Consider the following 70,812-nt stretch of genomic DNA (forward strand, 5'->3'; position numbering starts at 1 on the left):
AGTTTCAAGTTGGTGATCTAGTATGGGAAGCTGTGTTGCCATTAGGAACCAAGGACAAAGCATATGGCAAATGGTCTCCTAATTGGCACGGTCCGTACAAAGTTGTCCAGGCCTTGAAAGGTAATGCATACATGCTGGAGCAGTTGGACGGCGTTAAGTTCCCAGTAGCCGTCAATGGTCAACACCTCAAGAAGTATTTCCCAAGCATGTGGGATGATGGCAGTGAGGTATGGAGGCCGATTTTAAATCGGCCAGTTAAAAAAAATCATAGCCGATGCGCAGACATCGACTTGAGAAAACATGCGGAGACAACAGTATGTGAGTACAGCCGATGCACGGGCATCGACTTCAGAATAATAAAAGCCGATACATTGCTATCGACTCTAGAGGAATAAGCTCAATGAAGCAGGTTAACAGATCGGTTTCAGACCAGAAATCATGATATTTGGGATGAATCTCCTAGTGAGCTGCTGAGGAGTTCAATCTGCGCATTTAAGGTTGGAGGATGGTTTGGACGTGAGTTAGACCTGTTGGACCGCGTGAATAGGCAACGGCTTGGCCTCAAATCACGTTTATAGTGCAAGCCGATGCCCTGCCATCGGCTCTCTGTACAGCGACTTCGTTTGACGATCGGCAAAGTTGACAAGAAAGCAAAATTAATTGAGGAATATTTTCTTCATTAATAGTGGTATTTCTTACAAAGAAAGAGCCGATTGCTTAGGGAAGAAAGAACAAAAGCCGACTACTACTACTAGTCCCTAATCTAAGGGCCGTTGCTGCCCTCGTCGTCGTCGTCGCTGCCACCGGCGCAGCTGCTGATAGGCTCCTCATCGGAGCTCCCGTAGCCTTCTACGGGAGCCTCATCTTCCTCATCGTCGTCATCGCTGTCGTCGTCCCACCAGGCGCGGAGGCGCTTCGCCGGTGGGTAGCCTTCGAGGGAGTCGTCGTCCTCCTCCTCCACCTCTTCCTCGGAGGAGGTGAAATCGTCCCAGGAGAAGCGGTCGTCCTCGCTCTCCGCCTCCTCCTCCCCTTCGACGAGGAATTGAAGGTCGCCCTCTCCGTCGGTCAAGGATTTGTCATCCTCGGACCAGATGGAGGAATCGTGTTCCTCCTTGTCCCACGTCATTGGGGCGAGGATGTCGTGCGCCGCCAATGAGCCCCATTCCGGTGTTGGCTCACGGAAGGGAGATGATACGTAGGAGAGGTTCGAGGAGGCAGAAGAGGAGGAGGAGGAAGAAGACATGGCTGCGGAGGAATGCGGGTTTTTTGCCGATGGTTGGTACGGAGCAGGAGGGTGAAGGGGCGAACTGATCGACGCGGTTAAATAATGGGATATTGGGGAGAGTTAATGTTACAGCAGTTTCCGAGGAAGTGGGGCCAAAGAATTGTCGAATCATGCATAGAAGTCGAGAAGGCAAGGCATCATGATGAAGGATACTGCGGCGGTTCTGCTCTGCCACGACATGACCCAACGAAGAAAAGCAGAGTGATTTTGGAATTATCAATTCCAAAACCAGGGGGGCATGTGTTATCACCAGAAATTGACCGAATCAGAGGTGGGCCGCGATCAAGATGGGCTTGAAGAATATACATGGAAGAGTATACGTGAATCGGCCTTATATACAAAGTTTGGGCTAGTTGGCTCGTGTATCTGTAATATAGTAGGATGCGTATCGATTAGATAGAGTTTGGCTCGTGCACGGTTGGGATTATTCCCACGTTAGAAAGTCTACGGACTATAAATATGTATCTAGGGTTTTTGAAATAAACAACAATCACGTTCACCACAAACCAATCTAGGCGCATCGCCAACTCCCTTGTCTCGAGGGTTTTCTTCCGGGTAAGCATCATGCTGCCTAGATCGCATCTTGCGATCTAGGCAGTACAAGTTTATTCGTTGTTGTTCATGCGTTGCTCGTACTGAAGCCTTTTTGATGGCGAGCAACATAGTTATCTTAGATGTGTTAGGGTTAGCATTGTTCATCGTATCATATGCTATCGTCGTGCAACCCTTAGACATCTAGCCGCCCTTACGCCTATCTTAGGTGTAAGGGCGGCACCCCGCTTGATCGTTATTTAGCAGATCCGATCCGTTATGATTGCTCCTTGTTCTTCAAGGATTAGTTTAATATCTGCATGGTTAGGCCTTACAAAGGGTTGAAGGATCCAGCGGCGCGTAGGGTGTAGTTTGCTAGCCCTAGACAGGATGTTCCGGGGATCAACCTCGTGTTGGTTTTTAGGCCTTGCCTAGGGGTGGAAACTACGAACACCGTGCGTGGCCGCGAGGCTCAATCACGAGTAGGATGTTCCGATTATGCGGTGAAAGCCCTAAATCGTAGTAGGTCGTTTTAGCTTTATTCTGATCAAGCAGGACCACCATATATTCGTACACCCCGTGCGAATCATGGGTGGATCGGCTCTTTGAGCCGATTCACAGGACAACCTGAGAGCCGATCGAGGCTCGTATTTAATGTTTACGTGTATGCCATGCAGGAAACTAAGCGAGGCATCTCCATCACCTTCCTGACCAGGTATAGGTCAGGTGGCACGCCCTTGCATCAGCATCGGACGTGCGTGCCGAAGTCTTTGCGGGCCGTCGCTCGGAGGGACCAGGGCCAGCCGCAGTCCTGGGAGCTTCCCGGTTCTCCTGTGTTGCCCGTCGCTGCTCGCCGGTGGGTTTCTGACCGCAACAACTTCATGCTGTGTGAGACCCGCATGGAGCTGGAAAACTCCCGCGCCTACGCCAACCACACCTACCTCCAGCAGGCCCAGCAGACCGAGACCATCAAGATCCTTGCCAAGGAGCGCAAGAATCTTCGCTGTCAGAATGCGAAGAAGGACTACACCATCGCTCGCCTCCGCGCAAAGATAGCCTCACTAAAGGAGACTGTCCAGGCCCAGGAGAACCAACTGAAGGACCTGGAAGGAGAAGGCGAAGGAGAAGACATCCAGGGAGATGGATACTCCTACGTGAGCAATGACGATGACTATGAGGAAGTGGAAGATGAAGACCTGGCCTTCCACCCCTACGTGGATGGCTATGAGTTCATGGAAGCCGGAGTGGATGCTCTCACTCCGATAGATGTTGATGAAGAGTAGTATCTGTCAACACCCGGATTTTTAAGTCTAGATGCTTATTATGCCATACATCGCAATCCCAGGAATATGGTTGTTGCGAGACATAACAGTCGAATATCATAAGTCATCATTCATTACATACCATAGTCGTCTTACAAATAGAGATCACATGATCCAAGATTACACAAACATTTGATCTAATGATCAACGAACATATTACATAGCGGAAGCGTAACTGAAGTGGACTATCTAATCCACAGGCCAACGTCTGACGTCAGAAGATTCCCTAGTTGTCGTAGACGTCTTGTTGTCCGTCCTCCTGGTACTGCTGCTCTTCTTCATAGTCTGGCCATTTGAATAGCCAGGGACACAGCCGTGAGTACTTTAAAGTACTGGCAAACTAATACGAGTGTAAGTACTATCATTTCTAATAAGGGGGTGCTAAGCTCTAGTTTATTTTGCATAAAGCCAATTTTAGTTCACAAGTATTTGATAAAAGACTCTTCATGTGCTAACCAGCTCAAGTGGGAACATTAGTGTCATTCCCACAACTTAGTTGTGATTCAAGTCAAGTCACCATTCACTTCATCAACATTTCCAAGAATTATCTGACATCGGTAACAGTATGGCCTTTCCAACCATCCGTAACCGTGGACATGGCTATTCGAATAGGTTTACACTCTGCAGAGGTTGCACACTTGTGCCACAACATTTGATTACATCCGTCAGGGATAGCCCTGAATCATCGTAACTCAGTACGTGGATCATCAACCATAACCTTTCACTTACATACCCTAGTATAGGTACCTCTCCCATGAGCTTGGCCTCCCAGTGAAGACCAACTGTCAACCTGGGAACTGCACAGGGTTTGGGACGTATATTCACCTCATTTCACATCATTTCTCGTATAACGGAGGCAGCCTCGGCATAACCCCTATGATGCTTGTTCAGAGGGAACCCATACTAAGATGTATAAACTTCCAGTTAAGCCCTACCCATAATCAGGTATTGTGGGGGTACTCAAAAATTGGAAAGGTATCACATCCAAACCAATATTAGTTTTAATAAAAATTCACCATATCATTCAAGTCTTATTCACCTTCAAAAGTATTTCAATAGAATGACTCATCATTCGAAAGTTTTAAAAATCATTTCAAATCACAAGTTCCCATCTAGAGTAGTCAATTTTTGTTATTAGCACTAGCACTAATCATGAGGGGTGCTATCTTGCTTGGCCATCTTTGAAGCTAACTTTGCTACTCTAGTACATTCTAAACTAAGACCAAAGTTAACTATAAAAGTAACCTTTTAAGAAACCAAGTAAAAACTTGTAGGGTAAAAACTTGGGATGGGATTGTTGCACATAAGGTAAAAGTAGTGTTGCCTTGCTCAAATAGAGCTTTGCACTTGCAAGAATATCAACTTGCAACAATATAACTTGCATTAGTCTAGCTTGCCTTGGTTGGTGAGGTGATCAAAGTTCTCTTCTTCTTCTTCTTGGTAGAATACCTCCTCCTCTTGATAGTCTCCGGTACTAGCGTCTATAAACGAATACGAGGATACAATCACCAAACAATACTTAATTAGTCTTAATTAGCCTTAATGGCTCACTCAAAATGATCTAGCATCATCACTTAACATTGCTACCTAAAATTATACTAGGGTGTTCTTACTTAGTGTTAGAGAAATAATTTCCTCTCATTGAAAGGTGGATTAGGGTTTCTCTTTAAGTCTTTGGAGGAAATAATTTCCTCTCATTGAATCTTGTTAAGATTTAATCTCCTCAAATGAATAACCTATGAATCCATGTTGACCAAGGTCAACCCTTCCTAATCACCATTTGAGAAAATGATTTAAATGAGGTAGAGCACCTCATGCAATTTAACACTACCATCATTATGATTTAATATCACCAATTAACCCAATATGAGATTTTGTAAACCATGGTCAATACCTCATAAAAAGTTACTTGGGACAAGATTTAAATGAGGGCAAACACCTCATGGGATTTATTATATAGTTTTGGACAATATAACTTGACTAGAAATAGCCATATAGTCCTTTATTTACTTTAGGCCATGATCACTCAAAGTAACCCTGCCATATTTTTGCATAATCAATTAGAGTATGTGAAATGTGATCTATGAGAGTTAAAATCAACTCAATAGCATATTTGGTTGATTTTTAATAATTGTTTGAAGTTGTAAAAGTCTCTGACTTGTTATTTTTGTCACATTTATTCTACAAATAATTTCAATGTGAGACTAGTGTGGTTGGATCAAGCATTTCATAGGATTTCCAACAATATAAAGTTGGTCCAATTTGGTTTGGTAGATTTTGTTTTATTCCAGTTTTAGCAAAGCACCAGTATTTGAATTTAGACTAAAAGAATTAAATCGAGTTTGGATTAACGGGCTTGGCGGGAAAATTAAACGGGCCGAAGGGGAGAGAGGGGAGTTGGGCTGGCCCAACAGCGCGTCTCGTGCGGCAGGCCACCTGACAGGTGGGGCACGCCTGTCAGTGGGTTTTAAAACCCGAAGCGGTACGGGAGGGTGCGGGCCTTCGGATTAGAACACGATCGTGCGGTGCACGATCGTCGTCTTCTCCGGCGAGAGGGGCTTATGGGCGCGGCGAGGCTAGGGGGTCGACGGCGATCAGGGGCTCCGGCGATCAACGGTGTCGATGCTGCTGGTTGTTGTTGACGACGGAGAGCTCAATGGTGGTCGTGGGAGCGCTTGAGGAGGACTCAATCGTTGGCTTGATCTGCGGCGGCTCACGGGCGGCGATGGTGCAATTGGGCGGCGGTGGTGAGTAATGTGGAGTGGAGAGGGTGCGAGGAAAGGCAGAAGAGAGAGGGTAGTGGAATGGCGTGAGAAATTGAGGGGGAGGAGCTCTCCTTTTATAGATTCGAGATGTGGCCGTGGGGTGCTGGCGAGGTCGACCATGGCGTGGAGATTACGGCGGCGTAGGGAGCTAAGCGAGGGCACGACACTGTGCTGCGGTTCCTGGCGGACCTTCTGGCGGCAACGGCGGAGTGGGACGGTGCCAAACTCGGTCGGGAGCAAGTGGTGCACAGCGCGGCCGTTGCGGATGGGCGACGATGATGTCGTCGGCTACAGCACGCGCGCGGGCAGGGGAGCTTGTCGGACGGGCGGCCATCATCCAGTGGAGCTCGCTGGAGAAGGGAGAGGGCGAGAGGGGGCCAGGGTCGACGGCGCACGTCGTCGCTCTGTGGCGTCCAGGGCGTGCCGATGCGCACCCTAGCGCGTCCTGGACGTCGTGGGCGCTTCCCGTTCCCGGCGGTGCCTTGTCGTTCTCCGACCAGGGCTGGGGTAGGCATGCTCAGTAGGGTGTGAGGGAGCAGGGGGGACATGGTTAGCTGAGCTAGAGAGGGGAGGAGCTAGGGTTGGCTGGGTGGGTGCCATTGTGGCCGGCATGGCATTGGCATGGCCGTGTTCTAGCTAGTGCTAGGGTTTCTATGCAGGGGTTTTGGGTGAGAGGGGACCAGGGAACATGTAGGAGCCAAGTGGTGGCATAGGGTTGGCCAACACTATTTGAAATAGTGTTTTGGGCTTTGTGCATATTTGGCATTTCAAGTTTTTGTCAAATTTTGCTTCATGTAAATGCATTTGGAAAATTTGGATGAGATGAATTGGACTTGCTTCAGATGCTCAAAAACACACATTGGTGGTGGTGGCATTGCAAAATAAAAAGAAATGGAAAATTTGCAAAGTGGGGTAATGTTGAATTTGTTAAAAAGTCCCAACTTTGCTTGAGCATAGTTTTTGATCCAAGATGAATTTGCAGTGGTGGTCTTTACAGAAGTTGTTCAACTTGATGTGTACTTAGATGAGGTGCATATAATTGGACTTGTTTGGTTTGAAAATCTCAAAATACAGGGGCTCAAAGTAGTGACCAGACTGAAATTGGCAGATTTGACCATTAGTGCATGTGATCACAATTTGATTTCAAATTTGATTTGATTTGAGTTTCTTCGATTTCAAAAGTGTTAATAAGTGTTTAGTAACATAATACAACTAATGGTGAAAGCCAAATTGGTCTAGGTCAAAGATTTGTAAAAATGTCCATAAGCACATGTGTGTGTTGAATTGCAATTTTTCTTATTTTTCCATTTTGGTTCACTTGACCCAATTGGGCATGTGTTAGGATCTATTTAGGGTTAGATTGAGTTTGATAAGAGTTTCAAACCATTTGGGTAAGATATGAGGGCATAGGGCAAGATTTGCTATTATGGCTAAGTGCTACATATACCTCTATGCATGTGTTTATTTTATTTTTGTTTCTCACTTGGATTAGTTGGTAAGTACTAGGTTAGGTTTGTTGAGGTATTTCAAATCATCTACACAAGGTAGCCATGGCAAAATTTATTATTTGCCAATATAGCCATAGGGTTGCATAGGCCTTTTTCTTATTTAATATCATCTCTTTTTATTTTGTTTTTAATGGATGGTGATAAGAGTGGTGAGGTTTAGGGTTTAGTGGGGTTTACAAGGGTGCACCACCATTTTAGAAAAGTAAGGATGGTAGGGGTCAAGATTTACATATTAGGGCTATATGCCCACATATGTCTTTTTATTTTATTTTAGTTTCTCATATTTGATCCACTTTGTTTTGAGATGGTTAGGGTTTTAGGGTTTTGGAAGAATGTTCAATGCAACAAACCAACAATCATGGAGATAACACAAGCATTAGGTATGAGCACTCGTCCCGAGATTTTAAGAAAAGTTAGGTTCCTAAGAGAGATTGAGCAATATCATTAACAGTAAAACATACTTGGCATGGCCTGAGGTGCTTCTTGGGCTTCTGTTGCATTCATGTTGTAGAGGCGGCCGTGGTGGTTGTTCTGGTTCCTTCTGGCTGTGAAACAGCGCTGTTGCTGGGCAGGTGCAGCAGTATTGGCGACAATCTTGGCTAACCTTTTGGGGCACTCATTGGAGTAGTGTCCCACAATTCCACATTCGTAACAAGTTAGGGATCCCAACAAGTTATGGTCGACTTGTCCTTGAGGGTGACGGGGATGGCGTTGCTTCCAGTCCTCGGACCAGTATTGTTGTTGTTCCCACTGTTGTTGTTGCTGTTGGGGTTGTTGTTGTTGTTGTTGTTGTTGCCTCCGGGCTTCGGGGGTTCTCCATTATTGTTGGAATAGTTTGGGCGGCAATTCTGAGCAGGTGGCCTATTGTTTCTTGAGGTGAACCCTCCAGTTGAGTTGTTGCGGTACTTGTGGGCATTGCTGGACCCATTCTGGTTCATCATCCGGCGTTTGCGGTTCTCGTTGGCTTGATGAAGCTTCCCTTCCATCTGGATGGCGGAGTCCACCAGGGCTTCTAGGTCAGCAAAGGAAATGTTGACCAGTACAGTCTGCATTTCATCGTGCAGTCCATTCAGAAATCTCTCTTTCCTCTTCTCATTGGTGTCAGTTTCGTCCGGGGCGTACCTTGACAGAGTAAGAAACCTGTCGCGGTATTCCACCATGGACATCCTTCCTTGTTTGAGTTCGCGAAACTCGTCTCTCATCTTCTTAATCAGTCCTTGGGGCACATGGTGACATAGGCATCCCCAATGGGCCTACCGAAGATGGTACCCGGGGTTTATTGAAGGCCCACGACCCGAAGGATAAGAAGAATCGGAAGCCCAAATTATTATTAAGGAAAGCTAGAGTTGTATTAGGAAGCAATACTTGTAATCATGCGGGATGAGTTGGAAACCGTCCCGGACTCTGTAACTTGTGTATCACGAATCCCTCGGCTCCACCTCCTATATAAGGGGGAGTCGAGGGACAAAGAAAGCATCGATTCATTGTCTCGCAAACCCTAGTTTTCATATCGTCGAGCACTTTTCGGCTGAAACCTTCGAGATCTACTTGCCCTCTACTTCCGACTAAAACCCTAGTCTACAACCCGTAGGCATTGACAAGTTAATCCCTTGTCAATTGGCGCCATCTGTGGGAATTAGAGGCATCAAGGATCTGATCTCGATGGCATGTTCAAGATCGTCGACTTCATCAACAACAAGCAACGCGATGGATCGAGGTAAACAGAGCGAAACTGGTCTAGTCGATTTTGTTCCTCACCCGCCCTCCCGTTTGGATGCATATGTGTATCTGGAGGAGCCCATGGAGATGACGTTCGAAAAGTTCCACTTCCGCGTCGAGAAAGAAGGAGCGTATCATCTCGAAATTCCGATCTCGTCGGGATTATCGGCGGTCAATTCCGATTTTTCGAGCTCAACATCGTCGACCGTGTCAGGCGATGAGGAGACTTCATCGCCACGCTTCATCAGCAACAGGGCAAGCGCAAAGCTCGCCAAGATCTTCAGCGACATGTCCTTCGAGTCATCTCCGGACTCCGATATAAGCGATGACTCGAGCAGCTTCGACAGCTTCAACTTCATCGACAGATCCACTACCGTTGGCAAGGTCTTCACCAATCTCTATGATGGTGTCACCAAACCCAGCAAGGTGCAGAATTCAAAATATCATCAGATTTATGCCATTGGAGAAACAAGTCGTGATCAGGAGGAGACATCAGAGGCTTTCGACGAATTGGGAAATCCATATGTCGATCCCTGTGACCTAAGGCGAGGTTTAGGCAATAAATATGTTGGGCCTACACCACGTGTTAGGATTCAACTTCCACAAGCAGCATGGGATAGAGCCGCAAGAGCTATGGATGGTTCAGAACCAATGGCTACAACCGCTACAACGGAGGAACTGCAAGCATACCAATACAGGCTCGCTCGAGCTGGAAGGGAATTGGAAAAATAGACAACTGCTCTGAACAGAAGAAGGGAGGCAGCTTCCGCATCAAGCAGGCGAAGGGCAGAGTTAAGTCGACATTCAGGAACTTCGGGAGATAGCCACAGAGAAGCTCGGAATAGAGCAAGGTCTAGGCTGCAAAACATACCTAAAGCTGACAGGGAGAACTTGGTTCAAAACCTCGATATGTCCTTTATGTCGATAGACACCAGAGGGAACATTATCCCCAAAACACCGGAAGCGGGGTATATGGCGACGCAAGCCTTTATCCTCGCATCCAAGCCACCTCCCGGAGATCCAAGAGAAGCATTGTACAACATGGCCATGGCAGGAGTTGGGGCCATGGGAACGGCGTTTGTAACGTCGCCTCCCGAAGGTTCAGCAAGGCAAAATAGTCCACGACCTGCTGCAGCAGCACCAGTTCCCGAGAGAACAAGTGGAGCAAGAGACACAGCAGCGCAAGCAAGGGTGGACAGAGAACGAAAAAATAGAAGGGAACATCGGCACTCCCCAGAGATAGATGACGAGGATATGTGCGGGCTGCCGTGCTTTACAAGGAGGGTCCGAAAAACTCGAGTTCCTTCGGGGTTTAAATCACCCGATAACTTCAAAAAATTCGATGGCCTGCAAGATCCAGAGGACTGGCTAGTTGATTATCTCGAGACGGTGAAGCTGATAGGAGGAACCAGAGCAACAGCCATGCAGAGCATCCAAGTACATTTGAGTGGAGCTGCACGATCTTGGATAAAGAAGCTTCCTCCGGGTTCTATCGACAGCTGGGATAGCTTCAAGGATGTGTTCGTCAAGAATTTCCGATCCACCTGCAAAAAACCTGCATCGCTAGAGGAGTTGAGAGCATGTCGACAAAAGAAGGATGAGTCAATGAGAAAGTACATCCAAAGGTGGAACATCATTAAAAACTCGGCAGAGAACATATCTGACGAGAGAGCAATAGATGCGTTTGTAGCTGGAATTCGACGAGGAGATTTTGTCGAGGACTTGGGGAGAACCAACCCAAAGACAGTGTCAGCATTGATGGAGAAGATGCTGTCCACAATAAACGGCACAGGTCGCCAGAAGAGGACCGTGGTCGAAATTATCAAAATAGGTGACGATTTCCTCGACAGTACTCGAGCTATGACGCTCCTGGCCAAATTTCGGCTGGCTTCCGAGGAAGCGCTGGAGGAAGCAATAGAGATGATTATCAAAGGAGCAACGACCAGCGAGGCGACAATAGAGATGACTCCTGTCGTGGTATCGTCACGGCATATGCCATAGGGTGGCTAAACGAAGTGGTTCCTGAGGGATCTCACGGCGGTATCCGGAAGCGGGTATGGGCACGAGCGACACGGCGACGTACCCAGGTTCGAGGCCCTCCGGTGGAGGTAAAACCTCTACTCCTGCTATGAGTGTATATGATGATCACACAGTACAGTGGTGCTCCTAGAGCTGTGTCCGGCTGGCCCTGAGAGGCTAAGGAAGACGATGGTCTCTCTCACAGGGCAGCTCTGTAGGTAGGTGGAAGCAATAAATGATCGATCCCCTGCACGAGAGGGGGTAGTGCGGCTTATATAGGCACCGGCACTTTACATATAAGACCCTATAGTTTACTGGCCGGCTGGACCGGCTTCGACCTCCGCTCCTTCCCGAGGCGGTGACGTCAGGAGTGGTTGAGGCATCGTGGCCTGTCCCATCCGGCTGCCACGGTCAGCGGTATGGAGGAGGTGTCCCTGTCGCCGTCAGCCACTGCAGCCAGTACGGATCGTCGTAAGCCCTGACGGCCTATCCATCGCGCGGCACTATTGCTCCACAGTGCCCCGCGCTTTACGGAAGATGGAGTCAGCGTGGACTTTAGGAACCCGGATCACCAACCCGGTTCCTTCCAGTGCAAGACTCGCCAGCCACGAGTCGGTCTGAGGTACAAACCCCAGTCGGATATGGCTTGTAGAAGCCGGCCCAGCTACAGCATTGGTCGCCGTAGCCAGGCCGACTAGGACCTAGAGCCAGCCGGCTTCCGGACCAGCCGGCCACGGCGCCAGCCGGCTGCTCCTCAGCCGGCCTTTGCCGCGAGCCGGCCAGCGGCCAGCCGGCCGCTCCGCGTCCATTGCCCTATCCGGGGTCTTCCCCCCGACATTAGCCCCCGAAGCTGGCAAGGTCCTGCGCCCAGAAGGACCTAGGCAGGTTTTCCTGGCTTCTCGAGTATATCTGACGGCACTCGGAGGGGCCGACTGAGAATTTCCATTCAGCCGGCTGCGCCCTCATCCGGCTCGTTCCTGCCGGCTGCTTCTAGCCGGCCGCTTTTTACACTTGTACAGTTTTTGCTTTCTTGCAAGATCTGACTGCGCCTCCGCCTCGCTGATGAAGTTTGGCTTGAGTGGAACTTTTGGTCCGGCTCCGGCTTGCGGCGCGCCGGAGTCTCCGCCGCCTCGGGTCCTGCGCCCGACTTGACGGGTCTGACGCCTGGCCCGGCGGTCGGTTCGTCTGGTCACATCAATGTTCCCCCGGATCCGGTGCGGTAGTGGGCGACGTGGTGTGGCCGTTTTCGGTAACCGTCGGGGACGTGGGAGGAGTTACGGCGCAGTTACGGCGCAGTAAATCCGGCGACGTGGGAGGAGTTACGGCCCACGACCGCCACTTGGAGGCCAACCGCCCGCGTCGGGTGGCTATAAATGCCGCGGGGGGGGCGCCTCGAGGCGACCACTTGCCATTTCTTCTTCCTCGCACTCTTGCTCCCATCGCTATCCTCTGCGCGCTCGAGCTCGCTGCTGCTCCGGCGAACATCTTCCGCTGGCGAACTCCGGCGGGCGAATCTCCACCGATCCGCCGCCGCCACCCCGCCAATCCGGCGCCACGGGGCCGCGCGTCTCGACGGAGCGTCCTCAGCCGCCGCTGTCGCCGCCGCGATCGCAAGGTTCTTCCTCGCCGTTCAGCCTCTCCTGGTCATCTTCTTCCTCGACCTCGTCAATGGCGTCCCCCAGTGGATCGTGGAGGGGCTCCTACATGCGGGAGGACGACATCGAGCGCCTGGTGCGCCTCCGGCGAGTCCCGCAGTCGGTCATCACGCGGGTGCCCGGCGAGGAGGTGGAGCCCGAGCCGCGGCCCGGCGAGCGCGTCGTCTTCGGCGCGCACCTCGACCGCGGGCTGGGTCTGCCGGCTTCGCCGTTCTTCCGGCAATTCCTCGACCACTTCGGCCTTCAGCCGCACCACCTGCCGGCCAACGCGTGCGTCCTCCTGAGCTGCTTCGTAGCGTTCATGGAGGCTTACGCCGGCTTGTGGCCCGACATCGACTTCTGGAGCCGGCTCTTCTTCTTGAAAGCGCAGACCAACGACGGCCGCCTGCGAGCCTGCGGCGCCGCCTCGATCTACACCCGGCCTGGTACGCCTTTCCCCAAGATCCCCACCGTCGACTCGGTGAAGAACTGGCAAATGTCATTCTTCTACGTGCGCAACGAGGGGGAGCTCGTCGACCGGATCAACCTGCCGGAGTTCAATCCGGCTCCTCCAGTCGGCCGGATCAACTGGAGCCACAACGCCCGCTCGACGGATCCGGACGCGGAGGTGAACCTTCTCTGGGATCTCCTGGCGACAGCCACCGCTGGCGGGCTGACTGCCGAAGATCTTCTCTGCACCATCGCCGAGCGCCGGGTGCTGCCGCTCCAGATGCGCACCCACAAGATCGGGCACATGTCCGGCCGGTTCGATCCGAACCGGACGTCCAAGGTGCCGCTCACCAAGGCCCAGGTGGCCAGCCGGGTGAACCACATCACCAAGGCGAACCTGGCGGAGGACTGGAGCTACGGGCTGGTGCCCTGCGACAGGAACCATCCACCGGCGCGGGTAAGCTTCGTGTCTTTGCCATTTTCCGGCTTGCGGCTGCGAGGCCGACTTCCTTTTTCTTCTGCCGACTTCCGGCTATGTTCATGTTTTTCTGTCTTTCTAGGTTTTTGAGCGCCAGAACGCCGAGGACGGCGACCTGGCGACGAAGAGGTGGACGCCGGATCTCGTCGATCCGGCCGACCAAGCCGGCGACCATGCCGGCGACGACGACCTGCCGCAGGCGCCTGATCTAGGCGGCCAGGGGGAGCACAATCCGCCCCCTTCACCAGAGCACCAGGAGGAGGAGGAGCCGGCGATGTCCGGCACGGGGCCAATCCCCGCCGTGCCTCTGCGCACGAGGCCGCCAAGCGCCACGGCGACTTCGGCGCCCAAGGGCACGAAGAGAGCCGGCTCCACCGCCGCCGCAGAGTCGAGGGCGAAGAAACAGCGCCGGCATCAGCCGAAGAAGGTCCCGGAGCAAGCCGGGTGTCGGGGGGAAGACCCCGGGTAGGGCAATGGACGCGGAGCAGCCGGCTGGCCACTGGCCGGCTCGCGGCAAAGGCCGGCTGAGGTGCAGCCGGCTGGCGCCGTGGCCGGCTGGTCCGGAAGCCGGCTGGCTCTAGGTCCTAGTCGGCCTGGCTACGGCCACCAATGCTGTAGCTGGGCCGGCTTCTACAAGCCATATCCGACTGGGGCTTGAACCTCAGACCGACTCGAGGCTGGCGAGTCTTGCACTGGAAGGAACCGGGTTGGTGATCCGGGTTCCTAAAGTCCACGCTGACTCCATCTTCCGTAAAACGCGGGGCACTGTGGAGAAATAGTGCCGCGCGATGGACAGGCCGTCAGGGCTTACGACGATCCGTACAGGCTACAGCGGCTGACGGCGACAGGGACACCTCCTCCATACCGCTGACCGTGGCAGCCGGATGGGACAGGCCACGATGCCCCAACCACTCCTGACGTCACCGCCTCGGGAAGGAGCGGAAGCCGAAGCCGGCCCAGCCGGCCAGTAAACTATAGGGTCTTATATGTAAAGTGCCGGTGCCTATATAAGCCGCACTACCCCCTCTCGTGCAGGGGATCGATCATTTTATTGCTTCCACCTACCTACAGAGCTGCCCTGTGAGAGAGACCATCGTCTTCCTTAGCCTCTCAGGGCCAGCCGGACACAGCTCTAGGAGCACCACTGTACTGTGTGATCATCGTATACACTCATTGCAGGAGTAGAGGTTTTACCTCCACCGGAGGGCCTCGAACCTGGGTACGTCGCCGTGTCGCTCGTGCCCATACCCGCTTCCGGATACCGCCGTGAGATCCCTCAGGAACCACTTCGTTTAGCCACCCTATGGCATATGCCGTGACGATACCACGACATTTGGCGCCCACCGTGGGGCCTTCAGCATCCTCGGCCGGTGTCTTCATCCGGACGGGCCTCACCACCACCACCGGCGAGCGAGTCGCTTCAGGCTTGGTCTGGAGATTCGGCTCCCTCGACTGCGTCAGCGACAACGCTGGCTGCTTCGCTGACCGGCCCTTCCCAGCCGGCGGCAGCGTCATCTCCTTCGGCGGATTCGACGTTTACGTCGCCACCGTCGCACCGCCGCGCTACCCGCGGCAGGTGCTGCGCTGCGCTAGCCCTCCTCCGCGAGCCGGCAGCAGCGCTCCCGCCAGCCCCGCCGTCGTGCAAGTCATGATGGCTGGCGAGGAGCTCCCCGAGAAGAACCCGCGCACCCGCGGCCCCGGCTTGGAGCGCAACATCGACCCCAACGCCTCCGGCTCGGGCCCGAAAGCGCCACCACCACCATCCCGGCTGGATGCAGTCCGGGCAAAGTTGAGCACCCCGCTCACGCCTGGCGGAGATCCCACCGCCGTCGAGGCGGACTTGGAGGCGCACCGCCAGCTCCTCCTCAAGCAAACCGAAGAACTGGCTGCTGCTAAGCGCCAGATGGAGATCACCCAGCGCGAGTACAACCGCGCCCACGGCCTCACTCCAGGCGGCGACGAGCCCAGCCGAGCTGGCCACATCCGCCGCAGGGGCCGCGACCTTGGCGCTGAGATCGCCCGCGACGGCGCTCCTTCGCCGGCTCCGTCCGCGGAGCTACCCGTCTACAACACCCCCGACAAGAACATGCGCGCGGCAGAAGCCGCCGCAGAAGAGCTGAACCGCCTTCAGGGCGAAGAGTTACGCCGCCAGACCAGGCGGGTGACTGAGCTGCTCAACGCAGCCAACAGGCAGATCGCCGACCCCAGGTATGTCGATGCACCCAGAGCTTCTCACGCTCGTGGAGCTGCAGGCAACGACAGGGAAGGCGCCAGGGACACGGCCGAGTCCTCCTCCCCAGCACCAAGCCGACGCCATGATTCCCGGGCCACGCACAGCTCGGGCCGGCCAAGCCACCAGCCGAGCGGCGGCAGCCGCAGCCGGCCCCCTCCAAGCCGGAACCAGGAGCAAGACTCTGGGCCCCGCCGTCATCACCGGCCGGCTCCAGAAGCAAGCGGCGCGCGCCAGCCGGCACACTCCCGGCTGGGCCCGCGCATCGAGCCCGCTGACGCCCGAGACCGCCTCGACCGGCTGGTTCAATCCCGCATCGCGGAAGAAGAGGGGCCAGCCGGCCCAAAGTGCTTCGGGCCGCGGATCCTCAACGAGCCCATGGTCGAGGGCTTCCAGCTCCCGCGCGACACCCCCAAGTACGACGGCACCACCAAGCCGGAGGATTGGCTGCTGGACTACTCCACGGCAGTCGGCATCGCCAAGGGCAACAAGCGCTGGGCCGTGCGCTACTCCCCCCTCATGCTACTCGGCTCCGCCCGCACGTGGCTCAACAACCTGCCAGCCGGCAGCATAAACGGCTGGCTGGACTTCGAAGCCGCCTTCATCAGCAACTTCACCGGCACTTATCGCCGGCCGGGTCGCCCTCAACAGCTTGAGATGTGCAAGCAGGGCCCGGACGAGACGGATCGCGCGTACCTGACGCGTTGGTGCGAGATGCGCAACTCCTGCGAGGGCGTGCACGAGATCCAGGCCATCAGCTTCTTCATGGGAGGCTGTCGGCCCAACACCATGCTGTGGCACAAGTTGCGCCGCAGTGACCCCAAGTCGATGGCCGCCTTGATGGCCATCGCCGACAAGTCTGTGGCTGGCAGAGGAAGCCGGCAAGGCGCCGGCTGACATTTCACCGGCTCCAGCAAGGCGGGACAACAACAGGCCGGCTGAGCACAAGCCGGCCGAGGGCGGTTCGCATGGCAGCCGGCGGGACAACTACCGCGGCAAGCGTCACAGCGACCAGCCGGACCGCCGGTACGGCTCCGCCCACGTAGCCGCCGTGGCAGACAACGCGGCAGGCGGCAGCCGCCGCCAGAAGCAAGACCGGCAGTGGAAGCCGAAGTACACCTTTGAGCAAATGCTCGACTCGCCGTGCAAATACCACAGCGGCAAGAACCCCTCCAACCACACCACCCGCGACTGCCACTTCATGAAGCGGCTGACAAGCGGTGAACCTCTACCGCCTCCACCCCCGCCTCCACCAGCCGGCGGGCCGGGTGGCCAAGCCGGCGCAGAGAACGTCAACCTCGAGCACCACGAGGCCAACCAAGTGCACCATGCCGGCCGGTATCTGGCCGAAGACGCCACCTACATCATCTTCACCTCCGAGCCCGAGGACAGGACGAGCCAAGAGCGCCGTTCCCTCGAGGTCAACGCGGTCATACCGCCCGTCCCCCAGTACCTAAACTGGTCAGAGCAGGCCATCACTTTTGATCGCCGCGATACACCGGCTGTCCTGCCGAAGCCGGGCAGCTACGCCATGGTCCTCGACCCCACCATCGGCACAACCCGGCGCAGCGTGCGTTTCTCGCGCGTCCTCATCGACGGCGGCAGCAGCATCAACATCCTCTACCGCGACACCGCCCGCAAGCTGGGCATCCAGGAGGCCGAGTTGCGCCCCACCCCCACCGTCTTCCATGGCATCGTGCCAGGCCATTGCTGCCAGCCGATCGGCCGGATCACGCTGGAGGTGATGTTCGGGAAGCCGGACCACTTCCGCACTGAGAGAATCGAGTTCGAGGTGGTGGACCTCGTGAGTCCCTACCACGCGCTCCTGGGCAGGCCGGCCCTGACCAAGTTCATGGCGGTGCCCCACTATGGGTACCTGAAAATGAAGCTGCCTGGCCCCAAGGGGGTCATCACCGTAGCCGGCGACTATCGCCGCTCCATGGACTGCGCCACGCAGAGCTCCAAGATGGCCCAGACGCTAGTCATCGCCACCGAGAAGCAGCTCATCCACGACGCCGTCGCCCTCGCCAAAGCCGCGCAGACAGACATGCCGGCTGCGGGCAACCCGGCTGGGACGACTCACTTCCAGCCGGCCGACAACACCAAGAAGATCCTGCTGGACCCGGCGCAGCCGGCTCGATTCGTCACCATCGGTGCCGGCTTGAACAAGAAATAGGAAAGCGAGCTCACCAGCTTCCTCCGTGAGAATCGGGACATCTTCGCGTGGACTCCAAGAGACATGCCGGGTGTGCCGAGGGAGTTGGCTGAGCACCACCTCCACGTCCGGCCTGAAGCCAAGCCGGTGAAGCAGCCTCTCAGGCGCTTCGCCGAAGAACGAAGGAAGGCCATCGGTGAAGAAATCGCCCGGCTCCTAGCTGCCGGCTTCATCATGGAAGTGCTGCACCCGGACTGGTTGGCGAACCCGGTCCTGGTTTTGAAAAAGAACGGCTCCTGGCGCATGTGTATCGACTACACCAGCCTGAACAAGGCGTGCCCAAAGGATCCCTTCCCCCTGCCGCGCATAGATCAAGTCATAGACTCGACTGCCGGCTGTGAACTGTTGTCTTTCTTAGACGCCTATTCAGGCTACCACCAGATTCCTTTGAATCCGGCTGATCAAATAAAGACTTCGTTCATTACCCCGTACGGGGCTTATTGCTACACGACTATGCCGTTCGGCTTGAAAAATGCAGGCGCCACCTACCAAAGGTGCATGCAAAAGTGTTTGCAGGATCAAATCGGCAGAAATGTTCACGCATATGTGGATGATGTCGTTGTAAAAACCAAGGAGATGCCTACCCTCCTTGACGACCTGAGAGAAACCTTCACCAATCTGAGAAGATTCCGGATGAAGCTCAACCCGGCCAAGTGCACATTCGGCGTGCCGTCTGGCCAGCTCCTTGGCTACCTCGTCTCTCAGCGAGGGATCGAAGCCAACCCGGACAAGATCAGTGCCCTGGAGAAGATGGAACTGCCGCAGTGCCTCAAGGACGTCCAGAAGTTTGCTGGCTGCCTGGCCTCCTTGAGCCGCTTCGTCAGCCGGCTGGGGGAGAAGGCAACGCCCACGTATCAACTAATGAAGAAGGCGGACAAGTTCGTCTGGTCACCGCAGGCGGATGAGGCCTTCCGTGACTTGAAGCGCGTGCTCTCAACCGCGCCAATCCTTGCAACGCCGGCTCCAATGGAGCCGATGCTGTTGTACATCGCAGCCACCAACCGAGTGGTTAGCGTTGTCCTGGTGGTGGAGCGCAAAGAAGCCGAAAACAGGGAGCAGCTGGTTCAGCGCCCAGTCTATTACCTTAGCGAAGTGCTCTCCCAGTCGAAGCAAAATTACCCCCACTACCAGAAGGTCACCTACGGCGTCTACATGGCGGCCAAGAAGCTCAAGCATTACTTTCAAGAACATCCCATCAGGGTGGTTGCCACAGCGCCTTTGGCGGAAATCATCGGCAGCAAGGATGCCAACGGCCGGGTTGCCAAGTGGGCCCTGGAGCTAGCCGCCCACACTATCCTCTACGAGTCACGCACAGCCATCAAGTCGCAGATCCTCGCGGACTTCTTCGTCGACTGGGCTGAGATGCAGTACCTGCCGCCTGTGCCGGATTCCACACATTGGAAGATGCACTTCGACGGCTCGAAGATGCGCAACGGCTTGGGAGCCGGCATCGTCATCACTTCTCCCAAGGGGGACCGGCTGGACTACGTCCTGCAGATCCACTTCGCCGCCTCCAACAATGTGGCGGAGTACGAAGCGCTCATTCATGGGCTGAAGCTGGCCAAGGAGATTGGCGTGCGCCGCATACTCTGCTTCGGCGACTCCGACTTGGTCATACAGCAAGCATCTGGCGACTGGGACGCAAAGGACGCCAACATGGCCTCGTACCGCTTCCATGTCCAGCAGCTATCCGGCTTCTTCGACGGCTGCGAATTCCACCATGTGCCACGAGCAAATAACGAAGCGGCTGACGCCTTATCCAAGATTGGCTCAACCCGGCAAGCCATTCCGCCGGGTGTCGCCTTGGCGGTTCTCAAGAAGCCGTCCATCATACCGTCACCGGACTCGGATTCAATATTCGTGCCGGCTGACCCGGGGGCTGCTCAGCCGAACCCGGGGGCTTCATCGCCCAAGTCGGGGGCTAACAAGCCAAACCCGCCGGCTAGCATGCCGAACCCGGGGGCTTCTCAGTCCAACCCGGGGGCTTCATCGCCAAACTCGGGGGCTAGCAAGCCGAACCCGCCGGCTAGCAAGCCGAACCCGGCGACCATGCAGTCGAATCCGGAAGCTCCCACGCAGGAGGCCCTGTTGGTCAGCGTATTCGAGATAAGATGCGTACCTTCATGGGCACAAGAATTCCTCTCCTACCTCACCGACGGTGTGCTGCCTGATGATAGAGTCCAGGCCAGGCAGATTGAGAGAAGGGCCAAGGCCTATACCATCATCAACCACCAGCTGTACAAACGCAGCGTAAGTGGGGTGTTCCAGCGGTGCGTCGAGCCGGCTGAAGGGATTGAACTCCTACGGGAAATCCATCAAGGAGAGTGCGGACATCACGCCTCATCCAGAGCCATAGTGGCCAAAGCCTTCCGGCACGGTTTTTACTGGCCGACTGCGCTCAGAGACGCAGAAGATTTGGTGAAGAAGTGCAACGGCTGTCAGCGCTTCGCGAAGCAAAGACACCAGCCGGCTTCCGCCTTGAAAACCATCCCCATCACATGGCCATTTGCCGTATGGGGCTTGGATATGGTAGGCCCATTCAGAACAGCGCGAGGCGGCATGACACACCTCTTGGTGATGATTGACAAATTCACCAAGTGGATCGAAGCCAAGCCAATCAAGAAACTGGACGGGTCCACAGCCGTCACATTCCTCAAGGAAATCATTGTGAGATTCGGCTACCCCCACACCATCATCACCGACAACGGCACCAACTTCTCCCAAGGCATCTTCTCTCGCTATTGCGGGGAAATGGGGATCCGGATGGCCCTATCTTCTGTGGCACACCCAGAGTCCAACGGACAAGTGGAAAAGGCTAACGGCTTAGTCCTAGCCGGCATCCGGCCCCGGCTGGCGGGGCCGCTCGAGCGAGCAGCCGGCTGCTGGATTGAAGAATTGCCCAATGTGCTGTGGAGCCTGCGCACAACGACGAACCGCTCAGTCGGCTTCACACCATTTTTCCTCGTATACGGGGCCGAAGCCGTCTTGCCGACTGATATCGAGCATGATGCGCCAAGGATCAAGCTCTACACAGAAGCCGAAGCCAAAGAAGCTCGCGAAGATGGAGTTGACCTGGTCGAAGAGGCCCGGCTGCTGGCTGAGTCTAGATCTACTATCTACCAGCAAAGCCTCCGACGCTATCACAGCCGGAGGGTCCAGCCCTTAGCATTCCGAGAGGGAGACCTAGTGCTCCGGCTGATCCAGAGGACAGCCGGACAGCATAAACTATCATCCCCATGGGAGGGTCCCTTCATCGTGAGCAAGGCAGTAGGCAATGATTCCTACTATCTCATAGATGCCCAAGAGGCTAAGAAAAACAAGCCGGACAAGGCTGACGAGGAGACTAAACGTCCCTGGAATGTCAGGTTACTCCGCCCATTTTACACATGAGAGCAGGAATGTATGTATCCCTTGTATCCCTTTTGTGAGTTATGAAAAAGCTTGCGCCAAGAGCGCTGTTTCCGACAAGTTTTTCGCGTACTTTACCTTGTTTCGCCAATTGGCTTGAACCCTCTCACGCGGTCGGCTCAGTAACGTGATCCGGTTTCCGACAGCCGGCTTCCGATCCAGCTACAGACCGCAACCCGGCTGTCCGGCTGGCGGGAGTAAGGCCTAGGGAGCCGGCACGCGAAAAACGACTAAGGGAAAGAGTAAAAGCGAGTTGACTTGCAACTTTTCATAAAAGTGCCGGATTGCCGAATTCAGCTCGTTCGACTGAAATACTGTCGGCCTCACCCAGCGGCCCGCTCTTGATCCGGCAACGGACCGCAAGTCGGACGTACGACCGGCAAGGGCACAGCCAAAGAGTGGGGCGGATGGGAAAAAGCGAACGAGTCGAAAGAAAGCAACTCGGCACATAGATGATTAACAAACACATTAAAGCGTGCCTTAATAAAAGGATAATAACATTGTCTTACATGTGCACCCGGCATCCCGGGGATTTAACGAATTGTCTTGGCAAAAAACATAAGGAAACAGGTAAAAGCTAAGCGCCGGCTGCATCAGCAGAGCCGGCCGCCGGGTCATCCCCGAGCACATCGTCCGCCTCCTCGTCCTCAGCCGCCTCCTCCTCGTCGTCAGACGGCGGATTCGGGTCCTCGATGAAGAGGGACTTGTCGACGAAGTCGGCAATAGCGCAGGCACGGGCAAGCCGAGCAGTCTTGTTCTCCGCCGGGAGCTTGTCCTCCACGCCGGCGCGCCGGAACTCCAACTGGTCGAGGCTAACCTCGTTATACCAGGAGAGCACAAAAGATAGCGCCATATCGGCTCCGGCGCGCGTAGCTGACTCCTTCCAGTCCAAGAAGCGGTCGGGAGCCCTGTCCAGCCAAGCGATGAGATTGGAGAGATCCTCTGGCAGCGTCTCCGTCGGCCACAGCAGTCGCATCAGCTCCTCCGCCGCCTTCCGCAGCTCCCAGCCGAGCTTGGTGACCGGCTCCACGCGGGCGGCGATGGACGCCAGATAGTCGTCCATGGTGAAGCAGTCGGAGCTCTGCTCCCCAGTGGCCTGCCGGCGATCCTCCCGCGCCCTGCCAACAGCCGCTAACGCCTCCTCCTGCGCCTCAGGGAAGGCCGCTGCAAAGAAGAATAGCATGTCAGAAGCCATCAAAGCCGAAATAAGCTGAAAAATGCAAATTTTCGAAGTCCTAAAGTAAGCCTGGAGGCAGCCGGCAAGATCCGACTGCCCCCAGCCTAAAGATGGAGATCCCAAAGCTTTAAAGAAAACCTGGCGGTAGCCGGCAAGAACCGACTGCCCCCAGCCTGAAGATGGAGATATCGAAAAAATCAAGGTTCTGCCGCCGGCTGCCAACCTAAGCCGGCAGCCGACGGCCGAAAGCCGGCAAAGGGGAAGGCATAAGACAAAAGACTCACCAGCCAAGCCGCGGTCGAGCGCGCTAAGTTCCCCCAACCACCGCTTGGCGGTGGCCGACAGCTCGTTGGACTTGGTGGTCACCTCCTGCTGGAGCGAAAGCCGTTGCCGTTCCACCTCCTCCAACCGCTTGCTCAGACCCTCCAGTTTCTCCTCCTGCTCCTTCTTGAGGGCGGCAAGTTCCTTGAGATGGTTAGCCTCAAGGAGGCGCAGCCGTTTCAGCTCCCCGTCAGCCACCTTCAGCTTGGCGGCAGCAGACTGGTTCGCCTCCTCACTTGTGGCGCATTGAGCGCGGGCAACTCGGAGGTCCGACTCCAGCTGCGGGACCTTGGCGGCCTCAACTGCGAGGCGGCCGGAAAGAAATGTCAGCCAACCAAGATTAAGAAAGAAACAAGACATCAAGTCGAAAGAAGCATAGAGCTTACCCTTGACAGCCTCCAGCTCGCGAGCCAAGCCGGCTCGCTCGATCTTAGCCTTATGGTAGCTGGTCACCACCTGGTTGTACAAGAAGGTGCGCCGCTCCTCAACCGTCTGAAAGAATCAGTTGCTTAGACAAGACCTGGACTGGCTTCAGGCAGCCGGCCCACGTCTCGGAGGGCTACCAGGACAAGAAAATTGCAAAAGAAAAGAAAACACACCTTCTCAGCATCCTCCAGCGTCGCCAGCTGGGCAAGGGTCTCGGCGGCCTTGGTCTTGAGGCTGGCCCGATAGCCGGAGAAAAGCATCTTCATGGGCGCCGTGCCAGGCTGCCCCTCCCGGCTGAGTACCTCGCAGGAGTTCGCCTGATGCCATGCCCTCTCCATGGTTCCTGCCGAGCCGAAGCTGGAGTCGGAGGCGGATGGCACAGCCACCAGCCGGGCACCCTTGGCCACGTGAAGGCCCTCAGACGGGCCCGCTGCGCCCTCCGTCCTCACCAGCGCGTGCGAGTCGGCGCCCTCCGTGCGCGCCGGCTCGTCCCTCGCCGGCTCCTGCCTGGTCGGCTCGTCCCTCGTCGGGCTGCGGCGGCGGCGTCGCTCCGGGCGCAGCGGATGGCCCAGCCGGCCCGGTTGTCTCCGGCGCACAGGGCGCCCTCCGGACTCTCGTCCAACTCCACCACGGTGGGCCTGCTGCCGGCTCCGGCCGCAGGCGGCGCGGCCCCGCCAGCGCCAGTCCTAGGAGCAGCCCCGCCGGCTCCGGCCCCGGCTGAAGGCGGCATGCCCCGCCCGGCCCCGGCGGCCAGAAGAGGCGTCCGGCGCGGGAACATGTCGTCCAGCGTCGGCTGCCGCGTTGGCTCGACCCGCGTGCCGCGATCTGGCGGGGAGGCCAGCGGCACGACAAAGGAAGAAGCCCCTGTCGCAGGCGGCGGCGGCGTAGGTGCGCGCGAGGAAGGTTGCGGCGTCTGCTCCCTCCTCTGGCGCGGAAGCGGCGACACCACGCGTGGAGCTTGCCGGGAGCCGCCGCCCTGAGCAAACTTGATAGGGGCCCTAGCCGGATAAACAGAAAGATAATAAGCATAAAAGTAAGGAAAGAAAAGGAATCAAACAAGAAAAAGAGAGGGAAAACTCACCCGGCTTGCTCCGGGACCTTCTTCGGCTGATGTCGGCGCTGTTTCTTCGCCCTCGACTCCGCGGCGGCGGTGGAGCCGGCTCTCTTCGTGCCCTTGGGCGCCGAAGTCGCCGTGGCGCTTGGCGGCCTCGTGCGCAGAGGCACGGCGGGGATTGGCCCCGTGCCGGACGTCGCCGGCTCCTCCTCCTCCTGGTGCTCTGGTGAAGGGGCGGATTGTGCTCCCCACGGCCGCCTAGATCAGGCGCTGCGGCAGGTCGTCGTCACCGGCATGGTCGCCGGCTTGGTCAGCCGGATCGACGAGATCCGGCGTCCACCTCTTCGTCGCCGGTCGCCGTCCTCGGCGTTGCGCGCTCAAAACCTAGAAGACAGAAAAACATGAACATAGCCGGAAGTCGGCGGAAGAAAAGGAAGTCGGCCTCGCGGCCGCAAGCCGGGAAATGGCAAAGACACGAAGCTTACCGCGCCGGTGGATGGTTCTGTCGCAGGGCACCAGCCCGTAGCTCCAGTCCTCCGCCGGAGTTCGCCTTGGTGATGTGGTTCACCCGGCTGGCCACCTGGGCCTTGGTGAGCGGCACCTTGGACGTCCGGTTCGGATCGAACCGGCCGGACATGTGCCCGATCTTGTGGGTGCGCATCTGGAGCGGCAGCACCCGGCGCTCGGCGATGGTGCAGAGAAGATCTTCGGCAGTCAGCCCGCCAGCGGTGGCTGTCGCCAGGAGATCCCAAAGAAGGTTCACCTCCGCGTCCGGATCCGTCGAGCGGGCGTTGTGGCTCCAGTTGATCCGGCCGACTGGAGGAGCCGGATTGAACTCCGGCAGGTTGATCCGGTCGACGAGCTCCCCCTCGTTGCGCACGTAGAAGAATGACATTTGCCAGTTCTTCACCGAGTCGACGGTGGGGATCTTGGGGAAAGGCGTACCAGGCCGGGTGTAGATCGAGGCGGCGCCGCAGGCTCGCGGCGACCGTCGTTGGTCTGCGCCTTCAAGAAGAAGAGCCGGCTCAGAAGTCGATGTCGGGCCACAAGCCGGCGTAAGCCTCCATGAACGCTACGAAGCAGCTCGGAGGACGCACGCGTTGGCCGGCAGGTGGTGCGGCTGAAGGCCGAAGTGGTCGAGGAATTGCCGGAAGAACGGCGAAGCCGGCAGACCCAGCCCGCGGTCGAGGTGCGCGCCAAAGACGACGCGCTCGCCGTTCCTCGGCTCGGGCTCCGTCTCCTCGCCGGGCACCCGCGTGATGACCGACCGCGGGACTCGCCGAAGGCGTACCAGGCGCTCGATGTCGTCCTCCCGCATGTAGGAGCCCCTCCACGATCCACTGGGGGACGCCATTGACGAGGTCGAGGAAGAAGATGACCAGGAGAGGCTGAACGGCGAGGAAGAACCTTGCGACCGCGGCGGCGACAGCGGCGGCTGAGGACGCTCCGTCGAGACGCGCGGCCCCGTGGCGCCGGATTGGCGGGGTGGCGGCGGCGGATCGGTGGAGATTCGCCCGCCGGAGTTCGCCAGCGGAAGATGTTCGCCGGAGCAGCAGCGAGCTCGAGCGCGCAGAGGATAGCGATGGGGGCAAGAGCGCGAGGAAGAAGAAATGGCAAGTGGCCGCCTCGGGGCGCCCCCCCCGCGGCATTTATAGCCACCCGACGCGGGCGGTTGGCCTCCAAGTGGCGGTCGTGGGCCGTAACTCCTCCCACGTCGCCGGATTTACTGCGCCGTAACTGCGCCGTAACTCCTCCCACGTCCACGACGGTTACCGAAAACGGCCACACCACGTCGCCCACTACCGCACCGGATCCGGGGGAACATTGATGTGACCAGACGAACCGACCACCGGGCCAGGCGTCAGACCCGTCAAGTCGGGCGCGGGACCCGAGGCGGCGGAGACTCCGGCGCGCCGCAAGCCGGAGCCGGACCAAAAGTTCCACTCAAGCCAAAATTCATCAGCAAGGCGGAGGCGCCATCAGATCTTGCGAGAAAGCAAAAAACTGCACAAGTGTAAAAAGCGGCCGGCTAGAAGCAGCCGGCAGGAACGAGCCGGATGAGGGCGCAGCCGGCTGAATGGAAATTCTCAGTCGGCCCCTCCAAGTGCCGTCTAATATACTCGAGAAGCCAGGAAAACCTGCCTAGGTCCTTCTGGGCGCAGGACCTTGCCAGCTTCGGGGGCTAATGTCGGGGGGAAGACCCCGGGTAGGGCAATGGACGCGGAGCAGCCGGCTGGCCACTGGCCGGCTCGCGGCAAAGGCCGGCTGAGGTGCAGCCGGCTGGCGCCGTGGCCGGCTGGTCCGGAAGCCGGCTGGCTCTAGGTCCTAGTCGGCCTGGCTACGGCCACCAATGCTGTAGCTGGGCCGGCTTCTACAAGCCATATCCGACTGGGGCTTGAACCTCAGACCGACTCGAGGCTGGCGAGTCTTGCACTGGAAGGAACCGGGTTGGTGATCCGGGTTCCTAAAGTCCACGCTGACTCCATCTTCCGTAAAACGCGGGGCACTGTGGAGAAATAGTGCCGCGCGATGGACAGGCCGTCAGGGCTTACGACGATCCGTACAGGCTACAGCGGCTGACGGCGACAGGGACACCTCCTCCATACCGCTGACCGTGGCAGCCGGATGGGACAGGCCACGATGCCCCAACCACTCCTGACGTCACCGCCTCGGGAAGGAGCGGAAGCCGAAGCCGGCCCAGCCGGCCAGTAAACTATAGGGTCTTATATGTAAAGTGCCGGTGCCTATATAAGCCGCACTACCCCCTCTCGTGCAGGGGATCGATCATTTTATTGCTTCCACCTACCTACAGAGCTGCCCTGTGAGAGAGACCATCGTCTTCCTTAGCCTCTCAGGGCCAGCCGGACACAGCTCTAGGAGCACCACTGTACTGTGTGATCATCGTATACACTCATTGCAGGAGTAGAGGTTTTACCTCCACCGGAGGGCCTCGAACCTGGGTACGTCGCCGTGTCGCTCGTGCCCATACCCGCTTCCGGATACCGCCGTGAGATCCCTCAGGAACCACTTCGTTTAGCCACCCTATGGCATATGCCGTGACGATACCACGACACCGGGTGAGCTCTCTCTCTCTTTCTTGTTTGATTCCTTTTCTTTCCTTACTTTTATGCTTATTATCTTTCTGTTTATCCGGCTAGGGCCCCTATCAAGTTTGCCCAGGGCGGCGGCTCCCGGCAAGCTCCACGCGTGGTGTCGCCGCTTCCGCGCCAGAGGAGGGAGCAGACGCCGCAGCCTTCCTCGCGCGCACCTACGCCGCCGCCGCCTGCGACAGGGGCTTCTTCCTTTGCCGTGCCGCTGGCCTCCGCGCCAGATCGCGGCACGCGGGTCGAGCCAACGCGGCAGCCGACGCTGGACGACATGTTCCCGCGCCGGACACCTCTTCTGGACCCAGCCGCTGGGGCCGGGCGGGGCATGCCGCCTTCAGCCGGGGCCGGAGCCGGCGGGGCTGCTCCTAGGACCGGCGCCGGCAGGGCCGCGCCGCCTGCGGCCGGAGCCGGCAGCAGGCCCACCATGGTGGAGTTGGACGAGAGTCCGGAGGGCGCCCGGGCGCCGGAGACAATCTGGGCCGGCTGGGCCATCCGCTGCGCCCGGAGCGACGCCGCCGCCGCCGCAGCCGACGAGGGACGAGCCGACCAGGCAGAGCCGGCGAGGGACGAGCCGGCGCGCACGGAGGGCGCCGACTCGCGCGCGCTGGTGAGGACGGAGGGCGCAGCGGGCCCGTCTGAGCGCCTTCATGTGGCCAAGGGTGCCCGGCTGGGGGCTGTGCCGTCCGCCTCCGACTCCCGCTTCGGCTCGGCCGGAACCAGGGCGCGGGCATGGCATCGAGCGAACTCTGCGAGGTACTCAGCCGGGAGGGGCAGCCTGGCACGGCGCCCATGAAGATGCTTTTCTCCGGCTATCGGGCCAGCCTCAAGACCAAGGCCGCCGAGACCCTTGCCCAGCTGGCGACGCTGGAGGATGCTGAGAAGGTGTGTTTTCTTTTCTTTTGCAATTTTCTTGTCCTGGTAGCCCTCCGAGACGTGGGCCGGCTGCCTGAAGCCAGTCCAGGTCTTGTCTAAGCAACTGATTCTTTCAGACGGTTGAGGAGCGGCGCACCTTCTTGTACAACCAGGTGGTGACCAGCTACCACAAGGCTAAGATCGAGCGAGCCGGCTTGGCTCGCGAGCTGGAGGCTGTCAAGGGTAAGCTCTATGCTTCTTTCGACTTGATGTCTTGTTTCTTTTTTAATCTTGGTTGGCTGACATTTCTTTCCGGCCGCCTCGCAGTTGAGGCCGCCAAGGTCCCGCAGCTGGAGTCGGATCTCCGAGCCGCTCGCGCGCAGTGCGCCGAGAGCGAGGAGGCGGGCCGATCTGCCGCAGGCAAGCTCAAGCTGGCTGAGCAGGAGCTGACACGGCTGCGCCTGCTGGAGAAGAACCACATCACCGAGCTCAACTCTCTCAGGACGGCGGAGAAGGAGAAGGTGGATGATCTGAGCCGGCGGCTGTCGGAGGTGGAGAGGCAGCGGCTTGCGCTGCAGGAGGAGGTCACTGCCAAGTCCACGGAGCTGACGGCTACCGCCAAGCGTTGGGCCGACGATTTCAGCGCGCTTGATCGCGGCTTGGCGGGTGAGTACATCTCTATGTTCCTTCCCTTTGCCGGCTTTCGGCTGTCGACTGCCGGCTTTTGTTGGCAGCCGGCAGCAGAAACTTCTGATGGGGACAGTCGGTTCTTGCCGGCTGCCGCCAGGCTTTTCCTTTGGCTTAGGACTTCGAAAATTTGCATTTTTCAGCTTATTTCGGCTTTGATGGTTTCTGACTTGCTTCTTCTTCTTGCAGCGGCCTTCCCGGAGACGCAGGACGCGGCTTTGGCAGCCGTTGGCGTCGCGCGTGACTCCAGGAGGCGGGAGACCGGCGAGGGCAGCTCGGAGTACTTCTCCATGGAGGACCACCTGGCGTCCATGGCTGCCCGCATCGAGCCCGTCACCAAGCTCGGCTGGGAGCTGCGGAAGGCGGCCGAAGAGCTGGTGCCCATGCTGTGGCCTGGGGAGGCGGCGCCGCAAGATATCTCCGGCCTCATCTCCGCGATGGAGCGGGCGCCGGACCGCTTCCTCGACTGGAAGGAGTCGGCCACGCGCGCCGGTGCCGACATGGCGCTGTCCTTCGTCCTCTCCTGGTACAACGAGGTGGACCTGGGGCAGCTTGAGTTCCGGCGAGCCGGCGTGGAGGACAAGCTCCCGGCTGAGCTCAAGGCCGCCCGCCTTGCTCGAGCCAGCACCATCGCCGGCTTCGTCGACAAGGCCCTCTTTGTCGCGGACCCGAACCCTCCTCCATCCGATGAAGAATACATGGATGATGAGGAGGCGGAAGACGTGCCTGAGGACGACCCGGCAGCCGGCTCCGCTGATGCCCCTCCGGCTTAGATTTCCTGCTTTTCAGTTGTTCTTTTGCCAAGACAGTTTATTAAATCCCCGGGATGCCGGGTGCAGATGTAAGACAATATTATCGCCTTTTAATTATGCCACACTTTAATGTGTTTGTTAACCAATTATGTGCCGAGTTGCTTTCTTTCGACTCGTTTGCTTTTTCCCATCCGCCCCACTCTTTGGCTGTGCCCTTGCCGGTCGTACGTCCGACTTGCGGTCCGTCGCCGGATCAAGAGCGGGCCGCTGGGTGAGGCCGATAGTATTTCAGTCGAACGAGCTGAATTTGGCAATCCGGCACTTATGGGAAAAGTTGCAAGTCAACTCGCTTTTACTCTTTCCCTTAGTCGTTTTTCGCGTGCCGGCTCACTAGGCCTTACTCCCGCCAGCCGGACAGCCGGGTTGCGGTCTGTAGCTGGTCGGAAGCCGGCTGTCGGAAACCGGATCACGTTACTGAGCCGACCGCGTGAGAGGGTTCAAGCCAATTGGCGAAACAAGGTAAAGTATGCGAAAAACTTGTCGGAAACGGCGCTCTTGGCGCGAGCTTTTTCATAACTCACAAAGGGGATACAAGGGATACATACATTCCTGCTCTCATGCGTAAAATGGGCGGAGTAACCTGACATTCCAGGGACGTTTAGTCTCCTCGTCAGCCTTGTCCGGCTTGTTTTTCTTAGCCTCTTGGGCATCTATGAGATAGTAGGAATCATTGCCTACTGCCTTGCTCACGATGAAGGGACCCTCCCATGGGGATGACAGTTTATGCTGTCCGGCTGTCCGCTGGATCAGCCGGAGCACTAGGTCTCCTTCTCGGAATGCTAAGGGCTGGACCCTCCGGCTATGATAGCGTCGGAGGCTTTGCTGGTAGATGGTAGATCTAGACTCAGCCAGCAGCCGGGCCTCTTCGACCAGGTCGACTCCATCTTCGCGAGCTTCTTTGGCTTCGGCTTCTGTGTAGAGCTTGATCCTTGGTGCGTCGTGCTCGATATCAGTCGGCGGGGACGGCTTCGGCCCCGTATACGAGGAAAAATGGTGTGAAGCCGGCGAGCGATTTGTCGTTGTGCGCAGGCTCCACAGCACATTGGGCAGTTCTTCAATCCAGCAGCCGGCTGTTCGCTCGAGCGGCTCCACCAGCCGGGGCCGGATGCCGGCTAGGACTAAGCCGTTAGCCTTTTCCACTTGTCCGTTGGACTCTGGGTGTGCCACAGAAGATAGGGCCATCCGGATTCCCATTTCCCCGCAATAGCGAGAGAAGATGCCTTGGGAGAAGTTGGTGCCGTTGTCGGTGATGATGGTGTGGGGGTAGCCGAATCTCACAATGATTTCCTTGAGGAATGTGACGGCTGTGGAGCCGTCCAGTTTCTTGATTGGCTTGGCTTCGATCCACTTGGTGAATTTATCAATCATCACCAAGAGATGTGTCATGCCGCCTCGCGCTGTTCTGAATGGGCCCACCATATCCAAGCCCCATACGGCAAATGGCCATGTGATGGGGATGGTTTTCAAGGCGGAAGCCGGCTGGTGTCTTTGCTGCGAAGCGCTGACAGCCGTTGCACTTCTTCACCAAATCTTCTGCGTCTACGAGCGCGATCAGCCCGATAAGCCGTGCCGGAAGGCTTTGGCCACTATGGCTCTGGATGAGGCGTGATGTCCGCACTCTCCTTGATGGATTTCCCGTAGGAGTTCAATCCCTTCAGCCGGCTCGACGCACCGCTGGAACACCCCACTTACGCTGCGTTTGTACAGCTGGTGGTTGATGATGGTGTAGGCCTTGGCCCTTCTCTCAATCTGCCTGGCCTGGACTCTATCATCAGGCAGCACACCGTCGGTGAGGTAGGAGAGGAATTCTTGTGCCCATGAAGGTACGCATCTTATCTCGAATACGCTGACCAACAGGGCCTCCTGCGTGGGAGCTTCCGGATTCGACTGCGTGGTCGCCGGGTCCGGCTTGCTAGCCGGCGGGTTCGGCTTGCTAGCCCCCGAGTTTGGCGATGAAGCCCCCGGGTTGGACTGAGAAGTCCCCGGGTTCGGCATGCTAGCCGGCGGGTTTGGCTTGTTAGCCCCCGACTTGGGCGATGAAGCCCCCGGGTTGGACTGAGCAGCCCCCGGGTCAGCCGGCACGAATATTGAATCCGAGTCCGGTGACGGTATGATGGACGGCTTCTTGAGAACCGCCAAGGCGACACCCGGCGGGATGGCTTGCCGGGTTGAGCCAATCTTGGATAAGGCATCAGCCGCCTCGTTGTTTGCTCGTGGCACGTGGTGGAATTCGCAGCCGTCGAAGAAGCCGGATAGCTGCTGGACATGGAAGCGGTACGAGGCCATATTGGCGTCCTTCGCGTCCCAGTCGCCAGATGCTTGCTGTATGACCAAGTCGGAGTCGCCGAAGCAAAGTATGCGACGCACGCCAATCTCCTTGGCCAGCTTCAGCCCATGAATGAGCGCTTCATATTCCGCCACATTGTTGGATGCGGCGAAGTGGATCTGCAGGACGTAGTCCAGCCGGTCCCCCTTGGGAGAGGTGATGACGATGCCGGCTCCCAAGCCGTTGCGCATCTTCAAGCCGTCGAAGTGCATCTTCCAATGCGTGGAATCCGGCACAGGCGGCAAATGCGCATCTCAGCCCGATCGACGAAGAAGTCCGCGAGGATCTGCGACTTGATGGCTGTGCGTGGCTCGTAGAGGATAGTGTGGGCGGCTAGCTCCAGGGCCCACTTGGCAACCCGGCCGTTGGCATCCTTGCTGCCGATGATTTCCGCCAAAGGCGCTGTGGCAACCACCCTGATGGGATGTTCTTGAAAGTAATGCTTGAGCTTCTTGGCCGCCATGTAGACGCCGTAGGTGACCTTCTGGTAGTGGGGGTAGTTTTGCTTCGACTGGGAGAGCACTTCGCTGAGGTAATAGACTGGGCGCTGGACCAGCTTCTCTCTGTTTTCGGCTTCTTTGCGCTCCACCACCAGGACAACGCTAACCACTCGGTTGGTGGCTGCGATGTACAACAGCATCGGCTCCATTGAAGCCGGCGTTGCAAGGATTGGCGCGGTTGAGAGCACGCGCTTTAAGTCACGGAAGGCTTCATCCGCCTGCGGTGACCAGACGAACTTGTCCGCCTTCTTCATTAGTTGATACAGGGGCAGTGCCTTCTCCCCCAGCCGGCTGACGAAGCGGCTCAAGGAGGCCAGGCAGCCAGCAAACTTCTGGACGTCCTTGAGGCACTGCGGCAGTTCCATCTTCTCCAGGGCACTGATCTTGTCCGGGTTGGCTTCGATCCCTCGGCCGAGACGAGGTAGCCAAGGAGCTGGCCAGACGGCACGCCGAATGTGCACTTGGCCGGGTTGAGCTTCATCCGGAATCTTCTCAGATTGGTGAAGGTTTCTCTCAGGTCGTCAAGGAGGGTAGGCATCTCCTTGGTTTTGACAACGACGTCATCCACGTACGCGTGAACGTTTCTGCCGATTTGATCCTGCAAGCATTTCTGCATGCATCTTTGGTAGGTGGCGCCTGCATTTTTCAAGCCGAATGGCATAGTCGTGTAGCAGTAAGCCCCGTACGGGGTAATGAACGAGGTCTTTATTTGATCAGCCGGATTCAAAGGAATCTGGTGGTAGCCTGAATAGGCATCTAGGAAAGACAACAGTTCACAGCCGGCAGTCGAGTCTATAACTTGATCTATGCGCGGCAGGGGAAAGGGATCCTTTGGGCACGCCTTGTTCAGGCTGGTGTAGTCGATACACATGCGCCAGGAGCCGTTCTTCTTCAACACCAGGACCGGGTTCGCCAACCAGTCCGGGTGCAGCACTTCCATGATGAAGCCGGCAGCTAGGAGCCGGGCGATTTCTTCACCGATGGCCTTCCTTCGTTCTTCGGCGAAGCGCCTGAGAGGCTGCTTCACCGGCTTGGCTTCAGGCCGGACGTGGAGGTGGTGCTCAGCCAACTCCCTCGGCACACCCGGCATGTCTCTTGGAGTCCATGCGAAGATGTCCCGATTCTCACGGAGGAAGCTGGTGAGCTCGCTTTCCTATTTCTTGTTCAAGCCGGCACCGATGGTGACGAACTTGTCCGGCTGCGCCGGGTCCAGGAGGATCTTCTTGGTGTGGTCGGCCGGCTGGAAGTGAGTCGTCCCAGCCGGGTTGCCTGCAGCCGGCATGTCTGTCTGCGCGGCTTTGGCGAGGGCAACGGCGTCGTGGATGAGCTGCTTCTCGGTGGCGATGACCAGGCGTCGGGCCATCTTGGAGCTCTGCGTGGCGCAGTCCATGGAGCGGCGATAGTCGCCGGCTACGGTGATGACCCCCTTGGGGCCAGGCAGCTTCATCTTCAGGTACCCATAGTGGGGCACCGCCATGAACTTGGTCAGGGCCGGCCTGCCCAGGAGCGCGTGGTAGGGACTCACGAGGTCCACCACCTCGAACTCGATTCTTTCGGTGCGGAAGTGATCCGGCTGCCCGAACATCACCTCCAGCGTGATCCGGCCGATCGGCTGGCAGCAATGGCCGGGCACGATGCCGTGGAAGACGGTGGGGGTGGGCGCAACTCGGCCTCCTGGATGCCCAGCTTGCGGGCGGGGTCGCGGTCGCGGCGGTTGGGGCTGGTGCCGCCGGCGATGAGGCCGCGCGAAAAACGCACGCTGCGCCGGGTTGTGCCGAGGGGGGGGTCGAGGACCAGGGCGTAGCTGCCCGGCTTCGGCAGGACAGCCGGTGTGTCACGGCGATCGAAAGTGATGGCCTGCTCTGACCAGTTTAGGTACTGGGGGACCGGCGGTATGACCGCGTTGACCTCAAGGGAACGGCGCTCTTGGCTCGTCCTGTCCTCGGGCTCGGAGGTGAAGATGATGTAGGTGGCGTCTTCGGCCAAATATCGGCCGGCATGGTGCACTTGGTTAGCCTCGTGGTGCTCGAGGTTGGCGTTCTCTGCGCCGGCTTGGCCACCCGGCCCGCCGGCTGGTGGAGGCGGGGGTGGAGGCGGTAGAGGTTCACCGCTTGTCAGCCGCTTCATGAAGTGGCAGTCGCGGGTGGTGTGGTTGGAGGGGTTCTTGCCGCTGTGGTACTTGCACGGCGAGTCGAGCATTTGCTCAAAGGTGTACTTCGGCTTCCACCGCCGGTCTTGCTTACGGCGGCGGCTGCCGCTGCCGCGTTGTCTGCCACGGCGGCTACGTGGGCGGAGCCGTACCGGCGGTCCGGCTGGTCGCTGTGACGCTTGCCGCGGTAGTTGTCCCGCCGGCTGCCATGCGAACCGCCCTCGGCCGGCTTGTGCTCAGCCGGCCTGTTGTTGTCCCGCCTTGCTGGAGCCGGTGAAATATCAGCCGGCGTCTTGCCGGCTTCTTCTGCCAGCGCGTACTTGTCGGCGATGGCCATCAAGGCGGCCATCGACTTGGGGTCACTGCGGCGCAACTTGTGCCACAGCATGGTGTTGGGCCGATAGCCTCCCATGAAGAAGCTGATGGCCTGGATCTCGTGCACGCCCTCGCAGGAGTTGCGCATCTCGCACCAACGCATCAGGTACGCGCGATCCGTCTCGTCGGGGCCCTGCTTGCACATCTCGAGCTGCCGGGGCGACCCGGCCGGCGATAGGTGCCGGTGAAGTTGCTGATGAAGGCCGCTTCGAAGTCGAGCCAGCCGTTTATGCTGCCGGCTGGCAGGTTGTTGAGCCATGTGCGGGCGGAGCCGACCAGCATCAGGGGGGAGTAGCGCACGGCCCAGCGCTTGTTGCCTTTGGCGATGCCGACTGCGGTGGAGTAGTCCTGCAGCCAGTCCTCCGGCTTGGCGGTGCCGTCATACTTGGGGGTGTCGCGGGGGAGCGTGAAGCCTTCGAGTGTGGGCTCGTTGGCGATGCGGGGCCCGAAGCACTTTGGGCCGGCTGGAGCTTCTTCTTCCGCAATGCGGGATTCGACCAGCCGGTCGAGGCGATCTCGGGCGTCGGCGGGCTCGATGCGCGGGCCCAGCCGGGAGTGTGCCGGCTGGCGCGCGCCGCTTGCTTCTGGAGCCGCTCGGTGATGACGGCGGGGCTCGGAGTCTTGCTCCTGGTTCCGGCTTGGAGGGGGCCGGCTACGGCTGCTGCCGCTCGGCTGCTGGCTTGGCCGGCCCGAGCTGTGCGTGGCCCGGGAGTCATGGCGCCGGCTTGGTCCTGGGGAGGCGGACTCGGCCGTGTCCCCTGGCGCCTTCCCTGTCGTTGCTGCAGCTCCACGAGCGTGAGAAGCTCGGGGGCATTGACATACCTGGGTCGGCGATCTGCACTGTTGGCTGCGTTAAGCAGCTCGATCACCCGCTGGTCTGACGGCGTAACTCTTCGCCTTCAAGGCGGTTCAGCTCTTCTGCGGCGGCTTCTGCAGCGCATGTTCTTGTCGGGGGTGTTGTAGACGGGTAGCTCCGCGGACGGAGCCGGCGAAGGAGCGCCGTCGCGGGCGATCTCAGCGCCAAGGTCGCGGCCCCTGCGGCGGATGTGGCCAGCTCGGCTTGGCTCGTCGCCGCACAGGTGAGGCCGTGGCGCGGTTGTACTCGCGCTGGGTGATCTCCATCTGGCGCTTAGCAGCAGCCAGTTCTTCGGTTTGCTTGAGGAGGAGCTGGCGGTGCGCCTCCAAGTCCGCCTCGACGGCGGTGGGATCTCCGCCAGGCGTGAGCGGGTGCTCGCTTTGCCGGACTGCATCCAGCCGGGACGGTGGTGGTGGCGCTTTCGGGCCCGAGCCGGAGGCGTGGGGGTCGATGTTGCGCTCCAAACCGGGGCCGCGGGTGCGCGGGTTCTTCTCGGGGAGCTCCTCGCCAGCCATCATGACTTGCACGACGGCGGGGCTGGCGGGAGCGCTGCTGCCGGCTCACGGAGGAGGGCTAGCGCAGCGCAGCACCTGCCGCGGGTAGCGCGGCGGTGCGACGGTGGCGACGTAAACGTCGAAGCCGCCGAAGGAGATGACGCTGCCGCCGGCTGGGAAGGGCCGGTCAGCGAAGCAGCCAGCGTTGTCGCTGACGCAGTTGAGGGAGCCGAATCTCCAGATCAAGCCTGAAGCGACTCGCTCGCCGGTGGTGATGGTGAGGCCCGTCCGGATGAAGACACCGGCCGAGGATGCTGAAGGCCCCACGGTGGGCGCCAAATGTCGTGGTATCGTCACGGCATATGCCATAGGGTGGCTAAACGAAGTGGTTCCTGAGGGATCTCACGGCGGTATCCGGAAGCGGGTATGGGCACGAGCGACACGGCGACGTACCCAGGTTCGAGGCCCTCCGATGGAGGTAAAACCTCTACTCCTGCTATGAGTGTATATGATGATCACACGGATGCGGTGGTGCTCCTAGAGCTGTGTCCGGCTGGCCCTGAGAGGCTAAGGAAGACGATGGTCTCTCTCACAGGGCAGCTCTGTAGGTAGGTGGAAGCAATAAATGATCGATCCCCTGCACGAGAGGGGGTAGTGCGGCTTATATAGGCACCGGCACTTTACATATAAGACCCTATAGTTTACTGGCCGGCTGGACCGGCTTCGACCTCCGCTCCTTCCCGAGGCGGTGACGTCAGGAGTGGTTGAGGCATCGTGGCCTGTCCCATCCGGCTGCCACGGTCAGCGGTATGGAGGAGGTGTCCCTGTCGCCGTCAGCCACTGCAGCCAGTACGGATCGTCGTAAGCCCTGACGGCCTGTCCATCGCGCGGCACTATTGCTCCACAGTGCCCCGCGCTTTACGGAAGATGGAGTCAGCGTGGACTTTAGGAACCCGGATCACCAACCCGGTTCCTTCCAGTGCAAGACTCGCCAGCCACGAGTCGGTCTGAGGTACAAACCCCAGTCGGATATGGCTTGTAGAAGCCGGCCCAGCTACAGCATTGGTCGCCGTAGCCAGGCCGACTAGGACCTAGAGCCAGCCGGCTTCCGGACCAGCCGGCCACGGCGCCAGCCGGCTGCTCCTCAGCCGGCCTTTGCCGCGAGCCGGCCAGCGGCCAGCCGGCCGCTCCGCGTCCATTGCCCTATCCGGGGTCTTCCCCCCGACAACTCCCGCAATAATAGACAAAATAGTGGGCCAAGGTTTCAGAGACCTTTCGTGTCCCCCGAGGATATGATGAATGGGCCATGTCAGATGCACTTCTATCTCAACAGCAATGGGAAGAGACAGTCAGGACACCTGCAGAAGGACTGTCGAAATTTTCAGGCAATGCTAAGGTTTGCAGGGCAAGCCAATGCTCAGGCGACAAATAGAAACCCTCAAGGGCCCAGGAGTGAGATCCACTTGCCACCTCCTCCCGCAATTACGGACGAAAATCGACGCCAGCTCAGAATAGCGGCAGCACCACAACCACCTCCATACGTCAATCCCAACTCCAACGAAGCGATCTCGATGATTCAGAAGGGTAGGCCGTCCAATAGAGCTCAGAAAGTAATCTCGCGACAGGTGTTCATGGCAGAGAAGATGCCTCCACCAACGATTATTGGTCAGGGCAAGACATTGGCTTCACAATAGCGGATCATCCGCAGCAAGTTCCTCGACCAGGGTAGTCAGCACTTATCTTACCAGCAGTCTTCTCCGGCGAGAGGGGCTTACGGGCGCGGCGAGGCTAGGGGGTTGATGTCTACGGGAGCTTCTATTCTTGTAGACAGTGTTGGGCCTCCAAGAGCAGAGGTTTGTAGAACAGCAGCAAGTTTCCCTTAAGTGGATCACCCAAGGTTTATCGATCTCAGGGAGGAAGAGGTCAAAGATATCCCTCTCAAGCAACCCTGCAACCACAAAGCAAGAAGTCTCTTGTGTCCCCAACACACCAAATACACTTGTCAGATGTATAGGTGCACTAGTTCGGCGAAGAGATAGTAAGATACAAGTAATATGGATGAGTATGAGTGATAATAGCAATCTGAATAAAATATGGCAGCGAGTAAACATTCAACAAAACAGTAAACAAACGGAGATTCAATGCTTGGAAGCAAGGCCCAGGGATCCTGCTTTCACTAGTGGACACTCTCAACAATGATCACATAATAGGACTACTCTACACCCTCTTGTTGGATGATGAACACCATTGTGTAGGATTACACGAACCCTCAATGCCGGAGTTAACAAGCTCCACAATATTCAATGTTCATATTTAAATAACCTTAGAGTGCAAGATAGATCAACACAACCAAACCAAGTACTAACATAGCATGCACACTTCTACCATCACACTATGAAAGGAGGAATAGATCGCATCAATACCATCATAGTAATAGTTAACTTCATAATCTACAAGAGATCACAATCATAGCATAGACCAAGTACTTCATGATGCACACACTGCCAACATTACATCATGGAGGAGGAATAGACTACTTTAATAACATCACTAGAGTAGCACATAGATGATATTCAACTAGATCACATAAAGAGAGAGATGAACCACATAGCTACAGGGGAGCCCTCAGCCCCGGGGGTGAATTACTCCCTCCTCATCATGGAGACAGCGATGGCGGTGGAGACGGCGGTGGAGATGGCTCCGGGGGCAATTCCCCATCCCGGCAGGGTGCCGGAACAGAGAGTTCTGTCCCCCGAATTGGACTTTCGCGATGGCGGCGGCTCTGGATGGTTTTCTCTGTTTTCGTCGAACTGGTCGATGTTTTTAGGTCAGGGATGAATATATAGGCGGAGAGTCGGAGTCGGAGGGTCAACGAGGCGACGACACCATAGGGGGGCGCGGGCACCCCCTTGGCCGCGCCGGCCTATGGTCTGGTGGGCCTGTGGCCCCCCTCTGGCGACTCTCGGGTGTTCTGGATGCTTCCGGGGATTCTAAGATCTTCGGCGTTGATTTCGTCCGATTCCGAGAATATTTCCTTACTAGGATTTCTGAAACCAAAAACAGCAGAAAATAGCAACTGGCCCTTTGGCATCTCGTCAATAAGTTAGTTCCGGAAAATGCATAATAATGACATAAAGTGTGAACAAAACATGTCGGTATTGTCATAAAACAAGCATGGAACATCAGAAATTATAGATACGTTGGAGACGTATCAGCATCCCCAAGCTTAGTTCCTACTCGTCCTCGAGTAGGTAAACGATAAAAGATAATTTCTGAGGTGACATGCTACCAACATAATCTTAATCATACTATTGTAAAGCATATGAGATGAATGCAGCGATTCGAAACAATGTAAATGCAATGAGTAAACAATTGAATCATGTAGCAAAGACTTTTCATGAATAGTACTTTCAAGACAAGCATCAATAAGTCTTGCATAAGGGTTAACTCATAAAGCAATAAATTCACAGTAGAGACATTGAAGCAACACAATGGAAGATTAAGTTTCAGCGGTTGCTTTCAACTTGTAACATGTATATCTTATGGATAGTTGTCAATGCAAAGCAATATAACAAGTGCAATAAGCAAGTATGTAAGAATCAATGCACAGTTAACACAAGTGTTTGCTTCTAGGATAGAGAGAAATGGGTAAACTGACTCAACATAAAAGTAAAAGAAAAGGCCCTTCGCAGAGGGAAGCATTGATTGCTATATTTGTGCTAGAGCTTTGATTTTGAAAACAAGAAACAATTTTTTCAACGGTAGTAATAAAGCATATGTATCATGTAAATTATATCCTACAAGTTGCAAGCCTCATGCATAGTATACTAATAGTGCCCGCACCTTGTCCTAATTAGCTTGGATTACCGGGATTATCGCAATGCACATGTTTTAACCAAGTGTCACAAAGGGGTACCTCTATGCCGCATGTACAAAGGTCTAAGGAGAAAGTTCGCATTGGATTTCTCGCTATTGATTATTCTCAACTTAGACATCCATACCGGGACAACATAGACAACAGATAATGGACTCCTCTTTTATGCATAAGCATGTAGCAACAATTAATTTTCTCATATGAGATTGAGGATATATGTCCAAAACTGAAACTTCCACCATGGATCATGGCTTTAGTTAGCGGCCCAATGTTCTTCTCTAACAATATGCACGCTCTAACCATAAGGTGGTAAATCGCCCTTACTTCAGACAAGACGAACATGCATAGCAACTCACATGATATTCAACAAAGAGTAGTTGATGGTGTCCCCAGGAACATGGTTATCACACAACAAGCAACTTAATAAGAGATAAAGTGCATAAGTACATATTTAATACCACAATAGTTTTTAAGCTATTTGTCCCATGAGCTATATATTGCAAAGGTAGAGGATAGAAATTTAAAGGTAGCACTCAAGCAATTTACTTTGGAATGGCGGAGAAATACCATGTAGTAGGTAGGTATGGTGGACACAAATGGCATAGTGGTTGGCTCAAGGGTTTCTGATGCATGAGAAGTATTCCCTCTCGATACAAGGCTTAGGCTAGCAAGGTTGTTTGAAGCAAACACAAGCATAAACTAGTACATCAAAACTTACATAAAAGACATATCACAAGCATTATAAGACTATACATCGTCTTCCTTGTTGTTCAAACACCTCACTAGAAAATATCTAGACTCTAGAGAAACCACTCATGCAATCCAAATTTTAACAAGCTCTATGTATTTCTTCACTAATAGGTGCAAAGTATATGATGCAAGAGCTTAAACAAGAGCACAACAATTGCCAAGTATCAAGTTATTCAAGACATCATACCAATTACTACATGTAGCCTTTTCCGTTTCCAACCATATAACAATTAACGAAGCAGTTTCAACCTTCGCCATGAACATTAAAAGCTAAGAACACATGTGTTCATACGAACCAGCGGAGCGTGTCTCTCTCCCACACAAGTATTTATTCAAACAAAAACAAAAGCAAGAAACATACAGACGCTCCAAGTAAAGTACATAAGATGTGACCGAATAAAAATATAGTTTCACTAGAGGAACCTGATAATGTTGTCGATGAAGAAGGGGATGCCTTGGGCATCCCCAAGCTTAGATGCTTGAGTCTTCTTGAAATATGCAGGGGTGAACCACCGGGGCATCCCCAAGCTTAGGCTTTTCACTCTTCTTGATCGCATTGTATCATCCTCCTCTCTTGACCCTTGAAAACTTCCTTCACACCAAACTCAAAACAACTCATTAGAGGGTTAGTGCATAATCAAAAATTCACATGTTCAGAGGTGACACAATCATTCTTAACACTTCTGGACATTGCCCAAAGCTACTGGAAGTTAATGGAACAAAGAAATCCATCCCACATATTAAAAGAGGCAATGCGAAATAAAAGGCAGAATCTGTCAAAACAGAACAGTCTGTAAAGACGAATTTTATTGAGGCACCAGACTTGCTCAAATGAAAATGCTCAAATTGAATGAAAGTTGCGTACATATCTGAGGATCACTCACGTAAATTGGCATAATTTTCTGAGTTACCTACAGAGAATTTTGCCCAGATTCGTGACAGCAAAGAAATCTGTTTCTGCGCAGTAATCCAAATCTAGTATCAACCTTGCTATCAAAGACTTTACTTGGCACAACAAAACACAAAACTAAGATAAGGAGAGGTTGCTACAGTAGTAAACAACTTCCAAGACACAAATATAAAACAAAGTACTGTAGCAAAACAACACATGGGTTATCTCCCAAGAAGTTCTTTCTTTATAGCCATTAAGATGGGCTCAGCAGTTTTGATGATGCACTCGCAAGAAATGGTATTTGAAGCAAAAGAGAGCTTCAAGAGGCAAATGCAAAACACATTTAAGCCTAACATGCTTCCTATACAGAGGAATCTTGTACACAAATTAATTCATGAAGAACAAAGTGACAAGCATAAGAGGATAAAACACGAGTAACTTCAAGATTCTCAACATAAAGAGGGGAAACTTAATATTATTAAGATGCGTATAACCATATTTCCCTCTCTCATAATAACTTTCAGTAGCATCATTGATGAAATCCACAATATACCCATCACTTAAAACATTCTTATCATGGTTCATATGCATAGAAGTATCATTAATTCTGGCATAAAAAGAGTTATTCTCATTAATAGTAATTGGAGCAAGATTATTATCAAGAATTTGAACATGGTAAACAAGTTGCATATTAAAAGAATTGTTTTTGGTAATCCAATCATGACTATGACAAGTTTCATAAGGATAGTTATAACCTATATCATAGCATTCTTTATAATAATCATCAAAGATCGGAGGCACAGTGTCATCATAAGAAATAGAATAGTTATCTTTCACAGTCGGTTTATCTGTGTCCATACCATCATTGTTATTAGAAGGATATGTATCAAACACATAATGATCAGTAGCAAAAGGATTTTCAAACACCTCTTCCCCCAGCTTAGAGCTTTCTATATCATTATGGGAGGAAGCATGGATAGCACTGACACCATGGCAATTATTATCATCATCATTTTCAGAATTAGTTTCCCAGAGATTTGCAATATCAAAAGTAATGTGCCCATTCAAATCATGATCGCTAATGTATGTAAAGGGCATAGGAAGATCATCGTATTCAGATTCATTATCACAATAATTATTAGGGGCAACATACTTACGGTTATCTAGCGTTATCTCATTCACGCGGGGATACGCCGTTACCTCTTTCTTTTTATTCTCCTTCTTCTTCTTCTTCGTTCCCTTCTTCTTCTTCTTCTTCTTCTTCTTCTCTTCCTTCTCCTCGTTCCCTTCTTTAGGAGGAAGAGGCTTGAAGGGTGGCTTGTCCGCATAACCTGATTTACTTTTAGAAACAATAGAAGAAACTTGGGAGGATCCCTCCTTTTCATTAATTAGTTGAAAACACACAGCGGTCCTATCATATTTTGGCAAGGTGTCATCTTCTAAAATATTTTGTATGTAAGTATTTGTATGGATATTATCAATGCAATAAGAAAAACACCCATGCAGGACATCTTCAATATCAAGATCACTCATATGTAACAAGGAGATTTTTCTCGACAGTTCTTCACACCCCAAAAATAAAGTAAGTTCATCATGCTGATTAGGAGTAATTTCATCATCACAATACAAATTTGCAGCACTCATTGGGTTCAAATTATCATTGGAGGAGCATTGAAAATTAAAATGACCCACTTCATGGCAAACTTCACAAATAAAAGGATAGAGGGCACAAACTTTTTTACCAAGATCATCTAGAGCCCTAAGCCACTTTCTAGTTTTTTCATTAATATGATGGATGCAATATTCATCTTTGACTTGATTAATTCCACAAGGCCTATGCATTCCACAAAAATTAACATGCTTATAGTAAATAGCATTCTTAGGAGTTTGAGCATGCTTATTGCAATAATTAACAACAATTTCATTCTTCATGCAAGCCTCTTTAAAAGGTTCATGATACTTATCAAAATTCTTCTTAGGCAATTCAAAATGAGAAGCAAAGGCTTTATAAAGATTTGCAGCAACTTGAGAGTCAAGACCATAAGTAGCACTCATATCTCGAAATTTATCAGTATCCATAAAAGCTTCAATGCATTCATAATCATAATTTATACCTGACTCTTTACCTTTGTTGTTCTCCCATCCTTCAGCGTTCTCCTCAATCCGATCAAGAAGATCCCACTTAGCTTCAACCTCCTTGCTTGTGAAGGATCCCTTCGAACATGCATCCAGATAGTCCTTGTGTTGTCCTGAAAGCCTCGCATAAAAATTGTTAACAATAACATTACGGGGGAGCTCATGAATGGGACATTTGAGCATTAGTGACTTCAATCTCCCCCACGCTTGAGAAATACTCTCTTCATCAGGAGGATAAAAGTTATAAATATAATTCCTATCAATATGCACTTCATAAGGAGGATAAAATTTAGAGTAAAAGAGAGGTACAATTTCCTCCCAACCAAGAGAATGACTATTCTCCAACAATTTATACCAATGCGCCGCTTTACCAGACAGCGAAAAAGAGAATAGCTTCTTCTTCACTTCTTCCATAGAGATACCTGCACACTTGAATAACCCGCATAATTCATGCAAAAACTGTAAATGATCTCCAGGATGGACAGTTCTATCCCCTTTATAGCGGTTATCAATAACACGTTCAATAATTTTCATGGGTATCTTGAAAGAAGTACTTGTAGTTGGTGGATTTAAAGTATCACAAGCATTATTAGAGTTATCGCATATGGGAGATAAAGCATTATCAGAACAAATTTTCTCCCCTAAAGATGGGAAGCCAAAAAGATCACAGAAACTAGCTTCCCCAAGCTTAGACTTATTCATAGCATTAGCAGTGATTGCGTTCATACCAATAATATTGCTACTAGCATGCAAATGAGGTTCCATAGGTTCCTTAATTTTCGCATCACACAATTCATGTCTTAGCTTAGGAAATAAATCAAGAAGCTCATAGTTATATTCCATTATGCCTAACTAGTGTAAAACAAGAAACAAAAAGATGCAATTGCAGGATCTAAAGGAAATAGCTTCGAGCACAAACACAATGGCGCCAGAAAAGTACTGTTACCTGGAACCGGAGTATGAGTGCCTTTTACCTTTCCTCCCCGGCAACGGCGCCAGAAAAGTGCTTGATGTCTACGGGAGCTTCTATTCTTGTAGACAGTGTTGGGCCTCCAAGAGCAGAGGTTTGTAGAACAGCAGCAAGTTTCCCTTAAGTGGATCACCCAAGGTTTATCGATCTCAGGGAGGAAGAGGTCAAAGATATCCCTCTCAAGCAACCCTGCAACCACAAAGCAAGAAGTCTCTTGTGTCCCCAACACACCAAATACACTTGTCAGATGTATAGGTGCACTAGTTCGGCGAAGAGATAGTAAGATACAAGTAATATGGATGAGTATGAGTGATAATAGCAATCTGAATAAAATATGGCAGCGAGTAAACATTCAACAAAACAGTAAACAAACGGAGATTCAATGCTTGGAAGCAAGGCCCAGGGATCCTGCTTTCACTAGTGGACACTCTCAACAATGATCACATAATAGGACTACTCTACACCCTCTTGTTGGATGATGAACACCATTGTGTAGGATTACACGAACCCTCAATGCCGGAGTTAACAAGCTCCACAATATTCAATGTTCATATTTAAATAACCTTAGAGTGCAAGATAGATCAACACAACCAAACCAAGTACTAACATAGCATGCACACTTCTACCATCACACTATGAAAGGAGGAATAGATCGCATCAATACCATCATAGTAATAGTTAACTTCATAATCTACAAGAGATCACAATCATAGCATAGACCAAGTACTTCATGATGCACACACTGCCAACATTACATCATGGAGGAGGAATAGACTACTTTAATAACATCACTAGAGTAGCACATAGATGATATTCAACTAGATCACATAAAGAGAGAGATGAACCACATAGCTACAACGGAGCCCTCAGCCCCGGGGGTGAATTACTCCCTCCTCATCATGGAGACAGCGATGGCGGTGAAGATGGCGGTGGAGACGGCGGTGGAGATGGCTCCGGGGGCAATTCCCCGTCCCGGCAGGGTGCCGGAACAGAAAGTTCTGTCCCCCGAATTGGACTTTCGCGATGGCGGCGGCTCTGGATGGTTTTCTCTGTTTTCGTCGAACTGGTCGATGTTTTTAGGTCAGGGACGAATATATAGGCGGAGAGTCGGAGTCGGAGGGTCAACGAGGCGACGACACCATAGGGGGGCGCGGGCCCCCCCTTGGCCGCGCCGGCCTATGGTCTGGTGGGCCTGTGGCCCCCTCGGCGACTCTCGGTGTTCCGGATGCTTCCGGGATTCTAAGATCTTCGGCGTTGATTTCGTCCGATTCCGAGAATATTTCCTTACTAGGATTTACGAAACCAAAAACAGCAGAAAACAAAGAATCGTCCTTCGGCATCTCGTCAATAGGTTAGTTCCGGAAAACGCATAATAATGACATAAAGTGTGAACAAAACATGTCGGTATTGTCATAAAACAAGCATGGAACATCAGAAATTATAGATACGTTGGAGACGTATCAGGGGTCGACGGCGATCAGGGGCTCCGGCGATCAACGGCGTCGATGCTGCTGGTCGTTGTCGATGACGGCGAGCTCAACGGTGGTCGTGGGAGCGCTTGAGGAGGACTCAATCGTTGGCTTGATCTGCGGTGGCTCACGGGCGGCGATGGTGCAATTGGGCGGCGGTGGTGAGTAATGTGGAGCGGAGAGGGTGCGAGGAGAGGCAGAAGAGAGAGGGGAGTGGAGTGGTGTGGGCAATTGAGGGGGAGGAGCTCTCCTTTTATAAATTCGAGAGGTGGCCGTGGGGTGCTGGCGAGGTCGACCATGGCGCGGCGATTACGGCGGCGTAGGGAGCTAAGCGAGGGCACGACAATGTGCTGCGGTTCCTGGCGGACCTTCTGGCGGCAACGGCGGAGTGGGACGGTGCCAAAATCGGTCGGGAGCAAGTGGTGCACAGCGCGGCCGTTGCGGAAGGGCGGCGATGATGTCGTCGGTGACAGCACGCGCGCGGGCAGGGGAGCTTGTCTGACGGGCGGCTGTCGTCCAGTGGAGCTCGCTGGAGAAGGGAGAGGGCGAGAGGGGGCCAGGGTCGACGGCGCACGTCGTCGCTCTGTGGCGTCCAGGGCGTGCCGATGCGCACCCTGGCGCGTCCTGGACGTCGTGGGCGCGTCCCGTTCCCGGCGGTGCCGTGTCGTTCTCCGACCAGGGCTGGGGTAGGCATGCTCAGTAGGGTGTGAGGGAGCAGGGGGACATGGTTAGCTGAGCTAGAGAGGGGAGGAGCTAGGGTTGGCTGCTTGAGCATAGTTTTTGATCCAAGATGAATTTGCAGTGCTGGTCTTTACAAAAGTTGTTCACCTTGATGTGTACTTGGATGAGGTGCAAAGAATTGGACTTGTTTGGTTTGAAAATCTCAAAATACAGGGGCTCAAAGTAGTGACCAGACTGAAATTGGCAGATTTGACCATTAGTGCATGTGATCACAATTTGATTTCAAATTTGATTTGATTTGAGTTTCTTTGATTTCAAAAGTGTTAATAAGTGTTTAGTAACATAATACAACTAATGGTGAAAGCCAAATTGGTCTAGGTCAAAGATTTGTAAAAATGTCCATAAGCACATGTGTGTGTTGAATTGCAATTTTTCTTATTTTTCCATTTTGGTTCACTTGACCCAATTGGGCATGTGTTAGGATCTATTTAGGGTTAGATTGAGTTTGATAAGAGTTTCAAACCATTTGGGTAAGATATGAGGGCATTGGGCAAGATTTGCTATTATGGCTAAGTGCCACATATACCTCTATGCATGTGTTTATTTTATTTTTGTTTCTCACTTGGATTAGTTATTGGTAAGTACTAGGTTAGGTTTGTTGAGGTATTTCAAATCATCTACACAAGGTAGCCATGGCAAAATATGAATATGGATATGATTTCACTACTATTCAACCGTATCCGCTCCGTTTTCACCCCTAATCACCACATATTGGAGCTGGTATAAAATCTCCTTTATGAGGCCTTAATTGGACACACAAAAAACATTGTCTTCATGCAACTGCAAAGACATAAAAGATGCTCATGGCATCTCCAACAGAGCGACACAAACGGATATTTTACGTCCATTTCCGTCCGCGTGGACAAAAAATGCGCTCCAGCGGCTAGACGCAAAATATCCGCATCGTCCGTCCTCACGCAAACGTGGACCAAATATGCGGCATGAAGTCCGCGCGTCCGTTTGGACTGCATGACTCTTTCTCTCTCCTCATTCTCATTTAATGTAGGGTTGGCACATGTGGTGTTTGGGCTGCATGGCTCCTTCTCTCTCCTCATTCACATTTAATGTAGGGTTGGCACATGTGCTGCCACACCACACCACATAAATGGAATCTTTTTTCTTAATCAGTGCATGTCAGACCCCTTGCAGTCAAAAATGCGTCTCTGCCGCTGGAGAAGGGGCAGACAAATGCGGACATGTGACCTTTTTTTGTGTTCGTGCCCGACGCAAACGGACATAAAAATGTGTCGCCCTGTTGGAGTGCCCTCATAGGCTTCACACATTCATCATATAGTTAAATTGTTTTACATATACTAACGCACGTATAAGTATACAACGGATACACTACATACATTGATGCCATCATGCATTGGCTGCATATATATGTACAATTTGGCTTGTACTACCCACTGTACCTAGCATATTGTAGACTATCTGTATCAAAACTTGCTCCCTAGCTAGTTAGCTTGGTGGCGGTCAGAGTTTGTTGTCGGAGCTTCGTCTAACTTGTTGAATCCTTTGTCTCAACCTTCTCCTGTGGTCCTGGATTTTCCACAGCCCATGACCGAGGACCACGGCGGAGTATATGCCGTGGGTGATCATCGGCGACAGAATGTTGCCAGTCTGCATCCACCCATTCATGATGATGTCAATCACTAAGGGTATCATTCTCAATTAGTTAGCTAGAGAAGTAGAATGTGGGACCAAGAAAAAAGAGAAGTAGAATGAATGTAATAACCTGGATCCACTCGAAGCCAAGGTAGAAGGCCAGGATTCCTTCTAGGAGAGGGGAGTATATCTTCCTCATCCGCCTCCTCTCGTACCAAGCTGCAAATTCGCAGCAACAGTGTTCTGTTAATTATCCCTTCAGAGACAAGAATACACACACAAAGACACACACACCTGCAAATAGTTTCTTGATGTTCTGTCGCCCGGTGTTGGAACGCATGACCGGTGTCACCACGTACGTAGGGTCTGAAATGTAACATTCATTTAGACTATATTTTTTTAAACAGTAGGCATAAAGCCCAGCTTTAAATTAATAAAGCCACATCATCCCAAGAACCAAGATCCACACAGACACAGAATACCAAACCTACTGGTACCTTCATTTAGACTATATCATCACAACAAGAGACCAATTCATGGATTAATTTCGTCCCAAGCAGCAACATATGAGTTATACCTTTCGGCGCGGTGGCGATGTAATAGAGGGATCCGGTGAGCGCCGCAGTGATGGCCGCCGCAAAGGTTTGAGCGAACGGGACAAAAGGCGGTACCATGCCACTCTGCACGTGTACAATTAGTTGTCTCAATTAGATTACTGAATCGATTGATTGTAGACAGTGTCTGCAACTATGTATTGATCACTGACATACCAGGGACACAATCCCTCTGGCATCTTTCATCAGCTCCGTGCCTCTGAGGAATATGTCAGCGAGCGCTCCTTGCACGGCTGCGCGGTAAAAGAGCTCCTCCCCGATGGAGCTTGCGGTGACGACGAGGATGAACTGCCAGGGGGACATTCCAACGAAGAAGGTCCGGAGCTCCTCATCCTCCACGTCCCTGATGGCGCGCGCGTGCGGGGAGTATTTGACCACCTCGTCGTCGAGGATGAAGAGCAGCGCCATGATGGGCGGCGACGCGTAGCCCAGCCCCTCCACCAGTGCAGTCAGCGACGAGTGGAATCCGCCGGTGGCATCGATCCCGGCCAGGTCGCAGATGGCACGCCCCGCCAGCGCCATGCCCGCATAGATCCCTGCTTGTTCGTTCGTGTCCCCGATTCCTAGATGAGACTTATATGTTTTGAAAGAATTGTACTAGTATATATGAAAGAAAGAGCTCTCTTTGCTTACCAATGCCGTAGCTGAGCCTCACCACGGCGCCTAGCTTCTCCCACATGGCCTGCTCCGCTTCCCGGGCCCCATGGAACCCGCTGGGGCCTTCGGCAGTGGCTACGGCTGGCACGTTGACCACCGGTGGTCCGTCGGTGGCGAGGCGGCCGGTGGTTCTTTGTGGCTGGGTGGGTTCTCCGCCGCCGCTGCCATGATGAGCGGCGGCGCGGATCCAGCTGGTGCCGGCGCGCACGCGAGGGGTGAAACCGATGGAACTTTGGGTGTAGGAGCAGCTGAAGCTACATGGCGCCAGCTCCATCAACTCTCTACTGACCTACCTAGCGATCGATAGCTGCCTTGAATGATCTTCTCTCTTCCTCGGTTGCTTCTGATCTTCCCCAACCAAGCTTCTCTTCTACTGTAAATCTGAGGAGCAGACAGGAAAACAGAGCCTGGTGGAAGTAAACAATTAAACTAGGGAACGTTTTTTTAATGGCGGCGATTGTTGCTCTCCTCACTATCTCTGGGATATAGTAGTATTTGATTTGATTCTCCAACCTGCATGATATCTATCTATCTGTCGTTACGTTTTGCTCACGGGATGAAAAGGAAAGGGCGCAAAGCCGCCGGCGTGGCGCGTGGCCAGTGGGCGCTGCCAGATGAGAGGGATTCCACTCTCCAATCAGCGCCGTACATGTCAACTGCTTGAGATAAGGTAGCTGATTCTTACCTTGCTGACATGGCATCCATCTGTCCTACTCTCTGCTACTCAGCGGTGGTATTTTCTCTACTCCTGTGTGCTTCTCAGCACCAAAGACTGATGTGCACCTAGCTGGCTAGAGGATAGTAAGAGCAATTCCAAATTCCAATAGTGTAGCTGGTTGTTGGCTATAAGGCAAGTGCTATGTCATCTATAGCCAATTTAGAGCCAACACATACAATAGTGAGCTATAAAAATGTAGTACTTTATTAATGTATGGTCCACTTTACACTCTCACAAAGTGCCTAGTAGCACGTGCTAGAGCTGACTCTTACATAAGAGCCCACTCTTCTCTCTCATCCTCTCTCTCCTCCAAACTAAGCAATAATATACTATTTTAATGCTTATAGCCAGCTGACTAGGACTTATTGTACTTGCTCTAACTGATTAGTCAGTATCGGTGGAGTAAGGGAGGGGGGCGACCGAATGGTTCTCGGATGTTCATTTCGGTCCGCGCGAACATCCGGACAACCCGCGCACACTCCAACGGAGCGACGCAAATGGATCGACTCAGGAGGACCAACTTATCCATGCCCCAAATTTAGACCGCTGATGGGTTGGACAACAAGCCCAAATGGTTCTGGATGTTCGTTTCGATCTGCGCGCACAGCCGGATAACCCGCGTACGCTCCAGTGGGCCGACGCACATGGACCGACTCGATGGACCGACCCATCTGTGCTCCAAATTTGGGCCGCCGATGTGTCGGGTCGGACAACGAGCGCGTCCTCCCTTGTCCTCCCTTTGGCATACCCGGTCCCTCCTGCCAGTGGGACCAAGCCATTGTAAGTTCTCCTCTGCCTCAAACCCTTGCCCGCCTTCTCCGCCGCCATCCCTAGGCAGCGCCGTTGTCTGCGCTTTTGGTTTCCGTTGGCGTCAGCACTTCCCAGCGGCCGTGGTAGTTGTCGGTTCCTCGTGATAGGTGGCGGTTGCTGGGCAGACTACGCCATCGACAAAATTTTCTGGCCGCCAGCTGCCTCCCCCGACGTCGTCGACTTCACCCCCATTTCGAGGAAGGACACGGATGTAACATCCCAAAAAAATTCAAAACAAAACAAATGAATTTCACTAGTTCCAAATTTTGGAACCAACAAAAACTTTTATTAAATTAAGTTTGATACATAGTGATCTTGCTTAATTCTTGTGCTATTGCCATGATTGCTTGTTATTAGTATTTGAAATAATCTTAAACCCTAAACCTCACCCTCTTTTCACCATCTTAGTTAAAATAAAATAAAAGGAAATTAAATAAGAAAAAGGTATATGTGCCTATGGCTATCTTTATAAATCTTTACCCTAGACCTTTCTACTTTGCTTAGAGGTTTGGAAAACCTTCATACACCTTACCTAAGGCTTATCAAACCAAATCCAAGTGGTTTCCAAAGAAAATAAAAAGAAACTAAAAATGCCATAGAGGCATATGAGAGAAAAGTGCAAATTTGTGAATTTAAGAATCTTGACCCTAATACATGTTGTGAATGGTGGGATCACTCCTATATACCATTTCAACACTCAACAACACCAATTGAGTCAAGCCAAGTCAAAGTAAAACACAAATGCAACATATGCATAGAGGCATATGTGACACATAGCCATAATACCCAATTTTTGACCTATGACTTTAAACCTTGACCAAATGTTGTGAAACCATCTCTCAACCTAATATAACACTAAATTGACCCTAACCCATGCCCAAGTAAAGCAAGATCAACACTTTACAAAAATAATGAAAAGTGACACATCACCTCTTATGTGTTATGGCCATTTTTGCAAATCTTTGAACAAGACCATTTGAATTGGTTTCAAGGGTCTTAAAATGTTTCTAAACTAATAGGAACCACATTAGAGTCAACAAAAGTCAACTCCAATGGAGAGAAATCAAATAGGGAGAAATTCCCCAAAATTCACTCACATACACTTAGCCAAATTTGCAAATCTTCAACCAAGGCCACCATTGCTTGACTTATGGTTTCTAAAACTCTTATATAACAAAAACAAACACAAATGCATAAAAGAAACCAGATTCAAATCAAGGGAAATTTCAAATTTGACATACATATGATAATGGTCATATGACCCATTTATAAAATCTTCACTACTTTACCCCCCTGCATTTGAATCTTCCTAAACTAAACTTGGTCAACTATGACCATGTCATCCAAGACCATGTCAAGTTCAACAACTTTCATGTTGACCATCCCTGCTGAAGTTGACCAGGTTGACCAGAATAAGATGGACAAGAAAGGACTTTGAATTAAAGAGAAGATGATCCACTTTTTGAAATGTTGCAAACCTTCACCAAATTGACCACCACCACCACCTTTCTACTTCTTTATTTATATGAATGAAGTGCACCAAAAAGATCTCCAAAATTCCTCAAAAATGTTCTTGCGGCCATTTCATCATACACCTTGCATGCACAATTATGAAAAATGCACTACACCCTATTATCCTCTGGTCCAAAGCCTAAACCCCTTTACTCTTTGATCATTGATGCTCTGTACCTCCCTGCATCAAGACCTGTACTGGTTTGGTCGATTAAAGTGAAGCCATGATCAAGAACCCCACCATGCCGGCCATGTTGGACACACCCATGCCAAACCCTACCACCTGTACCTCACCTCTTCCTCCAACTTTGTCAAACTAGCCTCTCTCACTTTATCGAGTAAGCTAGACAAGGTTACGGGACAAGAGGAAGCCTCCACGGCTCGGGCCGGACGTGATCACCGCGTCCGGTGCACGCCGAGAGCGTGCACTGGCATGCCACGGTACCCGCCAGGGCTCTGCCTCGCCTGGAGCCTCTCGTCCTCCTCTCCCTTTTCTTCTCGTGCATGCGCGATCACCACCACACCCGTACCCTCCTGGACACGCCCACTGGCTCGCGGAAGCACTGACGCCCACGCCATGATCAAAACCTTCCGCCGCGGTACCGCAAGGACACCTCCGTCGCCAGCCCTCCACAGACCATCATTTAGCATGCCATCACGCGCGCTAGCTCCGCCTAGCCGTCGCCTACCCGACGCGCATCGTAGCTTGCCCCTTCGCGCCCTCGAACGCCGTCGCCATGATCGACTTCTTCCGCACCCCTCGGTCACCTCGCGTTCATATAAATAGAGCCCCTCCCGTGCTTCAAGCTCCACACCAAACTTGCTCCCCTCCTCCTCCTTGACCTCCTCGAACACTTCTCTCGCCCCAATTTCACCGGAGCCGCTCCAATTTGAAGCCGACGGCCGCCGGAGCCCGCAGATCGCCGTCGCCGATTCGCGCCGCCCCGAGCCTTGCCGCCGGTACCAGTCGACGTCTCGTCATCGACAACGTCGCCTAGCCTCCGCGCCAGCCCCGCGGGAACCTCCGTCACGCCGCCGACCCCCTACCTCGCCGGCGCAGCAAGCCTCCTCCCCCGTCGACGACGACGACTGTCGACCACCCGATCCGCATCTAATCTAACGGACGAGGTGAGCCCTTACCGCTTCGGTGAGTTAAGCCACTGACGGGTGGCCCCTCACATGTCAGCTGGCCCGCGGCTGCGAAACGCTGCTGGGCTGGGTTTTCTCTTTTCAAAACCAAATCGGCCCAGTTACTTCCCGCCTAGCCCACTTAGCCATTTTTCAAATTAGTTCTTTTTCTGTTGAATTCCAATTCTGGACCTGTACTATAAATTGAATAGTTCAAATTCTACAAACTCAAATTTAGCAAATCCAAATGTTCTGGAAAGTTTATGAATTGCTCTAACTAACCCCACTGGATTCAAACTCATACCTTGTGTAGTTTTTGAATAGCAAAAATAACAAAACAGATACTTTTCTGTATTCAAATAAATCTTAAAAATCAACCACTTTGAATTTTGAAGTGAATCCAATTGCAATAATTCACATTTAACAAACTCTAATTTATTATGTAAAAATATGATATGGGTTCTGTACATGATCATGGGCTAGAATCAAAATATTGGCTATGTAGTCAATACTAGCCCATTTAAACCATATCCAAATTTTTGAATTTAAATCTATGAGGTGTAGCACCTCATTTAAATCATTCTCACAAGTGATATGAAGTAATGTGTTGACCTTTAAATGCTTAGGCTCATACTTGCTCACTTGTAGAATTTAAATCAACATAGTATTTAAATTGCATTAGTTATTTAAATCACATGAGATGATGAATATCATTTAAACCACTTTTCTCAAATACTAAGTGTGAAGTGTTGACCTTGGTCAACATGGGATCATCCCTGGTTATTTGATAATATTGAATCACCTCAATAATAGTTTTTCCTAAATTAGTTACAACTATGTGTTAAATCATATGAGAGGTATTCCTCTCACTTAAATCTTGTTCTCAAGTAATTCAACATGAGGTAGTGACCATGGTCTATATAATCTCATATTGAGTTATTTGGTGATATTAAATCACTATCATGTTAGTATTAAATTGCATGAGGTATGGAACCTCATTTAAATCATTTTTCTCAAAGGATAAGTATGAAGAGGTTGACTTTGGTCAACCTAGGTCATATATTATTCATAAGAGAAATTAAATCTTAAGAAGAATTCAATGAGAGGAAATTGTTTCTCCAAACCAAAGAGAAACCTTAATTTAAATTTTCAATGAGAGGAAATTATTTCTCCTAATATTAAATAAGGAAACCCTAGAATAATTACTGGATAAATGTTAAGTAATGATGCTAGATCAATTGTGTGAGCCATTAAGGCTAATTAAGACTACTTAAGTGTTGTTTGGTGATTGTATCCTCGTATTCGTTTATAGATGCTAGTACCAGAGACTATCAAGAGGAAGAGGTCTTCTACCAAGAGGAAGAGCAAGAAAACTTTGATCACATCACCAATCAAGGCAAGCTATATTATTGCAAGCTATTACCAATGCAAGCTAGACTAATGCAAACCATTTTGGGTTGCAAGTTTATATTTTTGCAAAGTGCAAAGCTCTACAAGAGCAAGGCACCATTACATTTTACTTTATGAACCTATCCCAAGTTTTTACTTTACAAGCTTTACTTGATTTTATTTATCAAAGTTACTCCTTGGATTATGATCCACTTGGTTGAATTATAGAGTAGTACAAGAGCATCACACTTAGCCTAGCAAGCTCCAAGATACTTAGCACCCCTCATAACTAGTTGCTAGTGCTCAAGATTAAAAGTGACTACTCTAGTTGGGAACTTGTGAATTGAAATGACTTTGAAAACCTTGGAATGATGAGTCATTCTATTGAAAGATTTTGAAGGTGAATATGACTGGTGAATGACTTGGTGAATTTTACAAAACTGATGGTTGGGTTCGGATGCGATACCGTTCCAATTTTACAAGTACCCCCACAATACCTGAATCTGGGTAAGGCTTAGCTGGAAACTTATGTATTTTAGTATGGGTTCCCTCTAAACAAGCGTCATAGGGGTTATGCCGAGGCTGCCTCCGTACTGGTGAAGTGATGTGAAATGACGTGAAATGAGGTGAATGTCCGGCCCAAGCCCTGTGCGATTCCAGTGCTGACCGCGTGTCTTCACCGGGAGGCCAAGCTCATGGGGAGAGGTGCCTATACTAGAGTATGTAAATGAAAGGTTAGGATTGGTAGTTCGCGTCTGCGTACGATAAATCAGGGCCGATTACCTGACGCACTATGGCAATGGTGGTGGCAGAAGTGTACAACCTCTCGCAGAGTTAAACCTATTCGAATAGCCGCGTCCGCGGTTATGGACCGATTGGAAAGGCCATCTTGTTCCGTCATCAGAACTTTTCTAAAAATATGAATGGTGACTTGTGACTTGAATTGAAAGATGACTTTGACTTTGAATCACAACTGAGTTGTGGGAATGACACTAAGGTTCCCACTTGAGTTAGTTGAGCAAATGAAGGTTTTTGATTATTAAGGTGTTTACAAAATAAAACTGGCTTTATGCAAATGAAACTAGAGCTTAGAACCCCCTTATAGTTGATAGTGTTTACCTTAGTATTAGTTTGCGAGTACTTTAAAGTACTCATGGCTGTGTCCCTGGCTATTCAAATGGCCAGACTATGAAGACGAGTACCAGAACCCGGAAGAAGGACAGCAGGACGTCTACGACAACTAGGATCACTCCTGACGTCAACAGTTGCCTGTGGAATAGATGGACTACTACTACGCTACTTTCGCTTCCGCTATGTGTTATGTAATGAATAAATAGAACTTCTATTATTGTAATGAGACTGGATCATGTGATCCTTTATTTGTAAGACGATTATGGTATGTAATGAATGATGTGTTGTGATATCAATCTATTATGTCTCGCAAAAACAATATTCCTGGGATTGCGATGAATGGCATAATAGGCATCTGGACTTAAAAATCCGGGTGTTGACAACGGACCTTGCGCGTAGCCGGAGTTGCCTGCGCACTATCCTCCACCCCAGTGGACAGAGCAGCAAGTCTTGTGCAGACGCAAAGCTTGGCCGGCTCGCTCGGCAGTGCGCCCACAACCTGCTTGTCCAGTCGCCAGAGTGAGTTCAAGTTATGAACCGCGTCCAAAGTTTCTTCTCTTTCATTGCCCTTGCGTGAGCACAACGTTCAAATATCATTGTCTTGTGTAGATAAGTAGCAAGTCAATCGAGTTTTTCTACAAGAATATCATAGAATAATCGTAGGTCAAGGAGTCCGACGGTGAGACTGAGCTCTTGATCGCCGCTGCAAACATGGCCCACAACCATTTTCTGTTATTGAAGCGCAGGGGCAGGTCGTTAGTGAATCGCAAGGCCAACAAAAACCGAGATCGAGTCGGTAGACACGTTGGCCTTATGCGAGATTATTTCCATCATACCAATCCGATTTACGATGCGGAGACATTCTGTCACTGGTATCGGATGTCCAGAAAGTTGTTTCTGGATATTTGATGACGTTGGGACTCCAAGTGTAGAGTGTTGTGTGATGTAGTGTAGTTGGGAAACCCTAAGAGGAAGGTATGATGAGCACAACAACAAGTTTTCCCTCGGTAAGAAACCAAGATTTAATCGACCAGTAGGAGAAAGAAATCACTTTTGAAGGTTGTTGCTAGCTGACTTTGGCAGGGCACACTATCGGTGTGAGAAACAACACGAAATCTGCACACGACACAATAAAACTAGTTTGGCCCAACTTACAGTGAGGTTGTCAATCTTACCAGTTTTGCTGAAAACAAAGGATTAGACGTATAGTGTGAAAAGAGATGTTTGTTTGCAATAAAATAAAGAGAACTGTGCTTGCAGTAAGAAAACAGAACAGGTGTTTGCAGTAGATGATTTATCAATGTAAAAGAAAGGACCGTGGTCTACAATTCACTACAGGTGTCTCTCCATAAAGATAAATAACATGCTGGGTAAACATATTACAACTGGGAAATTGAAAGAATAGAGACCATACATGACAAGATGATTACTATGAGATTCATTTGGGCATTACAACAAGATTCATAGACTGTAATCCAACCGCATCTATGACTAATAATCCACCCTCAGGATATCATCCGAACAACTTTGGGTATTAAGTTGCAAGTAACAGATAATTTCATTAAGTAAAGTGTGTAAACTAAACAATAGAATTATCCTTGGATAAAGCATTGTTGTTTTCTCCCTAGTAGCAACATCACATCTACAACCTTAGAAGTTATTGTCACTCTCCCAGATTGAGTATAAACACTCCCTCTTGGAGTCACAAGCACATACTTAGCCAGAGTATCTACTAGCAACAGAGAGCATGCAAGATCACAAATAACATATATAACATATCATAATCAACTCAACCATAGTATTCAATATTCATCAGATCCCAATAAACACAACATGTAGCATTACATAAAGATGATCTTGATCATGATATGCAGTTCACAAGATCTAAACATGAAGCATAATAATTAGAAGACAACCATCTAGCTACTACTATGGACCCATAGTCTAGAGATGAACTACTCACACATTACTTCGAAGGCGGGCATGGTCATGAAGAGGCCTCCGGTGATGATCTCCCTCTCCGGCAGGGTGCCAGGAAGAGCTTCAGAACCCTCCCGAACTAGGGTTGACGATGCGGCAGCGATGGAACTTCTCATCGATGGAGGCTCGGGTATCTGGGGTTTTCCCGAGGATGTGAATTTATAGGCAAAAGGGAAAGGTCGGTGGACGCCTGTAACATCCCAAATCTATACCTAATAATAAAAGCAAAAGTGTTTCCGTGGTTTGGTTTGGTTTGGTACGTCATTAAATCTGGTCCGTCCACTCGTGAAATCACATCCGTCCAGTCCACCCACATGGTACACGAAGTCTACTTCATGATGTAGGACAAAAACATCGCGTCTCACGAATCCTTCCATACCCCTTATTGAATCCCATCCAGTCACGGCCCAGCAATCAGATCGCAGCTGCCCAAGAAAAACTGATCGTTTGCTTGGTTCTTCCTCCATATGTTCGTATGCGAGTAGAACTCAGACCGGAGTTACAATTGTCATGTGAATAGAATCATCGTCGGTTTCTATTATAGATCATCACCTGCACGTACTTCCTTCTATTGTGTATACAGGAGTTGATCAACAAAGATGGCTAGACAAAATTGTGAGCCAAGGTGGCGGTCATGAACTCCTGATCATGTACGTCTCAATGGACAAGGTTCGCGAGCTACTCCTCGCCGGCGACGTGGATGTAATAGCTGATTGCGCTACCGGACCTCTCATCGCCAACACCACCGGCAGCGATGGCATCCAACTTCAGGATAACTTGGACGTGCAGCAAGTGGATTTCTGGTCATCATTGCCATAGTAGAGTCGACACAACGGTGATATGTGCTATGATGAACATAAGCTCTCGTTGCCACCTCCAAACACGACAGAGCCGGAGACGACAACAGCAAACTGACAATGCTTCGTATTGAACTCGTCGCCACCTCCAACGAAGCCATCTTTTCTCTAGGGTGTTGTCCGACATCCTACTGCACGTGCACATCCTAGACAAGACGACCTACCTTTATGTTGCATCTCCATCCCGTGGAGATCCCTCCCATCACCACTGCCCGGTAGTCCATGGCACAAGCTGCAGGAGTCTTCCGTTGCTGCCTCCCAGCCACATCAGTGTGATCACAGTCTGTGGCCCTCCTGACGATCTCATTGATGATTCTTCGCTTCCCTAATCTCTCGCGCATAACAGTTGACAGTCACCACGCATCAAATGAGAAATCAATTAATAAGTGTGGAGAAATCTGAAGAAACTGGGAATGCAGTGATGTTACCTGTGGAGCTCGACTCATTTGTTTATGATTGATAGGGTGATTTTTCATTGATGCTAGAATCAATTTTGGTTGCTATACTTGCTAGCTTTACTTGTTGCAATCGAACAAAAAAACTCTTCAAAGATGACTCATATCAACTTATAAACTTTCTTATTTGTGAAGAATTGTAACAATTTAGTTTATTCAGGCATGTTGCTCAAATTTTCTGCTTTCTCTTTGAAGTGATCATATTTTGCTCTTCCGCAGCAACGCGCGGGCATTTTTGCTAGTTTTCAATAAAAGAAGAAAGGGAAAGTTTCCAAAATGCAAATTTGAGGACCAACAAAAACTTTTTCATAATACAAGTACTATGCATAAAACTCAACTTTAATTATTATGTTAGTGTGCATTTTGCCATGATGAGTGCTTGTGTGATTACCATTGTACTAAAACCCTAATCAATGATCTCATGATCACCCAAATGGAAGGAAAAAGAAAGGAGAAAATAAAATGAAAAAATCAAACCAACACTCACATAGGGTTTACGCCATTTTTGCAAATTCTTAACCTAGACCATTTTGGCTTGCACCATTGGTTGAAAATGGTTACTAAACACTTATAAACACTTTTGGAATCAAATAAACTCAAATCAAAATGAAAACAAATTGAATTTCCAACTCACATACACTAATGGTCAAAATTGACAATCTTAGCCTGATGCCCTCTTTGAGCCCCTGGTTTGGAAGATTCTCAAACTAAACTTGGCCAACTCTTTGCACCTCATCCAAGACAACATCAAGGTGAACAACTTTGCCCAAAACAACCCTTGCAAATTCTTGCTCAAATTCAAATGGTGATCAACCAAAGTTGCAACCATAAAGCAAAATGAAGATCATATGCATCTTGTGATTTTGCAGATCAACACCAATTTGACCACCACCACCACCATTCTACTTCAAATAATATATGATTACAACCCACCAAAAATCTTTCCAAAATTCAAAAATAATTTTCTTTCGACCATTTTATCAAACACCTTTTAGGCAGGGAGTGAGATTGAGCCCATACTTGGAGAATAAGGGGACCAAGTCCAACCCTGGCCCTCCTCTGCGGCTCTGGAACTCCACCACCTCCCTGGGCACCAGTGCAAGCCACAACAACCCTCCCACTTGCCCTCCATGACGGTGGCATGACCATGCCCATGCTCACCATGCCCACTCCGGCCACCCCTCTCTCCACATGTCACCAGCTCGCCACACCGTGTCTAGGAGGAACCCCTCACTCTCCTGCATCTGCTCGTGCCCTCCCTTGACCAAGACGACGCCTGCACGAGCCAGCACGGACTCGCCCATCACCCTCCAGCGATGCCATGACGCGCATGGTTGCGACGCTAGAGCGCGCCAGAGCGCCGCAGAGACCCGTCAGCTCGGACCGTCCCTCGCTATCAGCGCCCATGCGTAGCTCCGCCTCAGCACCAGGAAGCCGCCAGACATCGCCACTAGCTCGCCCGCGCCCTATCACCGTCGCAGAAGACGACGACGACAGCCACAGTAGCCACGGACGCGTGACTCGCCCCACTGTGCTTGACCACCTCTTGCTGTTCCGAGAGCACCGTGACGCTCCCAGAGTCTTCCTGAACACTGCCATAGCCTCGCCCACACCGTTGATCGACCGTAGAGCGACCTCGCCATCGTCACTGTGACCTCCCGTGGTCGAGGGGGCTATATAAGCCGCCCTCCTCTCTTCAATTTCGGCACATCACCACTCTCCCCTCTCACCACTAATCCTTCCTAGCCCCTCCCTCCTCCACATTCGCCACTCACTCGCCGGAATTTGAAGCTTGGTACCCGCCGGAGTCCAGCAAATGTGAGGTGCCGTTGCGGTGCACCCCAGGTGACGCCGCTGCTTCCATCTGCTTCTTCATCGTCGACAACCTCGCCGCAGCTCGTCGCCGACCATCGCCGCGCCGCTGGTGAGCCTCCCACCTCCCACCGTCGCTGCCAGTGGCCGCGCCTCTCGTCGCCGTCGACGAAGGCTGTGAGCCGTTAGATCTAATTCTAATCGTGCGGGCCACGTTGAAACATACCGCTTCGCCTGTTAAGACCCACTGACGTGTGGTCCCCACCTGTCAGGCGGCACACTACGCTAGACGCACTGCTGGGCCGGCCTGTTTCCTTTTTTCCTCTGCGTAGCCCGTTTAGGTTTCCCGCCGGCCCTTTAATTCAAATATGAATTTGCTAATTAATTTCAAAATGCAAACTGATGCCATCTTCAAATTTAAATAGGGACAAATCTACTTGGCCAAATTTTATATTTTTGGAAAGCTGAGCAAATTATCTACACAACTACACTGGTCTCAACCCTAGATTTTGTGTAGAATTAAAGTGACAAAATAAACCAGGCAGGGACTTTTGTAATTTCAAACAATTGTTAAAAATCAACCAATAATGCTTTTGAGTTGATTCCAACTCTCAAAAATCATATTTCATATTGTCTATAAGAATATGCAAAAACATCACATAGTTGTTTGTATGATCATGGCCTAGTTTAAAAATGGCTCTATGGCTATTTCTAGTCCATTTAAATGGTGCCAAATTATTTATCAAATAGTATGGGAGCTTTTCTCTCATTTAAAACTTGTCTCAAATAACTCACAATGAGATAGAGACCATGGTCTATTAAATCTCATGTGGAATTGTTTGATGATATTAAATCATTACTATGTTGGTATTAAATTGCATGAGGTGCTTCACCTCATTTAAATCATTTTCCTAAATGATGAATATGAAGATGTTGACCTTGGTCAACCTAGGTCATATATTACTCATGGAGGAAATTAAATCTTAACCAGATAATGAGAGGAAATTATTTCTCAAAGGAAGTAAAAGAAACACCCTAATTAGTATTTATAATGAGAGGAAATTATTTTTCTTAAAGAAGAAAACGAAGTCAATCAACCTAATAGTAATGTTGTGATGATAGCCTATGTCAACACCCGGATTTTTAAGTCCGAATGCCTATTATGTCATACATCGCAATCCAAGGAATATTGTTGTTGCGAGGCATAATAGTTAAGTATCACAGTCATCATTCATTACAAACCATAATGTCTTACAATTGGAATCACATCATCCATATTACACGAATAGTTGATCTATTGATCAACGAACAAACACAAGTTCATAGCGGAAGCGTAAGATACAAGGACTCTCTAGTCCACAGGCCAATGCTTGACGTCAGAAGACTCCTAGTTGTCGTAGGCGTCCTGCTGGTCATCTCCTTGTTCATCTTCATACTCTGGCCATTTGAATAGCCAGGGACAAAGCCGTGAGTACTTCAAGTACTCGCAAACTAATACTAATGTAAGTGCTAGTCATTCTAGTAAGGTTTGCTAAGCTCTAGTTTATTTGCATAAAGCCAATTTTAGTTCACAAGTATTTGAGAAAAGCTTATTCAAGTGCTAACTAACTCAAGTGGGAACATTAGTGTCATTCCCACCATTCAAGTGGTGATTTCAATTCAATTCACCACTTCACAATTCATTTCACCAACATTTCAAATATTTGACATCGGAAACTGTATGGCCTTTCCAACCGTCCATAACCGTGGATGCGGCTATTCGAATAGATTGACACTCTGCAGAGGTTGCACACTTGTGCCACAACATTTGATTTCATCCGTCGGGATTACCCCGAATCATCGTAACACAGTACGCGGATCATCAACCATAACCTTTCACTTACAAATCCTAGTATGAGCACCTGTCCCCATGAGCTTGGCCTCCCAGTGAAGACCAACTGTCAACCTGGGAACTGCACATGGCTTGGCCGTACAATTCACCTCAATTCACATCTTTTCTCAACAACGGAGGCAGCCTCAAGCATAACCCCTATGATGTGTGTTCAGAGGGAACCCATACTAAGATGCATAAACTTCCAGTTAAGCCCTACCCATAATCAGGTATTGTGGGGGTACTCAGTATTGGAAAGGTATCGCATTCAAACCAATATCATGTTTGTCAAAAATCACCATCTTCTCTTTGTCATATTCACCTTCAAAAATCATTCAATGGAATGCTTCATCATTCCAAGGTTTCAAATTCATTTCAAGTCACATGGTTCCCATCTAGAGTAGTCAAGTTTTATTCATTAGCACTAGCTCTAAATCATGAGGGGTGCTATCTTGCTTTGCTTGAGTAAGACTAACTTTACTACTCTAGTAAACTTCCTTACTTTGACCAAAGTTAACTATAAAAGCAACTTCTTGAGAAAACAAGTAAAAACTTGTAATCTATAAACTTGGGGATAGGCTTATGTAAGAAAAGATAAGATTCATGGTGCCTTGCCCCCAAGGGCTTTGCACTTTGCAAGAATATTAGCTTGCCTTGGTAGTTCTCAAAATTCTCCTCCTCCTCCTGGTAGCAACCTTCTTCTTCCGTGTACTCTCCGGTGCTAGCGTCTAAATTTGAATACGAGTATAATTACTCACTAATTCAATGGCTATTCCATACATCTCATATAATCACACAAACTATACTATGCACACAATTAATCTAATTAGGGTGCATGGGTTGTGTTGCTTGAGGAGAATTTACTTCTTTTTATTTAATATGTAAATGATAGTTTCCATAGGGTTCTTGAGAAATAATTTCCTCTCATTGAAATCTTCTTAAGATTTAATTTCTCAAACAATCATATATGAACTTATATTGACCTAAGTCAAACATTCATCATTATCATTTGAGAAAATGATTTAAATGAGGTAGACCACCTCATACCATTTAATAATGCTACACATGATTTAAATCTCCAAGCCATTCATATAGGTGAGTTTGACCAGGGGTCCAAACATCACATGAATTCATTTGGGACAAGATTTAAATGAAGTATAATACTTCATATGATTTACTTAATAGTTTTGGACAATATCAACTACATAAACTAGCCATATTGTCCATTAATTAAACTAGGGCATGATCATGCAAAGTGACCACACCATTTTCTTGTATAAACAATTAGTGTAAGTCAAATGTGAGCTATTAGAGTTGGAATTAACTTAATATCTATTTTGGGTGAATTTTAATAATTATTTGAATAGGGAAAGTCCCTGCCTTCTTCTTTTTATCAGATTAATTATACAACTAATCTGGAAATGGGACCAGTGGCATTCTGTAGATCTTTTCATTAGCTTTCCAAAAATATAAAATTCATTGAATTTGGTTAAGCCAATTTGAATCTATGGATTTTCCATGTTTGGGCAGTATTGAAATTATTTGGATTTGATTAAATGGAATTTGAATTACAGGGCCGGCGGGAAAACGAATTGGGCTGATTTGAATTAAAACGGCCCAGTCCAGCCCAGCCACGGTCCACAGACACACGGCGTGCTGATAGGGTGGGGTCCGCGCGTCAGCGACTCATCGCTACCGAATCGGTACGTTTTAAACAGAGGCGTTGGATTAGAATCTAATCCAACGGCGCTCGTTCATCGTCGTCGCCGGCGAGAGGAGCTCACTGGCGCGGCGGCACTAGGGGGTCGGAGAGCTCACCGTGGCTCCAGCTAGGGTGGGCAGTGTGCTCGAGGACGATGTCGACGACGGCGAAGCTCCTGGTACCGTCGGCTTGTCCTGGGGTGGCTCCAATCGACGGCGAGCTTCGGCGGCAATCACGGGCAGTGAGGCTTCGATTGGGTGGCGTCAGTGGGTAATGTCGACGGTGGAGTGGCTCTGGTGGTCGAGTGAGAAGAGGGGAAGGCGATGGTGTGCTTAGATCGACGAGGGGAGGTCTCCTTTTATAGGCGAGGGGGTGGCCGTGGTTGCTGAGGCGAACTCGACCATGGCGCGGCTTCTCCGGCGGTCTATCAAGCTAGGCGAGGGCGGCGCACTGCTCAGTGCATCATGGCGGTCCTCTGGGTGGCGACAGCTTGGTCGGGCAGGGCGTGGTTTGGTCGCATTGCTTCCGCGTCGGGCGCGTCTGCGGCGGATCAGGGTCTCCTTCTCCGGCGGCGGCGGGCACGGGTTGGTGTTGCGCGCGTGTCTGGCGGCGTCGCGGTGTCACGCAGGTGCTCAACTCGCTCACAGGGGTCCAGGCAAGGCGTAGGGTGGCGAGGCGGCGCGTGTCCAGCGGCGTCTGCGGGCGTGCACACGTGCGACGTCCTCGGCATGGCGTCGCCATGCTGGGCGCGCGCGTTCCGGCGGTTGTCGAGCTCCTCCTCGACCAGGGCTTGCTCTAGGAGATCCAGTAGGGTGTGGTGGCAAGCATTGGCACGGTGGCCAGGGTTGGGGAAGGAAGGAGAGGGGGGTTGGGTGGACATGGTGTCCATGGCCGGCATGGCCATGTCCATGCCATGCCTAGCTCCTCCTTAGGGTTTCTATTTGTCATTAAGGGTGAGAGGGGGCAGGGGAACCATTTAGAGTAGTGTGGTGTAGATTAGGTTTGTGTAGAGCACTATTTTAAATAGTGTCAAATAGTTACATAGATGCTATTTGTGAATTTTATCCAATTTTGATTCAATTCAAATGGTTGCCAGTTTTGAATGGTGAGTATTTCATTTAGTTAGAAATGACCAGAGGTGATGGATTGTGGTGGTGGAATTGTTAAATTCAAAGTTTTGCAAATTTGGCTAAGTGTGAGATTGTTCCACATATTAAAATGTTGCAACTTTGGATGAGCATAGCTAATGATCAAGAAAGAATTTGGCATGGTGATCTTTACAAAAAGTGTTCACCTTGATGTTTCCTTGGACGCGGTGCAAAGAGTTAGAAAGGTTTAGTTTGAAAATTTTGAATTGCAAGGGCTCAAAGTAGTGATCAGACTATAATTGGCAGATTTGGCCATTATCATATGTGAGCCAATTTTGTATTTGAAATTCATTTGATTTGTGATTCTTTGATTCCAAAAGTTGTAATAAGTGTTTAGTAACATTATTCAACTAATGGTGAAGACCAAATTGGTCTAGGGTCAAAATTTATAAATATGCCATAGGGCATATGTGAGGGTTTTAGGGTTTTTCTTTTATTTGATTTTCTTCCCCTTTTTGATTTATTTGATTGGTGATCTTCTCATGATCACAATAGGGTTTTAGGGTTTAGCTTATAGACATAATAACAATCATCATGGCATATCAATCAAATGCACAAGTCCTATGCATGGCACTATATGCAATTTAAAAAGTTTTTGTTGGTTTGAAATTTTGCTCTCTGGAATTCTCTAACTTTCTTTTTATTGAAATTTGGGATGTTACAAACCCTTCCCCCTTACAAAAGATCTCGTCTCGAGATCGAAAAGAAAGTTAGGTACTAAAGAGATCTGGGTACTCCTTCTTCATGAAGTCTTCTCGTTCCCAGGTGGCTTCATCCTCGGTATGATTGCTCCATTGTATTTTCAGAAACTTGATGCTTCGGGTGCGGGTGGTTCGGTAAGCTTCCTCCAGGATGCGAATCGGCACTTTGCGGTATGTCAGGTCCTTGTTGATATCCACCGATCGGTGATCGATGTTCTTGAACACTTCGGTCTTCTCAGGGACTTCAAGGCACTTCCGGAGGAGTGAGATATGAAACACGTCGTGCACAGCCGACATTTCTTCGGGCAACTCCAGTTGATAAGATACTTCACCTCGGCGGCTGAGGACTTTGAAAGGTCCGACATATCGGGGTGCGAGCTTCCCTTTCAGTTGAAACCTCTGCATTCCTTTCAAGGGGGATACCTTGAGATAGACGAAGTCTCCGATCTCGAAGGTCATCTCCCGACGTCTCTTGTCGGCGTAGCTCTTCTGTCTTGATTGCGCCGTCTTGAGGTACTCGAATCTTGTGCACGTTCTCTTCGGCTTCACGAAGAACATCTGGGCCAAAAACTTGGCTTTCTCCGACTTCCGACCAGTTCAGGGGGATACGGCATTTCCTTCCGTACAAGGCTTCAAAGGGGGCCATCTGCAGGCTAGCTTGATAGCTATTGTTGTAAGAGACTTTTGTGTAAGGTAGGCAGTCTTCCCACTTGGATCCATATTCCAGTACACATGCTCTCAGCATGTCCTCCAGTATCTGGTTGACTCTCTCAGTCTGTCCGTCGGTCTGAGGGTGATAGGCGGTGCTGAAATTCAGACGGGTGCCTAGTCCTTCATGCACTTTCTGCCAGAATCTTGAGGTGAACTGCGATCCTCTATCTGACACTATCGATTTCGGGGTTCCGTGCAGAGCGACTATTCTGGAGATGTACAATTCAGCTAACTTTGGGCCTTGGTATGTGGTCTTGACGGCGATGAAATGGGCGACTTTGGTCAATCTATCGACTACTACCCATATTGAATCATTGCCTTTGCTGGATTTGGGCAGTCCGGTGATAAAGTCCATTCCTACGGAGTCCCATTTCCATTCTGGAATCTGCACTAGTTGTAACAGTCTGGCGGGTCGTTGATGTTCTGCCTTGACTCTCTGACAGATGTCACACTTGGCGATGTAGCTGCCGATTTCTCTCTTCATTCCATGCCACCAGAATTGCTCCTTCAAGTCTTGGTACATCTTGGTACCTCTGGGGTGGATTGAATAAAGGGTGTCATGGGCTTCTTGCAGAATGACTTGCTTCAAGTCTGAGTCCGATGGTATGCAGAGACGTTCTTTGTACCAAAGAACTCCGACTTCATCGACGGTGAATCCAGGGGCTTTTCCTGCGGCTATCTGTTTCTTGATTCCATCAATGCTAGCGTTGTCCTTCTGGGCTTCCTTGATTTGGCTAACCAAGGTGGGTTGCAGTTCTATGCTGGCTAGGAATCCTTCACTAACAAGTTCAAGTCTGAACTGTTCAAACTCTTGGCGCAGGCTTGGCTATTCGGTTGCGAGCATGGAGTTCAACTGACACGGCAGTCTACTCAAAGCATCCGCTACCACATTGGCCTTGCCGGGGTGGTAGTGAATCTCCATGTCGTAATCCTTGATCAATTCGATCCATCGACGTTGTCTCATGTTCAGCTCCTTCTGGGTGAATATGTATTTCAGGCTCTTGTGGTTAGAGTAGATCTCGCATCGATTACCCATGAGGTAATGACGCCAAACTTTCAAAGCTAAGACCACGGCGGCAAGCTCGAGGTCATGGGTTGGGTAGTTTTGTTCATGTTGTAGGATAACGTTGCATAGAAAACAAAAATTTTCCTACGGCGAACACGCAATCCAAGCCAAGATGCAATCTAGAAGACGGTAGCAACGAGGGGGTATCGAGTCTCACCCTTGAAGAGATTCCAAAGCCTACAAGATGAGGCTCTTGTTGCTGCGGTAGACGATCACTTGCCGCTTGCAAAAGCGCGTAGAAGATCTTGATCACGATCGGTTCCGGCGCCACGAACGGGCAGCACCTCCGTACTCGGTCACACGTTCGGTTGTTGATGAAGACGACGTCCACCTCCCCGTTCCAGCGGGCAGCGGAAGTAGTAGCTCCTCTTGAATCCGACAGCACGACGGCGTGGTGTCGGTGGCGGTGGAGAAGTCCGGCGGAGCTTCGCTAAGCTACGCGGGAGATATGGAGGAGAGGGGGGCGGCTAGGGTTTGGGAGGGGGTGGCCGGCCACTTCAAGGGGGGCGGCCAGCTTGTGGTCTTGGGGTGGCCGGCCCCCTCCCTTGGCCCCTCATTATATAGGTGGATCCCAAGTGTTGGTGTCCAAGTCTTCGAATAAGACCCGAAACCAAAACCTTCCATAGGAGGGGGCAAACCTAGCCCAACTAGGACTCCCACCCAAAGGTGGGATTCCCACCTCCCATGTGGGGGGTGGCCGGCCCCCTATGGTGGAGTCCACTTGGGACTCCACCCCCACTAGGGCTGGCCGGCCATGGAGGTGGAGTCCCTTGTGGACTCCACCTTCCTTGGTGGTTTCTTCCGGACTTTTCTAGAACCTTCTAGAACCTTCCATAGAACCTTCCGCGACATTTTATTTCACATAAAATGACATCCTATATATGAATCTTATTCTCCGGACCATTCCGGATCTCCTCGTGATGTCCGGGATCTCTTCAGGTACTCAGAACAAATATTCGAACTCCATTCCATAATTCAAGTGATACCATTTCAACATCCAACTTTAAGTGTGTCACCCTACGGTTCGAGAACTATGCGGACATGGTTGAGTACTCACTCCGACCAATAACCAATAGCGGGATACGGAGATCCATAATTGCACCCACATATTCAAATATGACTTTAGTTATCGAATGAACCATACACATATATTACCAATTCACTTTCTCTCGCGATATTTTAATTGTCAGAGGTTTGATCTTCGGTATCACTCTATACCTGTTTCAACCACGTCTACTGAAAAGTACTCTATACTCGTACCGTGGTATGTCCTCTCTAATGAACTCATACATAAGCTTGCAAGACATTAGACGACAATCCACCGAGAGGGCCCAGGAGTATATCTATCGAGTCATCGGGATGGACAAATCCTTTGTTGATCCATATGCCTCAACTCATACTTTAGGATACT

At 51.6% G+C, this 70,812-nt stretch overlaps 3 protein-coding genes across 5 annotated transcripts; 1 reads left to right on the forward strand and 2 right to left on the reverse strand.

Moving 5' to 3' along the window:
* Nucleotides 1–3,364: 3,364 nt before the first annotated feature.
* Nucleotides 3,365–23,974, reverse strand: LOC139830428 (uncharacterized). Its single transcript, XM_071818428.1, has 3 exons — nt 23,662–23,974; nt 23,299–23,554; nt 3,365–3,423 (listed from the first exon to the last, which is right to left on the reverse strand). The coding sequence occupies exons 1-3, from the start codon at nt 23,824–23,826 to the stop codon at nt 3,365–3,367; spliced, it is 480 nt and encodes a 159-aa protein (XP_071674529.1). The 5' UTR covers nt 23,827–23,974.
* Nucleotides 23,975–28,378: 4,404 nt separating this feature from the next.
* Nucleotides 28,379–36,231, forward strand: LOC139830429 (uncharacterized). Its single transcript, XM_071818429.1, has 4 exons — nt 28,379–28,531; nt 28,639–28,744; nt 28,829–29,022; nt 36,211–36,231. The coding sequence occupies exons 1-4, from the start codon at nt 28,379–28,381 to the stop codon at nt 36,229–36,231; spliced, it is 474 nt and encodes a 157-aa protein (XP_071674530.1).
* Nucleotides 36,232–48,765: 12,534 nt separating this feature from the next.
* On the reverse strand, nt 48,766–50,932 carry LOC127297484 (uncharacterized). 3 transcript variants are annotated; one of them, XM_051327794.2, is made up of 6 exons: nt 50,388–50,927; nt 49,911–50,317; nt 49,718–49,820; nt 49,435–49,506; nt 49,271–49,359; nt 48,766–49,155 (listed from the first exon to the last, which is right to left on the reverse strand). In XM_051327794.2, the coding sequence occupies exons 1-6, from the start codon at nt 50,683–50,685 to the stop codon at nt 49,009–49,011; spliced, it is 1,116 nt and encodes a 371-aa protein (XP_051183754.1). In that variant the 5' UTR covers nt 50,686–50,927; the 3' UTR covers nt 48,766–49,008. The 3 variants fall into 3 exon arrangements, with proteins under 3 accessions (XP_051183754.1, XP_051183755.1, XP_071675697.1); XM_051327795.2 differs by having other exon boundaries at nt 49,911–50,290; nt 50,388–50,923; XM_071819596.1 differs by having other exon boundaries at nt 49,049–49,187; nt 50,388–50,932.
* Between the last annotated feature and the right edge of the window lie 19,880 nt (nt 50,933–70,812).

The sequence above is a fragment of the Lolium perenne genome, chromosome 4 (assembly GCF_019359855.2).
Source record: "Lolium perenne isolate Kyuss_39 chromosome 4, Kyuss_2.0, whole genome shotgun sequence".
NCBI classification, from domain to species: Eukaryota; Viridiplantae; Streptophyta; class Magnoliopsida; order Poales; family Poaceae; genus Lolium; species Lolium perenne.

Coding starts and splice junctions, on each gene's coding strand:
- LOC139830429 (XM_071818429.1), top strand. CDS start 28,379: ATGGCATCGAGCGAACTCTGCGAGGTACTCAGCCGGGAGGGGCAGCCT. Junction 28,745..28,828: donor CGAGCTGGAGGCTGTCAAGG/GTAAGCTCTATG, acceptor GCCGCCTCGCAG/TTGAGGCCGCCAAGGTCCCG. Junction 29,023..36,210: donor GGACGGCGGAGAAGGAGAAG/GTGGATGATCTG, acceptor TGCGTTAAGCAG/CTCGATCACCCGCTGGTCTG.
- LOC127297484 (XM_051327794.2), bottom strand. CDS start 50,685: ATGGAGCTGGCGCCATGTAGCTTCAGCTGCTCCTACACCCAAAGTTCC. Junction 50,318..50,387: donor GAGGCTCAGCTACGGCATTG/GTAAGCAAAGAG, acceptor AGTCTCATCTAG/GAATCGGGGACACGAACGAA. Junction 49,507..49,717: donor CATCGCCACCGCGCCGAAAG/GTATAACTCATA, acceptor GTTACATTTCAG/ACCCTACGTACGTGGTGACA.
- LOC139830428 (XM_071818428.1), bottom strand. CDS start 23,826: ATGGAGAGGGCATGGCATCAGGCGAACTCCTGCGAGGTACTCAGCCGG. Junction 23,555..23,661: donor CGCTGGAGGATGCTGAGAAG/GTGTGTTTTCTT, acceptor TGATTCTTTCAG/ACGGTTGAGGAGCGGCGCAC. Junction 3,424..23,298: donor CCGCGCTCAATGCGCCACAA/GTGAGGAGGCGA, acceptor TCAAATGGCCAG/ACTATGAAGAAGAGCAGCAG.